At 61.2% G+C, this 68,994-nt stretch overlaps 1 protein-coding gene across 5 annotated transcripts; it reads right to left on the bottom strand.

The window, feature by feature from the left end:
* Window positions 1–7,323: 7,323 nt before the first annotated feature.
* Window positions 7,324–44,580, bottom strand: OLFM1 (olfactomedin 1). 5 transcript variants are annotated; one of them, XM_003996031.6, is made up of 6 exons: window positions 44,103–44,341; window positions 30,289–30,438; window positions 25,338–25,493; window positions 23,157–23,376; window positions 15,927–16,033; window positions 7,324–8,995 (listed from the first exon to the last, which is right to left on the bottom strand). In XM_003996031.6, exons 1-6 carry the CDS (start codon window positions 44,166–44,168, stop codon window positions 8,321–8,323), a joined length of 1,374 nt encoding a protein of 457 aa, XP_003996080.1. In that variant the 5' UTR covers window positions 44,169–44,341; the 3' UTR covers window positions 7,324–8,320. The 5 variants fall into 5 exon arrangements, 4 of the variants coding, with proteins under 4 accessions (XP_003996080.1, XP_023098717.1, XP_006939675.1 ...); XM_023242949.2 differs by lacking the exon at window positions 44,103–44,341 and adding an exon at window positions 32,350–32,564; XM_006939613.4 differs by lacking the exons at window positions 30,289–30,438; window positions 44,103–44,341 and adding an exon at window positions 29,735–29,865.
* Window positions 44,581–68,994: the final 24,414 nt, after the last annotated feature.

Here is a 68,994-nt window from a genome sequence, read left to right on the forward strand (position 1 = left end):
CTCTGTGCAGACACCCGGGTTTATGGGTCTCTGTGTCCCCCACGGCTGCAGGGCCCTCCATACAGCAGGTGCCTGTGCGGGGAACCCCAGAACATCAGGCTTGAAGAGCCTTAGCTCCTTGGGCATCGAGGTCCGGTAGCTCAGAGGGGGAGGCCAGTAGGGAGAGCCATGGCCTCGCCCAGCCAACCTGGCAGATCAGCCCGACCCGTGGCTGCAGCACCGGGGACACACCTGCCTCTCACTTCTCATGCTGTGCGTCCACCAGGAATCCCGGAGGGAGGCTCCTGGGCACGATGTCACAGGTGACCTTGATGAGCAAGGTCATGGTCCACGTCCCCAGGGCTGCCAGCCCCAGTGCCCCTGCTGTCAAGGAAAATTCTAGACCAGACCAAGTAGCCCCAGGGCCATGTCCCGCCGTCAGGGAAAATTCTAGAGCCCTGAAGCTTTTGCCTGGTTTATCTGTTATCCGATGGTCTTAACGTCCACACAGCAGCTCTGCTCCCACTTTCCCACAGGGGATGCCCCGTCTCGGGGCAAACAAGTCTCACAGAGAAGCCTAAACGAGCAGCCTGTTTGGAGATGGTCTGAGCGAGCCCCAGACCCAGAGCCAGCGGAGCCCAGATTGGGATAATTTCACCATGAGGGGGATCGCACGGCTCCGCGGAGGCGTCTGTCCCGCTGGCTTGAGCGATCGCCTTGAGGCACGTCCGTGACACCCGTGGTTGGGGCCAGTCCAGGTGGGTGGAGGCCGCGGCTCAGGGACACCGTCGGGGGCCAGGGTGGGGACGCATGCGAGGGGCGCACGTGGAGACGAGTCCACGAGACGGAGACGCAACAGAGTGCCCTTCCCTGGCCATCTGCCGCAGCCCCTTGCTGTGTGCCGGCCCAGGTGTGCGGCCCGGGGCCCCGGCGGTGGCCGAGCCCCAAGGCCCTCTGCCCCCCGGGAGCTCACGTGATAAAGCAGCAGAGGTCAGCAAACATCACGGAAGAGGCCGCGGAACAGCGCGAGTGAGCCTGTCTGCAGAAACGCAATTTACGGGCACCGTTCTCCAAACAACTGGCTGCACCTCACCAAATAATGTTTCTGTAACTCAGAGCTAATTGGTTTTCGCCGTCAACCTTACGCATTCTTTGGAGTAGGATCTATTTTCTGACTCTCTGTATCTGTACCCGTCGCCTCATTTCCTCATTTCATTTCGGCTGCTCTGAATAATTCACACACAGCAAACTGCTTCTAGCTCCTTCCGCCGAGACATCGGAGGGGGAGGCTGCGCTGTCAGGCGGGCAGCCTCCCCTGATGCGGGGCCTGGGCGATTTCGAGCTACAGCAGGGGCACCGACGGTGTGACCTCCACGGCCCCAAAGGCACTGGGGCTCTCGGGCCCTTCTCGTCCTTCTTGCGTCGCACCCGACTCGGGTTTGAGCAGCAGGGAGGAAGTGTGCAGAGGCCAGAACGGGGCGGGGGGGGAGGGGACAAGAACCAGAGCCCGGCCAGGTCCTGCGCCCCACGGGGACGGCCTGCCGGAGGGCGCGAACAACCTCGTCTCCGCACACGGCGGGCGCCTCCGAGGACATCTGGAAAGGTTTGCTCCGTTGGAACGGAGAACTGACCGCAGCTGGAGTTTCCTTGGCCTTTCGAAGGCCCGTGCCCAGCTTGAACCAGCCTTCCTCCTCGATGCTCTGGTGGGACTACGTGTACACATCATGCAGGGGCAGAGCTGGGCCCTGGGGACACCCAGAGACTCGCACGCAGGTGATGGACGTGCCCCTGCAGGTGGGGTTCACCTTCAGGTGGAGAGAAAGTCTGCCCTGTGAGCCTCTGAGGCAAACGTGCCGGGCAGAGGGCACAAAGGTCCTGCCATGCCACGCCGGAGACGAGCAGACCCGACGTTTGCAGTCTCCCCGAGACCGTGTGGCCCTGTGGCTCCAAGAGGGGGCTTGTCACTGTGGCTGTCCGTCCGTGGTCGGAGAGGCTGCTCCCTGAGTGCAGCAAGGTGGTGGCCACGGCCAACCCGTCCCCAAGGCCGCTGGAGGTCACCGACTGCTCCGGCCCGGGCTTCCCGGCCCCTGCGATGGGATGGCCGCCGAGACGAAATGTGGGATGAACTCGAGGGGCTCCCCTGGCACCCAGCACGCCGTGCTCCGGAGTCAGGGGCACCCACGGACCGCTAGCCGGGCCCCAGCATCCCCATCCCGAAGCTCCAGTCTCCATGCTGTGCAAGGGTGGGCTTCGGGGGTCCTCACCGCGGTGCCTTTGGAAGCCGCAGCCCTGGAGGGTCAGTTGAGGGGCCCCCGGGGCCCCGCCAGCCAGCCCTGGAGCAGGGGTCTGACCAGGTGACGCTGGCCTCCAGCGGGCAGCACCCCCTCCCAGTGCTAGATGCCTACGTGTCCCTGTGGCTTCCTTTGCAAAACGCCCTGACAGCCCGTGCTGGGGGCCAGAGAAGGCGAGCGTCTCAGAACAAGGTGTTTCTTACCAGAAAATCTCCTCTCAGCTTACATTAAGCCTGTACCTACGGAATCATTCCTGGCTCGAAGAGGCTGCCTGAATTTTTCTGTTATTTTTTTGCCCTTCTACGGGCAAAATTAGCTGCTGGTTTTGCAACAGAGAACTGGGGGCTGGCGAATGCCTTCTGGAACTGTCTCATCTCCTTGGCCAGAAGGAGAGCCCCTCGGCACCCGGGGGTCACGCGTGGACAGACAGCCTTCCGGAGGCCGGACTCAAGGAAGCACATCCTGTCCGTCCTCAGTCATTTCTTTCTTTCCTCTTTTTAAAAACTTTTAGAACATGTTTATTTATTTTTGAGAGACAGAGACAGAATATAAGCAGGGGAGGGGCAGAGAGAGAGCGAGACACAGAATCCGAAGCAGGCTCCAGGCTCCGAGCTGTCCGCGCAGAGCCCGACGCGGGGCTCGAACTCACAGACCGCGAGATCGTGACCTGAGCCGAGGTCGGACGCGTAACTGACTGAGTCCCCCGGGCGCCCCCGTCCTCAGTCATTTCTGAAGCCCCTGGTTGCGAGGGCCGGGCCTGGAGCCTTGGAGCCGTAGTAAAACTTTAATTGAATGTCTCCTTTCCGGGCCCTTCCTGGGCAAGCATCGGCCCCTCCGCTCACCTGGTGCAGCCGCCGTTTTTCTTCTTTATTATGGCCTGCCACAGCCGATTTAACGGGACAACGGGCGCCGGCCTAAGCTAGACAGGCAGCCGGGAGCTGACAGCCGAGACTGTCCCGCTAATTAAAGGAGGCGGCAGGGCCGGGCCTGGGAGCGCTGGGGGTCGGGGGGGGGGTGGGGGGTGGAGGGCAGGGGCACCTCCTCCTCGCCCGTGCCGAGGGCCAGCGATGTCCTTGTAGCAGAAGCTGTTGGAGGGAGGCAGAGGGGACGTCCCCCCGGGACGACACAGAATCCGATAAGCAGAAATGGAACAATGAGAGTGTGGGGGAGCGACCGTCGCTCTCGGAGACCTGATTTTCAAGCCGGTAGCGGGGGGAGATCAATCAGGAAACTACTGGGGTTTTTTTTGTTTTTTTTTCACGGCGTCAGCCCCCTGCCAGGCCTGACTGGGGGAGGAAGGTGGCCCGGGGTCGGGGTCGGGATCGGGGCGCCGGCAGCCGAAAAGTCTGGCCGTTAGGGAACGGCTATATGACACGGCACCAACGTCTCCAGACACAGCTGTGCCTTCAGCAGAGGCGCATCCCGGGTCAGCCTCCGACCAGCGGTGCTGACAGGTTCAGGCGTCAGCTGGGCTCCCCGGGGCTCACTGTCTTCACCTGCTTCGTGAGGACAGCGGTGCCTTGGAGGCGAGGCAAGGGATCCCCTGCCAGGACACAAGCTTCCCAGAGCAGGAAAGGGAGGCCGGAGGGCCGGAGGGCCCCTGGCCTGGAGGTCACGTGGGGCCTGGCTGCAGCGCACCCCCTCCCGGGAAGCGGAGAGCGAGGGATCGCGCCCCGAGGTCATTGCCGACGCTTGGTGCCCCGGCCAGCTGGGCAGGGCTGCCGTGGGGCCGTGGCCGCCTCCTGAGAACGGGGACCGGTGCCAGCGTCACGTGGGACGCTCTCCAGCACCCCTCCCGCGCGGCCCGCGTCAGGCCAGGGAGCCCAGGCCCCGAAGGGTGGTGGAGGCAAGGTGGAGCCCCTCCGTGGACGCGTGGATGTGTGGATGCAATGGCGCAGGGCTGGGGCGGGCCGGGAGGCTGGGAAGGCGAGGCTGGTGGACGAAGTCCTTTGGGCAGAGTCTCCCTTGGAAGGGGGCCGGGCGAGTGACCACCCCCGTTTCGTCACGGCGGAGACGGGTCCCGGGCGCTAGCCTGCAGGGGCTTGGTATTAACCAGTGTGCGCGGGTGTGTGCGCGTGTGTGCATACGTGTGCTTTGCACACCCATACGTGCACACATGTGTGGAGGCGCGTGTGCTGGGGCGGCAGGACGACGGGCACCCAGAGGGAGGTCCTGCTCCCCTACTTGCCCCCCCACCCCGGACAGACCCCTGTCCCTTCCCTCCCGCTGCCACCCTGCAGCAAAGTGACTCAACAGCCCCCGGGCCGGAGGACCAGGCACACCGTTCCGGCACCTTCCGCTGCCTGCTGGGTGATGAACAAGCTTCCGGTGACTCACACATGCTGTGCGTGCCAACGGGCAAGCCGAGGGCGGGGAGCGTGGCGCGCAGGGCCCGGCGGCCCCGGGTTCAGGGCCAGCCTGCCACTCGGCAGCGGGTTCCGGCCGCTCCTTGCTCTCCGGGGTCGGCATCTGCAAAACGCACGTGGTGCGGCACCACGCGGGAGGGGGGTTTCCCAAGGATCCCTCAGAAGGCAGGACCTCACCGCGCTCTTAGAGTCCTGGCAAAATCTCTGAACTTAAGCACTTTGTGTCACCTCTGCGCGATGGGACGTCACACGGCAGCGCAAAGCAGCAGGGCACAGTTCCGTGCTCCCAATGTCGCCTTCAGGAGAAGTGGCTACACAAGGACAGCAAGGGGGCAGGGGAATCTAGGAGAGGCGGGGCGCCTTTCGTATAAGAAGAGGGGGTGTGGGTGAGGCCTCTCCTCGTTATTGGCTCCAAAGGACTCCCTGTCCTCACAGCCTGTGAAAACAATCTCTAACAGTAGATTTATTAAAATGAAATTACAGGAGACCCTTCTGGAAACGACTTATTCAGGAAATGGAGATTGTTCTCTCCAGACGGTCTCCTCAGTACTGCAGGTCTGGGCCACCAAGGGAGGGACACCTTACCCGATGGTGAGTGGATCTGCCGTGGCCCCTTCACACTGAGAAAGCTCTGTTCCGCCAGGCCCAACGCGCTCCGCATCGGATGGACCGTCGGGCTCCCGGCTCCTCAGGCCCCGGAAAACCCCCTCCGGTGCACCCAGGGAATCCAGCCTCCCGCCCTGTGGCGCCCAAGTTCCCACGGCCACTTCCTCCTGGCCTTGATTCTTTCAGTGAAAGTTGCCACGTCTCTTGGAGCCACGCCAGCTAGGGGGCTGAGCAAGGATCCGACCCAACTCCCCCTCCGGCCTCTGGGGGGGTTCACTTCCCCCTGAGGAACCGCTCAGCATCCAAACCTCGGCTCAGCCCCGCCCCAGCGTCCACTCAGCCTCTCCAGGGACCTGGAACATTCAGATGCCTCCCTTCGTGTAGGTCCTCATCATCTTGTGCACGTGGACACCGTTTTGGGGGTTGGAAGGTCAGCTGCCCCCAGAGACGACTGGGCCTCTTGGAGCCCGAGGCCCCCGATCTGGAGACAGGGAGCGTCACCTCATCTGCAGGGTGCGTGTGAGGTCAGAGGGGCACGTGGGGGCGGGGCGGGTGCCAACATCAGCTTCCAATGTGGTCTGTGCTCGAGTTCCCCTTGGAACCTCCAAAGAGAATGCAGCTGAACGTTCCAGTAAAGGACCACCATCCACCCCCGTCTCGTGTGCTCAGCGATCTGCAATCATCACTGCCCTTCATTTCTGACCCTGCTCACAGATGTGACCCGGCGTCTGCATGGCGCCCCCACGCTTCCCAAGAGCCAGAGATGACCTCTGCCCCCGCAGCCGCGACCCCCTTCCAGCTGGCTTGCAAGAGAGTGGGCGTCCTCCCCCCCACCTGGTCTACAGGACCCCATGGGTCTACGGGAGCCACAGAAGATTCCACGGACAGGCGTGTGGGGTCAACCATCACGGACTTCGGAAATGGGAAAGCCCCGGGCCCCGCCGCACTCAGAACTGGGTGTCTCCTGCCGTGGCCTCGAGTTCCCCCAAAGAGCCGTGGGTTTTGATTCCATGCCAGACTTTTAATAAAGAAAATTCATCCACAGATGTCCTGCCATCAGCCAATATATTCAGTTATTGGAATCTGGGAGATTTAGTGGCTGGCCAGTTGTTTTATTTGCTCTCTAGATGGAACCATTTTTCTTGCGTATTTAATATCCTGGAGGAATATTTTCCCTAGCAAATACTCAGTCGGAGACAGCAAATCCATTCTGGACCTCTCGGGTCATTATTTTGTTCCTGGAACTCAGAACAGGTATTTGTACATTTGCCGGCCCCTCTGTCATTAGGGGACAGTCCCAAGAAGCTGGCCCATAATTGCAGCTGTAATTACGGAACAGCCCCTGCCTGATGAGCTTGGACGGGCTCCTGTCACACCAGGAACCGGCAGGGGCCTTGGAGGCTTGACGGAAACTTGGGGCTCTTACGTGAATGACCGGCTCCCACCCGTCACGGGGACGAGTCTGGATGCCTCACTCCCAGAAGACCTGTGAAAACGTGAAAGTGTGACCCTGCCTCCCCCTTTGACCAGCTTTCCCTGCAAGCTCGTCCTGCGCCCTGCAGTGGTGTGACAGCCGTCTTGCTCATGGGGACGAGGATCTAATTAAGGAGCTGGCATCCCTCTGCCCGCCCCTCCTCTCCTGATGTCACCGGTCAGGGCCTCTCTGAGCTCCCTGGCAGAAGGACGCTGGGGTTCCGGCAGCAACAAGAAAGCAGGAAAGAATTTGGGGTGGGGGGTGTGGCCGGGCCCCCCTCCGCATCGACAGGCACCTGTGAGTTGGCCTGGGCTCCTCGGATGCGCAAGGTTCTCTGTCCCTCACTGCGTCCAGAGATGTCCCTGGAGGAGACCCCAGGGCGGGGTGAGGTGGGGTCCCGTGGTGCAGCCCCGCATTCAGATTCACCCCAGGGGGCGTGGAGCCCCAGGCTGGCTCTCAGGCTTTTGGTGGCGGTGGTGGGGGGATGGGGGTTAGAGACCCGTGAAGAGCGTGTGTCCTCCGGGGAGAGGACCGCCCAGACTCTGGAATACGTCACAAGGGGCCGGAGTCTCCGTCCCTTCCAAAGCCTCAGGAATGACAAAGGGAACAGTATCTCCTACTATCTTTATTGTTCCTTAGATAACTGGACAGTACAAAGTTCCCCTCATTTCTACTTAAAACCTGTACGTCCCGCGTTCTGTTACCCTCAGGAACGTTCCTTTCCCGCTGGAAACGGAGTTTCCCCAGACAAGCCCTCGCCACCCATGGTTACATTACTGAGTAATTTAACATGAGGAGTAGAATTCCTTCGATTACTATCAACATGAACTTGATTACCTCTTTCTAAGGGTGAACACTGAGTATTTTTTTTTTTTCTTTTTGGAAACAAAAACCATCCACTTATTAACCCAAACTACAGCACGGCATTTACAACGTTCACAGCATCAACTGAACACACAGAGCTACCGCCTCAAGGGAAGGACAGACGGACGCGGCACGATATATCTACGGGGGACACGAGCTCAAACAAGTGGGCGCTGCGGCCATCCGCTCCACGCGGGTCTGTGGGGACGCCGAGCCTCAGCTCAGCTAAGACAGGACACGCGGTGGAGAGACGGCAGCCGTCACGGATGAGTTACACTAGCCTACGTCGGCCCCTGCGGATGCCCCGCGCGGCCCGGGGCGGGGGTGGGGGGGAGCCCTGGTCGGGACATGGCGGTCACGTCCACCGGAGCTGGGCACGATCTAGGGGGGGATGTCCATGCGACCTGACAGTGGTTGTTCTCGGCCGAGAGCCGGCCAACAGTCATCGCCTTGCTTCTGTATGAGATTGTTTGACCGGAAAGGGGGCCGGGCGGGGGCGGCGCTTGGGGGTGGGGGAGGGGGGTCAGGGAGCCCTGGACTGCAGTTCCAGCTGCAAAGACGGGGGTCTCTTCCCAAGGGCGTCGCCCTCTTGCTCGGACCAGAAGTGCACGGAGAGAACGCTGCTGATGATCGTTTCGAAGTCAGTGTATTATTAGCATCGTGAGCTTATCTTGGCAGCTGCTTCGCAGAGACTTCCACGCGGGTGAGGACACGGACCCTCGGCCTCCGGGCGGGCGCGACTACAACTCATCGGACCGGATGACGTGGAACAGGGTGACGTTGTAGAGGATCTGGTGGCCGTTGTTCCAGGCGTACAGGGCGCGGTCCTTGGGGTTGTAATCCAACATGGAGATGTGGGAGTACTTGTTCTGGAAGGGGATGTCGATGTACTCGTAGGTGGAGGCGTTGGTCTGGTACGCGTAGTGGACCTTGGTGCCCCCCGAGTAGCCGTTGGTGACGTAGAGGGTCCCGCAGATGATGAAGGCCTCGCCGGCGCTGCGCTTGGGGTAGCTCGTGTTCCAGGTCTGTAGCACCTGCAGGGACACGGGGTCCAGCTTGCTGATCACGATGTTGCCGGCGTTCTGGTTGGTGGCGTAGACGGCCCACAGCCCGTTCTCGTCCACCATGAGGTCGATGTCCGAGTGGCCGCCCCAGGCGTAGTGGTACATGTTGTTGTACCCGGCATAGTCCAGGCTGCGCGTCTTGAGGATGGCCTCCGTCTTCAGGTCGAACCTGATGACGATGTGGCTTTGGAACTTGTTGAAGTAGATGGAGCCATTGTAGACCACCTGCCCCGTGCCAGACCAGGGGTGCGGGAGGCGGTGCGACGTGAAATTGTCTGTGGTCATGAAGTCGGCCATGGACTTGTACTCGCGGACGAAGCGGTTGTTGTGGTAGCCGTCCATGTACCAAACCTGCGGAGAGGGCACACCCGTCAGCCGCTGGGGGTGGGGTGGGGGGAGGGCTCCTCCCTCGGACCAACCCCCACCCCACCCCCGACTCCGGGTTCAATCTACCGGGCATCGGGCCGGCACCGAGAGAACCAGGGAGGCCACACGGGGTCCCGTCAGGTCCCCCCTCCGAGCCCGCAGGGCGCGTGTCCAAGGGCCCAGGGCTGCTCCCCGCCTGGAGAGAAGGGTCCGGTTCAGAGAAGGGCTGGGGGAGCACACCCTGCAGAGGGGGCTTGGGGGCCGCCGGCCCCGAAATGGAGCCCTCTGCTCGGGCTGTGTCCACTGCTCCCTCCCCAGCCAGGTACACAGCAGGTGCTCACACTCACGGGGGGAAGGAAGGGACTCCATCAGGGTACGGACCCCCAAGCCAGCGAGACGGCACCGGATGAGAACGCCCGCAGCCGCCAGCGGCTCCTGTGGCGTGGGGGCCCATCGCCAAGGGTGCCACGGAGGGCCAGCCCCGGAGAGCCAGGGGCCGCCGAACACGGGACCTCTCGCCCCTCCAGGCCGTCGCGGCTGCCCTGCCTGCAGGGCAGGAAGGCACCGATTTGGCGTTTGGGGCGCCGCGCGTGGGATCTCTCTGTCACACCCGATGCGGGGGATTTTTCTCCAGGAAGAACGTGGGCTTCGTGCAGGGCCCCCGGTGTCACAAGCCACCACGATAACAAACCCAGTCGTGGCCCCCATGTGGGGCCACAGTGGAAGAGATTTCCGATTATCGCTTAAATGCGAGTTGACTCGAGAACGGTCTAGACTTTGTACAAAACGCTTTAGTCATTTTCCACCAATGCGGGAGCAAATTAGAAAGCGAGGCAGTCAGTCAGAGGAAAATCTGCCGGGCTAATGCCACCCCCAGTGCATCTGTCTGGCAATGAGACAGCTGCTTTGTCCATCAAGGGCTCTGCCGGCTGCAGGAGAGATTAAGGGTGTGGGGCTTTCAGACATGGCATTACACACGCGTTAAAAAATTTACAAAAAATCATAACCTCGCTCCTGAGGCGTCCATTCGGATGCTTAGAGGCAGGTGCGCTTTCTGTTTTTAATGAGATGAAACACACACACACACACACACACACACACACACACACACCGAAAAACCCGGGTCTCGTCTGGAGGCTTTTATTACTCTTAGCCCCCCCGCAGATCAGCCCACGGTGATGTGGGTCTGGGATCAGAACGGGCAAGTGCCGTGAATCGAGGGGTTTCGGAGGCCGTGACTGCGCGGCCGAGGGGTGGCCCTCCTGCCTCCGCCTGGCTCTGTCCTGAGACGGGGAGCTCACTACTGATTCCAAGATCAGGCTCCAAAGACACCCCCCCCCAAACCCTCTCCTGACCCGTGCCTGCAGGAACTGCCTCTCTCCCTCTCTGAATGAGCACAGACATCTCCTCCCCCACGAGCGGGCCTGTGATCCTAGAGACCCCCAGGGTCCGGTGCCTCCTTGCCGTGGGCAGAGATGGGTGAAACGGGCATCGAATTGCTCAGGATTTGTAAACTGCCTTTTCTTTCCGGAAATTAGCAAATTGGATGCAGGGCACCATGCTTTTGGAAAATGCAATTTAGGCTGGGAGGGAACATCAGCACAAGGGGCTAAATGTTTAACCACAAAGAGACAAGACACTCTATGCAGAAAGAGGCACATGATCACAGCCCCACGGGCCCCGAGAGGAGGGGTCCCTGCCTTCACAGAGGGCACCTCTCCTCACTCTCCTCTCCCGACCGGAATGCCTTTTCCCTCCTTCCCACGTCCCCAGGCTCACACGGAATCCCGACTCTCCGGCCTCGTCCTGAACCCCCACAGCTGAGCCCCTAGAGCCTGGAACCCGGCTGCCCTCTGAGCCCCGGGGCGCGCCCACTCCCCAGAAAGATCACACCGGACTCCAGGGATGCAGCCAGGCACGCGTGTTGGTTAAAGCTTCCGGGTGAGGTCAGACCCTCCGGCTTGGAGCCCCCGCTGCTTTGCCGTGGACCTGACCCTGCCTGGCTCCTCCCGGGACTCTCAGCCTGGGCTCCTCGCCTCCTGGCCCCACCACTCCCACATGACTGGTTTCCACCGTGGCCCCAGCACCAAGATTTTTAAGACCCATCTCTGGATTAGACAAACCAAGTGGAAAACCATTACCCCAGCTACACAGGGCGAGTGTGGGGCCAGACCGTCTCCCCGTGTCCCCTCCCGGGCAGCCCAGGGCCCGGCCCAGAGCAGATAAGCAGGGGGGTCCCTTTGAGAAACCGACTGTTCGAGAGTTCTTGCTCCCAGCCCAGGTCCAAGGCCAAGGCTCCCGCAAGGCTGAGCTTCTGGAACGTGTGGGGCGGCCGCGAAAGGGTGGCCCAGGCCCCAGCTCCCGGCTGGAGGCCAGACCCTACCAGATGTTTGGGCACTTGGCATTCACAGCCGGGTGGGGGCGGGAGACCTTTTTCATCTCTGGGCACTCGTGCTTCCCGGAAGGACTCCTCTTCCATCTGAGACCCAAGGCCGGCCACCCAGGTAAAGGCCCAGGTCAGCACCGCCGTGTCTAGAAGCCCGGGCACAGGTCTGTCTTCACACACACACACGGGACTCTGCGGCCGGGACTGGCCCCCTGCCGCTTCTGGTTCTCACACTCACCCGAGTGCCGAGAGGGCTGTTACCCCCATTCAGACAGAAAGCTGAGGCCAGAGGGGTCTGGTGAGTCTGCCAGTGGGCAGAAGCTATGCCCACACCAGGTGGCCAGGCCCCGGGCTCCCAGCCAGGATGGGGGTGCCCCTGACATCCGGGGGGGAGAGGCCAGGGAGCTGTGGACCACCCTCCTCCGTACAGAGTGACGCTGTCCCCGGCGTCGGCCGGCGGGGCCGACGAGCCACGGGGGTGCTGGCCCGGCCCGGAACCGGGCATTATGCCCGCAGGGCGCAAGGTCTTGCCCTGGAGCCCGGTAATGCCCCTGGCTGAAGACCACCGAAACCCTCCCTTCCCCTCCTAGGAAGAGGGCCGCACACCTGTGTGGTGCATGGCAAGCGGGTGTGGGCGACACCCAGGCCCGAGGTTTCTTTTGCTCCCGCTTAGGAGCCCAAGCAGACACGTCTTTCCCCGGGCGAGGCCGGATTCAGAAACACACCCACCTTGACCTTCGTAGGCACCAGTGATCTTGAGGAAGGGCCCCGTGGACGACCAGTCCGCCCGGAGAGATCGTCCCAGATACAGGCGCGGACCCTCGGTCTCTGCCTGGCCTCAGTTTCCCCTTCACAGAACGCGGCACGGAAGACGTGGCCCCGAGTGCTCTCCCCTGGCCTCCTACATCAGAGGCTCAGAGGCGGCCGTGGCCACAGCAGGCTGCTTCAGAGCACATCTCACGATGGAAACAGTGGCCTGTGCCCCCGTGCCCTCAGTTATGCCATCAGCTCCCTGCTGGCTCCGGGGCCTGATGCCGAGTGAACCCCCAGACCATCACTCTCCCCAGCTTCCGGCTGCCTCTGCACCTGCCAGGCCAAGTCCCTGGCTCCCAGGGACTGAGAGCTGCTCCCACCGCGATGCCCTCTCCCCCCACTGATCAAGCTCACCGCCCAGAGGCCGTTTCCTACGCTCCCCCGGAACCCCCCGGGGCAGGGAGCTCTCAATTTTGTAGTGGGGTGAATGGTGGCCCCCCCCAAAGATTATGTCCACATTCAGGAACCTCTCAATGTGACCTTATATGGAAAAGAGAGTTGTGCAGATGTCCTTAAGGATCTCCAGGTGAGGGTCTCTGGGTTAGGGTGGGCCCTAGGTCCCATGACTTCTGTCCTAAGAAAAGAGATGTAGACACAGAAGGACTGACGCCTGGGACATCCACGGCAGAAGCCAGCCAACAGGAAGGAAGGTGTCCTGGACTCTAGAAGGTTGGTCCACAGAGTGGGCAACAGGTCTCAGAATCAGGGCAAGGGGTCTCCTGGGGTGGGGGAGGGGGACACAGCCCGGCATCAGGGTTAAGAGCTTCTGGAGTCCCGGTGCCACCACAAGCGTGTGGGCCCGTCACGGCCGAGAGAAGGCAGCATCTGGACACAGTGGAAGGACACCAGAGGCCAGCATAGTGCCTGGCACACAGCTGGTGCTTAATAAAGGAGTCAAGGAAGGACACAGAGGTGACCTGAGCTAACTTTGTTCTAACAGCTCAGCGCAAGGGCATCGGGAAGCAGCAGGCTGTGGCTTCTACTCTGCAGCCCCCCATGGGTCCTCCCCGGCCGCCAAGGACCCCCGCGCAATTTCCCCACCCCCTGCCTCTGGCCGCGCGCCTCTCCCTGCACCTGCCCCCGACACTGACACGGATTCCTGTTTCCCTTTGGAGCACGTTACTGGTCTCCCGCGTGTGTGGGACACCCCAGACGGGAACACGAAACAGATCACACGAAACAGCGCTCTTCCACATCAACGGCAGGGCCCGGGGACGCGTCACGCAGCCGGCTGGGAGCTGGCGGTGGCCGTGCTAAGCGCGCGGCTCCGAACAGCCCCAACCACACGGGGGCTGGGCTCTGAGCTGCCGAATGCCCAGCGCCCAGCGGCCCCCACCAGCCAGCCCCGGCTGCTCCCTTCCCCTTGCTGGCGGCTCCCCGCAAAGCCTCCTCCCGCCGTCCCTCTCTGGCTCGCTCTGTCCGTCACCAGGGCCTCCTCTCCCGGAGGGCGATTGAGTCATCGAGCAGAAAATAGATGTCTAATTATCAAGAGCATGCATCAGCCCTCAACAGCCCCGCACACCTCCATCCTCCCTGTTCGGGGCGGGCAAACAGCTGGGCCTCCAGGAGCCCCGACACATGGTATCTCTGGGAAGAGAGATCCTCTGCCCGGTGCTGTTTACAACAAAGGAAAGCGACATCAAAACGGGGGCCAGAGGCACGTCTGCAGCGTCAGACGCAGGCTCAGTGCCCCCGACTCAGGTTCATTCTCCGCAGCGACCGAGGTCACTGGTTCTGGCTCCAGGCTCCCCAAGGGCCTGTCTGGGTGTGTGTGTGTGTGTATGTGTGTGTGTGTAGGGGGCGGGGAGGCGGGCTGCAGGCAGGAGGTGGGGACAGCGTGGTCTGGGGAGACTCAGCCTGCTGCACATGTTCGTTAATAAACCCACGGACCGGCCTTTCCTGAGACCTTAGGCAAGAGACTGGACCCGGGTTTTCTCATCAAACGGCAGACGTAAGGGTGGTCTCCACACTGGCGGGTGGCTGGAGGGTCGCAGGAGGGCCGACCGGGGCAGGCACGCGTGTCGAGGCCCAGCCGCTACCTTCCCTTGTGTTGACGGACCTGCGCGCACGCCCAAGTGCGTGAGCGGTGCCGGCACGGACAGCGGTGCTCCCTCGGGGCCCTGCCTGCGCGCCTCGCTTTTGTTTCCCGAGTGCCGCCCCAGAGCAGAGCTGGGGTTCGCCACGAGGCATGTGGACCAGAAAACCGATCCGGATAACAACTAGCCAATCAAACCGTCAGAAAACTTGCCAACGCCAGCTGACCGTCCAGACTCTGGAGACAGAACAGAAACGCCCCGCAGACCCGTGTCTGCACGCATATCCCGGGTTTGCAGTCAGTCCCTGGCCGGCCCCCCCAGAGTCCTCCGCAGCAGGGGCTGGAGAACGCCAGGAAGGCAGGAAGGCGCCCCAGGCGGGGGCGGGAGGGGGGGCAGACAAGTCTCAGGCTCCCAGAGAGCCCACAGTCACTGTCCCCCCCGCCACCTTCCCCAGGAGGAAGTGTGCCAGAAACACGGAGCCACCCCTTGTCCCAAATACAAGAGATGACGCCTCGTGCTTCCCGGCAGGCGTGAGAGTGGGGGAGGGGAGCTGGGGGGATCAGGAGTCTCGGGGAGAGAAAGCCACCCACCCCTTCCCATTAGAGTCGCCCAGACAAGGCCCTTAGAAGGTCTCGGATTTCTAACCGCCCCCCCCCCCCCCAGCTCTCAATCCTGCCTGAAGGAAGAGGTGAGACTTTTTACGAAAGTGATCAGTTTCCAAATGTCCCGCAACCCCCTGAAAACAAGGGGGAGGGAGGGCAGGAACCGCCCCGGAGTCTGGCCTGTTCACGCGGGGCCGGGGCGCATGGCCGCGGGACAGCGACAGCGTGGCCCAGACTCTGTCCTTCTTCCCCTGGGAACCCCGGGCGAGTCTTCCCCCGGTGGAGGCTCTAAGTGCCACCGTCACAGCTCTGTGCGGGCGTCCCTGCGCTCAGCCAGCCAGCCCTCGCACCCACACCCCAAAGGGGCTCAAACACCACAACCTAGGCCCTGCGTTTCTCTCCTTTTCTGCGTTTTTACCCAGGGGAAAAGTCTAGAAAAAAAAGAACACAGCCTCTTCCCTAAATCAAAAAGGAACACGAGTTTCCATCGGCCTTGAAAGGAATAACAAATGAAATACAAATGAGATGTCATTAAAGTAAGGAAGGCCAAACGGTTCTCCTGGAGCAGAGAGATGGGGCTGGAAATGTCTGGGGCGGCTGCAGCCACAGAGGAGGACTCCAAGCACCCCTGCCCCCTCCCTCTCCTCCCCCGCCCCTCCCCCTGTCCCCTTCCTCTGCCCCTTCCTCCCTGCCCATCACCCCCCTCCCCAGCCAGAGAGACAGAGTCGGGCCTCGGAGGCTATGCACGGATCCACCTGCTCTGACAGTCACCGCAATCCGTCTCAGGGTCTCATACGGTGACCCATCCCTGTGGTCTGGGGCTCTGGGTTAGCACAGGGACCTCAGGGAAGGACCTGGGCCCCTCTGCAAAGCTGCCTGGGCCCGGGAACACACCCCCAGGGGCCCCAAGCTGTGCTCAAGCCACAACCGCTGGAGTGGTTTTCTGGGTAGGTGGGCACCCAGGCATCGGAGCGAGGGCCAGACACACGGGGGACGGAGACAGGCTCGCCTAGCCCACGAGGGCACTCTTGTCCAAACAACCTCACACCCAGGCCCGACGGAGGGGGGGGGGCACTTACCCTGTTATCCCCTTCCGGGGCCAGAGGGTCTGTCATCCAGGACCCGAACCTCGAGCCAGAGGTCTTGATGGTCACGGGGTCACTGATGCCCGTCAGCTTGCCACAAGCTGGAAGACAGTGCACAGTGCAGAAGGGTGAGTCCCCCGGCCCGACCCCAGCCTCCCACCGCAGGAGGATGCGGGCCCCTCCGCCCCTCTCGGTCCAACGGCTGCCCTTGTTTTCCTGGGCAATGGGCTCAGCCACAGCTCCAGCCCATAACGCGGCCGGAGAGATGGCAGGGTGCATCCGAAGGCCCCGTGCTGCGGGGTCACCCCAGGGCTCCCTGCAAGGTGCCGGCTGGGCCCTGAGGCGCCTCTCTGGGAGGAGCCCGCTGCTCTGCGCCCCTCCGTCAGTCAGAACCAGACTAGGGGAGTGGCCAGCTCCTCCTCTGCCGGACAGCCTGCGAGCCTCTCCCGCAGAGGGAGAAGCTCCCTTCTGCCTGGGGGGAGCCCTGCAGCCTGAGAGCAGGGACCCTGGAGGCATTGATGGAGCAGGGCAGAGGGACGGAGGGGCCCTCGGATGTGGCCTGAAGGCCAGGACGGACTCAGGGCCACACAGCCACTCGGCACCGCTGAGGCTGGGACCCAGCACCCTTCCCACAGTCCCATGGGCCTCCCAGGCTGCACCTGTCGGCCCAGCAAAGACTCCACTCTCGGGCGAACACCAGCCTGTGTGCACAGCCACTCAGGCCTTCCAGAATCCTGGCCACAGGGCGCTCCTGACCCATAGGAGCCTATCGGCACGCGGACATGAGGTCCGCAAGGTCCCAAGAAGATCCGGGAGTTTTCGGAAGATTGTCAGTGACTTAACCCGGGGACACAGTTTAGCCAGGATAATCTGGCAAAGCAGACGGCAGGCCAGGCCTGAGAGACTAGTCTCTCTCTACGAACTTTAAAGCGGGGTGAGTATATACATTAGCATCATCGCACAAGACTGCCGAGACAGACCCCTGACATCGCGGCCCAGTGCCTGGCGGGAGCACGGAGGCCGTGGCGGGGTAGGTAAGAGCCACCAGCAGGCAGGAGCGGGGCTGGCTTCGCCTCCAAATTCCCATCGGTGGTGCCGCCCTGCTCCCGGCTGCTGCCTTGAGCCCACACCTATTTTTACCCGCCTATCCCTTCCCCTTCTCCAGATTTCCTGTCTGTTCCGCCTTCAGGAGCAATCGTGTGCTCTCCCACGTAAGTACTGTCCCCTCACAGACCGAGCTTCCGGGCAGCAGTCATGGCTCGCAGGCTGCAGGCGGGCCAGGTCTCCGAGAATCACAGCAAGCTTGCCGGGCCCTGTCCCCCCTCTGTGGGAGGAGAGAGGGTGGACGAGGGGACTGGACGGCCGTCCAAGGTTAGCCAGCGTCTACAGGGACTAGAAGTAAGAAAAAGTGGGCGGGTTCTCGGAAATCTCAGGAGAGCCCGTACTAACTTTTCACCTAACGCGCCTCTTGAGGATTCGGGGTGGGGTTCCCTAAGTGTTTGGTCTGGAGGAGGGGGAACGTGGGAGAAGCAGGACCCAAGGCTGGTGTCCCCCTCTGCCCGGTAGGGTTCCTGTGACCTGGGGGCTCTGGGCTGCAGCTTCTCTGAACTGGGTGGGAATCCGGAGATGCTGACCAGGGACCCCTCCAGCCTCCCCACCACTGAGCCAGGGGACAGCGGTCCTGCGTGGAAGGAGGAGTCCAAAGGGGCCATCGCCCCCAAGGATGTCATGGCTTGGGGAACCCAGCGGGCCTGCGGGTTTCTATCCAATCGCACACCGAAGTTCCTGCCAAGTCTGTGCAGCCATACCCGCCCCGCCCCGTGCTGGACGATGACTGCCCGAAGGAGAACAGATGTCTGTCCCCCACGCCATACTCAGAAGGCAAAGAGCGGGCCAACGCCTCAGCTCGGCTCAGATGCCGGGCCCTTCCTGCCTCCACACCTTTGCTGGGGCTGTTCCCTCCACCTGGAATGCACCCCCCCACCCCGGCTCCCCCGGCCCTCCCACCGGTCCTCTGTGGCTTGACCCAAACCCACGCCTCTTCCCGAGACCTCTGCCTTCTGAACTCTGCCCACCTTGTCCCCACTGACTCACGCTCACGACCACACATTTCCTGGGGCCATGGACCCAAGCGGCCCGGTCTTACCGCCCCAGGCAATAAGCCCGTTGCACTCACGCTCTTTCTGCAAGGCCCAGCCCGGGGAGCTGTCCGTGAACGAGTGAGTGAGTGAGTGAGTGATCGCTCAGCTCAGGTACTTAGAGGTGAAATTACTCCTCTCGGAAAATCCTCATGAGTCTACTGCTTCGCTATGTGCCCAGCACAGGGGACAGCAAGGGAGCGAGGGTCACCCTCCCCGGAGTGAGGCACAGACCTTCTTCCTTTTCCACGAACTCAGAGGGGAGCAGTGGAGACTGAAGGGGTTGACCAGGGGGGGAGAGTCCAGGAGGGCAGCTGATGTGAATCAGTGCTCAGTGGGGGCAGCAGCCACGATCATGGCTGTGAACTCAGACTACGGCTGTGGAGAAGACGGGGTTCGTCCCCAGCAGAGTCGGGGTCACGGCTGCCCTGACCTGAAGGACCTGAAGGTCCGCTGCACCACGTCCTGCCCACCGTGAGCCTCCTGGCCTGGGCTGCGGAGCAGGGGAGCAGGGCCTATGGGGCTGGAGGCAGCCAGCCCTGCTTGAGTCAGGGAGTTATTTTTGGTTCTCTGTCCAGACGGGTTCTGCCATGACCTTGGGAGCTGACATGATCTCAGAGAGCCCCATGGCAGGGCCTCACGGAAGAGTCTTGGCACATTCAGTTCAGGAAGGTAGGTGTCCCTTTCTGTCACGAGGGCTCAGGATGTGCGTAAGGTGGGGAGGAGGCTCGGGAAGCGCCCCTGCGCAGGTGCAGCTTGGAGGGGGCGGAGTTGCTGGGCCCGCACGGCCGCCCTCGAGAGCCCAGGACGGGTCTCAGGAGGGAGGATGCCCGTAGAGCCGGGAGCCCGGACGAGGCAGTGTCCTGCAGACGAAGTCATTTGCCTCTTGCCATATTCCTAGAAGGAACTCGCTTCTGACAACAGCCTGGACAGTCTCCACGAGGAGCCTTGAGCGGGTCCAGGGCGACATGCCCGCCAAAGAACCAGGCCAGAGACCAGACCGTGGGGTCGACGGCCCCGCGGCAGGCAGGCCGGGCGCCCCGGGCTTTTGGTCTCCCTTGCTCCCAGCTTTCATCCCTCAAGGACTGGGAACAGTTCGCAAAGCTGGGAGCTTGGGCAGACCCGTGTCCTTGCAGGGAGAGCAGCCTGAGGACGGAGCTCAGGCTGCACACAGCCCTGGAGCCTGGGAGGGGCACCCGGAGAGGGCCGCTCACCCCGCCTCCGCTCACGGGCAGGGCAGGGCAGGGCAGGGCAGGGCAGGGCAGGGCAGGCGTCAGGAGACCTCTCACCAGGCATAATCTTGAGCGCTTCCTGGGAGGACTCCAGAAGGCGACGCCGGCCCTGCCAGGATCCCACCCAGGCCAAGACGTGAGGAGGGCCTTGGATGCGGGTCTGCTTCCTCCCCGCCATCCCCTCGGGGTCTCCTGCAGGCAGAGGCACCCACACTCAGCTCTCAAGCCTCGACGGGACGCAGCACCCTTGGGCCAGCAGCTCGCTCACCGGCCCCTGCAGGCCCCTGGGAGCAGGTCAGGGCCGATCCCTCTGCCTCCCTGAACCCGCCACACCTCCAGGGCCAGAGAACAGGAGGGAGGCTTCAGGCTTGCCTCCTCCAGGAGAGCGAGCCTAGGAAACAGTGCCGAGGCAAAGCGCCATGCCCGACACCCAAAACCGGCAAAAACGTCTACAGTCTGATGGCTAGCAACGTGCACGCTGGGCTGGTGGGGTCGGTGATGCCCCGGGGCTTCACTCAGATGTGTTCTCCATGGGACAAGGAAATCCCCCCCACCCCGCCACCCCAGACTGTAGTGCTCGGGGTGTCTGGGTACTTCTTTCCCACCCAGGATGGTATAATGCGGGAAGCCCTAAAATCAGCTATCCCTTCCCCCGTTCTTAAAGACAGGAAAACTGAGGCCTGAAGCTAGCAGGCACACGACACGCTCAGGATGTGTTGATGTACGAACAACATTTTGCACTGGATCCCGAGTCTCTGGCTCGGCTGGTGTAGCTGCTGGGTCACCTGACTCCGCAGGCTCCCCCCAGGGAGGCAGTGAAGTTTCACGCCCCAGCTCGGGGGACAGGGCCGCTGGGCCACCGTGGTGCTCGCTTATCTGGGAACGAGGGGAGCTGCAGGGGTGTGGCCGGAAGTGCCCCCCCGCCCCCCGCAGAGGAATGCCCAGAGACGCTGAGCCCCCCTCCAGTTTTAGAAAAGGAGTTTCAGAGTCGTTTTTTTCTGGCTGGGCCATCGGGAAAAACATACAATCCCCTTGAGAGAGAAATCTTTACCAACCGACACAAAACAAATGGAACCTTGTTTGTTTGTTTTTCCCCGTGTATGTTTTGGGGTCAGGGATTACCAGCATCGTGGACTTAAAGAGAAGGCGGCCACAAGGAGAACCCTGATTAGAGGCGCTGCACCGTCACACCGGGAAGGTAACGAGGTGCCTTTTGGCAACTCAAGGACCAAGAGACAGCCTGGAGACCAAGGCACCAAGGCACCGGGGCGGGGCGGCGGGGGGGGGCAGCCGGGGAGCTGCGGGAGCCCCAGCCACCAGCCCCCATGGAGCCACCAGCCCCCACGGAGCCACCAGCCCCCACGGAGCGGGAGGCGGGCTCTGTGCTTCGTGCTCACCGGAAGCTCCAAGCAAGCAAACGGGCCGCTAAGATGGGGCCCGTTTGCAAGGTGGAAATAAAGACCAAAGCAGCAGCCGCAGGACGGGAGTGTGGTCCTTAAGTTACTGAGCCTAAGTGACAGCCCAGGGAGATGGGACAGCTACTGCTCACTGTATCATCCACTGTCTATCTACCCCCACACCTGCTCACCGTTCATCTATCGACTGACTGACCGTCTGCCCGCCTACCTCCCTACCTACTTACCTATCCTCTGCTCTCTGCCTGTCTACCTAGTTATCTATCATCTACTACCTCCCTCCCTGCCTGTGTGCAGCCATGATGGGAACGGTGTCCCTGGACTTCCACTGCGACCCCAGGGCACGGGGACTCCCTCACCGTACAGATAAAACAGGTGGCAGTGCCTTGGGAGAGTCACACGGCCACAGAGCAGCACTTAACTACTTTACCGCACTGCCGGCCCCAGACCGAGGGTTCTCCCGCTTTGGCGTTGTTTACCTGAATCGCCCGGGTGCTGGTTAGATGCAGATCCCTGGGCCCCACCTGCAGACTCCGATTCAGTGGGTCTATCTACAAGTCAAGGTGTTTCTGAACAAAGAAACGCAGAGGCGAGACCACACGGCTGCACTCCCGACACATAGAGAATGCGGTCCCCGGGACTGGTCCTCTCTCTTCGCTCCCAAATCAACCATTTTGGCAGCCCCGGGGGAACCACGTGAAAGCCGCAAGGTTCAAAGTTGCAAGGAAAATCCACGCAGCTTCTAAAAATAGGCCAAGTGTTTTTAGGGGGTGGCATCCCCCTCGGAGAGGCCTGCGGCTTCTCTGCCTTGGTAACTTTCCACTCTGAATTTCCATTTTGCTCCCTGACCCCTGACTCGGAAAGCATGGAGATTTCATCGCCATTTCCCACTGGTATACACAGTCTATATCCCAGCGAGGGAAAACATAGTCAATGAGCCCCCCCCCACCCCCAGAGTCCTCAGAGGCTGGGACAGACCTCTCAGTGGGGGTGTTGGCAGGGTGTGGCCAGAGGGAGGCGATGGTCCGCGTGGGGTAATTGTGGCTAGAAACCCAAACCTGTGCCCAATGGTAAGAACCACACAGCCCATCGTCTTAAACACAGCCCCATCATTGTGAACATTCGAACATCCACACGGACCCCTGCAGTGTCAGAACAGGTCCCGGGTCCCCCAGCCCCCGACACTGGGGTGCGGTGAACCGCGTCACTGGAAAAACGCAGCAGACGATCCCTCATGTGCCATGGCGTAAGTGCCCACGGTAAACCAGATTAAACTCCCAACGCCTCTCGCTGTCCCCTCCGGGGCTGAGGTATGTAACAAGCGTCTGCCTTTGCTGAGGTGCCTAGAACGGCATTTGAGATAATCTGGATGTTCGGACCGGCTCAAACGGGTGCGGGGGGGGCGGGGGAGGGGGCCCTGCCGACTCCTTCCTCGCTCTCTGGACATTCCCTTTCACCTCACAGGACTAGGGATTTTAAAAAGCATTTGTGACCTTCGGGACGTTGTAAGTTTATAAAGAGGCATTTGGGGTGTGTTTTTGTGTGTGTGGGGGGAGAGGGAACAAAAAGGGAATCAAGTTAGAATATCAGATAAAAACCTAAGGGAAGCTTCTTCATAAGTCAAAATGACCCTCCATCACGCTAAGAAGTACATGGCAGGGACACGAACCACCTTGGTGTCAAAAAACGGCAGGTGACAAGGGCCAGCGAGTCTCGGTAAGAAAACCCAAGAATTAATTGGAAAAACTGAAATGTGCTAGAAGAGCGGACCCAGACGCTAACGAGCCACGACTTGTGGAAGCAATCCACGGGAGAGTTGACAAGGCGAGCGGGTATTCGATCCCAAGAACCTGAAGGGGTTCCCCCAGCGGCGGGGGTCCTTCCCGGAATAGGGCAACGGGGTGGAGGGGCCGGTGGGCTCAGAGGAGCTGCTCTATCCAGGCTGTTAGGAGGGACTCGTGCCTTTACTCCCCGTGAACGGCAAGTCCTCTACCGTGGTGTGACTGGAGTTTCTCTTCTCTTTTATTCAAACTACGCCCGGTGCGTTCTCCTGGGAGTTTCCTCAGCCCCTGTCCCCAACCCGGAGAGAATCTGAGATGTACGTTTCCAGCCCTAATCGAACTTGTGTCCTAAACTCACCCGGGACACACGCGCGCGCACACACACACGCACACACGCATACACATCCTTCAGATGGTGTGTGGCATCTGATGCCTTCTCCAGATGTGTGACTCCACGGGGTCTGTGAGCTGGCCTTCTCTGCACAGGGTGGGACTGCCCTAGCCTGAGTGCCGCCTACCGGGGAGCCTAGGCGGGAGCCCTGCCCGGGGCCTCTCTGGAGCCAGGCGGGCGCTGTCCGCTTCAGCACCACTCCCTAAGCCTGTGTGGGAGCGGAGGTGGGCGGAGCAGAGCCGCGCCCCCGCAGGGTTCTGGTCCTACCTAGTTTTTGCATGCATGCACGGAGCCTTTCTTCAAGATTGGACACTCTGCTCTGCAGTTCATCGTAGTCATAGGCGCCAATCTCCTCTTGCAGCTCGTTAAGCACTGACGTCAGGTTCTGGACCTCCTCTTTAAACTGCAATACCAATTTGGCATCGGCCTTGTACTCCTCCAACACAGGTATCAAAGGCCTAAGTTCATCCATTTTCGCTTTTATCGCCTGCAAGGTCAAAATAAGCTGGGTTCAGTGCTCTGCGTGCAAAAACTTGCCACACCCTGCCTTGGCCTGGCTTCTCTCCCCGGGTGAGGGAGGGTGTGCACCTTCCTGCTTTCTTTATAGGTTTATGTATTCTGGTCCAAACGGGGTAGAAAAGCATATTAAACAGTCTCCGGAACACCAACATATTTGGGAAAGTCTTTATTGTCAGTTTAGAATGCAACATCTTAAGGTTACATGCTTTTAGTCACACACACAAAGTTTCTTTTTTTTTTTTTCTTTTTCAAAAAATGCATTGACAAGGGTTCAAACTATCCATGAAATGCATCTACAGTCACATGCAAAAGAGGATCCTGGTTGTATTCAAGGTTCCTTAGTGATATGGTGCTAAGTATTGGAAAATAATAGCAAAAATGCATGGTGCCCAAGCTCTCTGACCCTCTTTCATGGTTACATGGGAGTGGACTGCCTCTTCAGTCAGTGCAGCATTGAAAAAACGCTTTTAAGTTAGCCCTGCAAGCAAGAAAATGAAATACTGTTGAAGAGCTGCCTCACTAGCTTGCCTTAAACAGACAGCCATTAATAGACAAATATTTTCATGGTCACTTAAAAAAAAAAAAAATCACACTGCAATGCTAGATTTCGTCCAAACCAACTGCTTTGACAGTTACAGAGCTTCCCTCGCAATTCCTGCTGAACTTCTCAGTGCAGTTAAAGCATGGTCAAAGGCAAGGGGCTGCTTCTCCTCCCCCGGGGCCATATTGCCCCCAATTTTGGAACCAGGAGGGGGATGCCCGTGTGCACAGTACCAGCACCGCGCGGCTAGCCCTCGGCGGCTAAAGGCACCCTCGTCTTTAGGGGAATCTGAGTCTACCACGGAGAAGGGAATGAATGCTGCCCTTTCAGGGAGAGACACAAACTCTTTTTGGTCAAGCAGGTCAAAATCTCTCTCTGAGACAATTCGCAGTGACGTGTCAGGAGCAAGGACAACGCGTTCACCTGCCTCCGACGTGAGCAATCGCTTCATTTCTCCTCGACAGGCTCAGGCCTGCTATCATTTTATTTATAATATAGATTTATGACTTCGTTAGCCTGCCATTTTGCCTATATAATGTATCGCTCTTAAAAGCGGATTAGTTCTTGCTTCATGCAGGGAGCACATCAAAGGAAAACATTAGCATAAAAAGGACAGGGAGACAGAGCATCAGCAATTTCTAGTCAAGCAGGGTTGTGTAATTTGACCTGTTCGTTTATATCTGGGCTAGATTGCTAATTAACATGCATGTATACCTTAATTGAGGTGCGTATAATTTTTCAATTTGAACATTTTGAAGCTGACTAAAGCAGAAATGTATATATACATATTTCTGCATATGTATATATAATTTTAGGGCCAACTCTGGCTTTAATGTCCAGAGTTACCCGGGGGGGGGGGGGGGGGGCGGAGAAACACTTACCAGGAAGTGAGAAAGATGTTGGTGTCTCTCTCCTTCTTCCCTGCAAATCTACAGTGTGCCTTGTCATAGCTAAATTAGGCCAGATGTGAAAAATTGCCCTGAGTGATCCCCGCTCAGAAACGGCTCTAATCAATGAAGCTAATCCTTGGCTAATGTGATCTACCTGCAGCAGCCTGAGAATGACACCGACCGATCATGTCCCTTCCCGGCTAATCTGTGACCTGGCTCGAGAAGCCAGGTCTGGGGATCCCCCCGCGCCACCCCCCCCCCCGCCTCAGAAGCTCACGGGGGTCTGAAAGCCATTCCTCAACCCGCCCCTTTCAAGGTGTCATTCGCCAAACCAGGGCGGGGACAGGCTGCCTGTCTATTTCTAAGGACAGCAGCCCCCTTGCAAAGGGCGATTCTCACCGGGCTCCTCCCGGGGCTCCCGGTTTCTATTTCCAGAGGGAAGGGGCGAAGCCTGAAGGGAAACCAAGCCCACTCTCGGAGGAGGAGGGACACACTTACCTTGAACTGCCTGGCCAGGTGCTGCCTGTGGCTCTCCTCCACCTGTCTGAACTTGGACTCCAGCCCCTTCATCTGGTTCTCCATCTTTTCCACGTACTGTAAGTCTCTCTGAGTCCGCCTGTCCAGGACCTCTATGGACTGAGACATGTTCTGCACCTGTCAAAAAGGCAACAGGTTCAAGGAAGGAGCCGTAGCAGGTGCCCGCCCATCGTATTTGCCTTCTAACGCACGACCGCGACCTTTTCCACACGGCCAACACACAGGGAACCAGAAGCGGCCCACACATCATTTACTAGTTAATCACCAACACCGGGGAGTGTTATGACCAAGGACTCCCCAAACAGAGCAAATTGCTTTGGTAAACATTTCGCCTGCCACGTTCCGGAATGCTTCCCCTTGCAGCCAGGGCTGCCAATCGGGGTTCAGGAGCGTCAGGTCCTCCCTGGTCAGGGCTCCAGGCACATGGCTCTGGGTGGCTCTTTTTCTTCCCTGTGTCAGGGATTGTGTTTAAGTCTCTCTACTCTGCAGGATGAAACCAGTTAGGCAGGCACGCATACCAAGAAAGACGAATAGTGCCTTTGGGCTGCCCCCACCCCAGGAAGAGCCTCTCTCTCCTCCTAAATCTCCCAGCCGTCCTGTTGCCAAGGCTGATGGCAGGAGCGTGGAACCAAGGAACAAGAGAACTGTTCTCCCTGACTCTCTATCAACCCCTTTCCCCATCCTGCACACCATCCATCACGCCCCGCGGTATCACAGGTAGATGACTGCTCTGCAAACATGTCCATTCCGAACATACAGTCAGGAATCGATCACCCAGCAAATGAATAATCACTGTTTTACATCTTTGCAGGCAGATCAGAATTGAGTGCAGCCTCAAGATGGAACTTTAATATTCAACAGGATTCCAGGGAGCTTAAAAGAAAACAGTTTCAGTGCAGCCACCTGCCAGAGAGTTTTATTTTCGGGAAAGTGGCTCGTGCTCCTGGGCACAGGCATTTGGGGCGGTGGGGAGGCAGAACGGAGCTCAGGGTTGCTGCAGCGGTGTTTGGGTCATTTTCCCCAGAGTCCAATCCAATTACGAGGGACGACGACACCTTTACAACCGCGAACTTTCAGCTCTGATGTCCCGCTGCCTTTGAAAACTCTCTCCCTATTAGAAACAGAATCATTTGGGTATGACACGTAGCCGGACTTGGCCAGTGAAAAGCTGGTAGTGGTTCGGTTTCTGTGCCTCCTGTGCCTCCTCCACTCCCACAAATAAAATAAAATAAAATAAAATAAAATAAAATAAAAGAGCACATCTAAAAGGCTTCTCAGTGGGAGAAAAATTGATATTACTCATTGCAGCACTTTGAAATGCCTGGAATTTTATGGTTAGTTATTTAAAAGTAACACACAAACTCAGTTTAAAAATTCACGTTTGTAAAATACAATACGTGGGTGACTCTGACTCTCTCGGATCCTTTCTCTTTAGACGTTTCACGGGGACCTGGAATATATTTGTTCTCTTACCTTCTCTCTCCCTGCCCTCCTCGCACTGAATAACCAGCTGTCTTACCTCCTCACACTGAGTAACTACAGCACTCCCTTTGAGAAGAGTCGTGAGTTTTGGTTACCTTAAAGCCCAGCCCGAACACCACCTCCTCCGGGGAGGCTTCCAGGATGCGCCAAGCCAGGAGTGGCGGCACACTGCTTGGAAACAGCACTACCTTGTCTGCGCCATGCCTGCAGGGCAGCAACCCACTCATCTGCTTCAACAGCCAGGGGGTGGGAGGGGGCTGGGCCTCATTCACTCCTGTAACCACAGCACGAGGCCCACACATCATAACGTGGGGCGTGTCCCCCCAGCAGCCACAGTGCTGGGAGCAGGAACACAAATGGCGCCTCCGGTCCAGACCCCTCTCCCCTCCTCTCCTGGGACATCCGATTCCCCAGGAGCAAGGGCCTCCGTGGGCAGAGCAGAAGCCACTGGGTCCGCAGGCTCCAGTCTCGATCCGCCAACAGGGGCCACACGCTGCACAACGGGCTTTTCATTTGCCAGGGAAGGAAGTCTTGTAACCAGGGAAGGAAGTCTTGTAACCAATTTTAAATAAGATCAAATTTAAGATTTAGAAAACAAAATTTAAGGATGCCAAGCTACCCAGCTGCCTTAACACAAAACGCGACTCTCCCTCTGCCTCTCCCACCTCCAGGGAGGGTGGACCCTCCTCTCTGGCGGGTCACAAAGCGGAAGGGCACAACCACTCCCAGGAGCGCCGGAAGACCCAGCCCGGGGCCACCCACCCTCTCTCCCGCTGGATGTGTCCCTGAGAAGCAGACCTATGAGCTCAAGGTCACGCAGCTGCTAAATGACACCGACCCCCCCCTCCCCCACGCTCTGCCCAGCGTGGGAGCAGGAGCTGGGAAAGCGGGGGAGGGGCAGCGACAAGCAACAGACACACCCGGCCTCCAGGGATTAGCGAACCCTAATTATTTACTGAATGTCTTCAGTGTTCCAGGCAGTGGGCTAAGCCCATCACGTCACTACTCCGTTCAAGCTCGATGAAACCCCGGTTGGCGAACACTATTTCCGGTCCCACTTTCTGCCTAAGGAGAGCCAGGCTCAGAGAGGTCCAGCAGACTGTCTGCCGCCACACGGCGGCCAGCCACGATTCAAGGCCTGGGCTGACTCCAAAACCCACGCTTCCAAATTCAGGGCAGGTGGCTTCCTCGAGGGGAACAGAAACAGAGCCCCCGGCCCCCCGCAGGCCTTTTCCACTCTGTGGGTTTCCAGGGGCCCTCATGCCCCCCGCCCTCGGCCCCGTGTCAGAACCGGGCTAGCTGGCGGTCAGGCACTGCCTGCTGCCACCAGGGCCCCTCCCAAGGGCTCCGGGCCAGTGACAGTCAGAGCCCCGGGCGTGCGGCCCACGCCTCCACCGCGGGAAGCCCCCCGGGTGGGTTCACGTGAAGCCAGGCCGGGGAGACACAGAACTAGACGCGAGGTGGCCGGCTGGGACCCCGGCCCCACCGACGGCACGCCCGATCAGACCCGCACAGCTCGGTGCACGCTCCCCACGGCAAGAGAAGGGGGGGCGGCGACCGGAGGGAGGCCCCACGACGAGAACGCTGAAGCCCCCTCTTTTACAACAAAAGCTGCTGCCCTCTGAAAACACGGTGCCCACCGGGGCGTAAATAGGGCCTTAAATCGTTAAGCCGTGGCGCGGTGGCGTCTGTAGGCAGAAAAGAGGACTCCCAGGCCGGCGCTTTACCGGCTCTGAGAGCTTTCTGGAATCCAGAAAGCACCTCCCCCAAGAGCTCGAGGTTCTTCCTCACGGGCCCCCAGCCCCGCCCCCAGTCAGGCCCTCAGCCCCGCCTCAGCCCCGCCCCCAAGCCCGAGCACGCCCCCCAGCCCCGCCCCTCAGCCCGGACCCCCCCCCCCCCCCCCCCCCCCCAGCCCCGACGCCAGACAGACCCCCAAGCCCGGCCCCCCAGCCCTGCCCCCAGACAGGGCCCCCCCCCCCCCCCAGCCCAGCCCTCCGCCCGACCCCCCCTACCCCGCCCCCCTCGGCCCATCTCGGCCCCGCCCCCATCCCCGCCCCCCAGCCCGGCCTCAGCTGTCCCAGAGGCCCCTTCAAGCTCCACCTCCTGCCTCTGCAATTCTGAATAATTAAAGGCCCAATTAGGCTTTGGTCTAGTTTGGTGTTAATGAACGTTTGTGGAATCTGCTAAATGCGTTTTACGTTAATTCTTTGCAAGTGATGTACTGGGTGGGCTAGAGATGAGAACAGAGACCACACTGTCCTTAAAGGGGAGCGGGAGCCACAGCCCGGGGCTGCCCAGAGCCTCTCCTCCCTTCTTCCTCCCCGAGCAGAGCTGGGAGCGCCCCACCCCCCCCCCCCCCCCCGAATCGCTCACCGCCCCCTTCCCTCCACACTTCGGGAAACTGAGGCCAAAATGGGACCTGGTCGTGTGAGGGGTGGTGGTTGGGCGGGGCCCAAACGAAAAGGTCCTGACCTAGCACCACAAGGCGGTCCCCCTGCCAGCGACCTGACCTGCCCCAAGACCCTCACGGCTCGGCCGGCGCCTCCCCTCGTGTCCTCAACAACGGCCAACGTACAGTTTTACTGGCGTGTGTGATGTGTACGTGGGATGTCCACGGGGTATGTGTGGTGTGTTGGGGGGGTGTGTAGGTGGCCCTGTGCATGGCGTGTGCGTGTGCGTGCTGTGTCCATGTGTGTCCGTGGGTGGTGTGTGTGCGTGCACAGCTCTGGGGGGGGAGGGCAGAGGACGCCAGGCGGGGGCTCCGCTCCGCGGTTTGAGTGCCGCCACCTCCCTCCCCCCCCAGAGCCAGCTGCTTGGCTCGGTACAGGTGGTCCACCCTCTGACTTCCATTCTTGAAATGGGGTGAAAAATCTCACCAAGTTTACATGATCCTCGTGGAGATTATTTGCAACGATGGCTTCCGAGTGTGTATTTGAGCCACACGGTGCCGTTCGCAGTGGGTGCAAAGGTGAGGACCCAGGGTGATTTTGCTCCCGAAGGCCTGCTGTGGGGGGGGGGGCAGGGGGAGAGCCCCAGGGGCAAAATCCAAAGAGCTGCACGGACGCCCCCCGCGGAGCTGCTCCGCGCCAGCCCCCAGCCCCCTGGACTGCGGATCCCCAGGAGGGACCGAGAGATGGTGGCAGCGAAAGAAAGCACCCCGCGTCCCCGCACCCCGCTCCCACGTGGCTCCTCAGGGGAGCCTGCAGCGACCGGCGGGGTCTACTCGTCTCCTCCTGGGCCATCCTTGGGGGTTCTGCACCCATCCATTCACTCAGTCACTCGTTCACAAACATTCTGAGTGTGGACGTGCCAAGAAAGAGGGAGGTCTTGAAGCAGGACAGACCCTGCAGGCTGGCCGAGCCTTGGTGCTGGTGTGGGCAGGCACACACACACACACACACACACACACACACGCCCCACGCGGACTCACCTTCTCCAGCAGCTGCCTGAGCTGTTTCGTGCGGGCGTCCCGTGAACACATGGTCTGCTGTGGGGCGACCACTGTGCAGATACACCTGCCCTCGCTGTCTTGGGCAGAGCTATAAACCTGCCAGCTCTCCTCGGGGTTGGTGGGCAACACCTGGAGGGGGGGGGTGGTGAGGGAGCGAGAGGGAGAGAGAGGTCAGACCGTAAGGCAGTGCAGCAGGAAAGACACCCGGGGAGGACTGTCAGAGTCCAGCCTCCGGGGAAAAAAGGGCAGAAACGGTTCAAAGACGCGTTGGTTCTGACCACGGGGAGGGAAAGGGGCCCCCGAGAACAAAGGGGCGATCTCCTATCGGGGTCCCCAGGGCCAGAAGGAAGTGAAACCGACACGACTCTTTTAATTCTTTTTTTTCCAATCCAGGGGATTTTTAAATTCCAGGGATGTTTGGAGTTCTGGCATCTGACCAAATTGATAGGTTAGGAGGACGGGAGGGAAGAGGCCGCAAGCCGGCGAGGAGCCAGGGAGGAAAGCAAGTGGCTGGTTCACTCGCAGCACGTAATTCAGAAAGATCTCCTCCCCACAAGGCACGCAGGGGTGGCTGGCGCAGCCTCGCTCCGCCGTCCCTGACGCGAAGGGATGTGGCACCCGCGGCAGAACCCGGGATCCAGCCGCCCGTCAGCCCAGAGCCGCAACGCCCCGAGCCCCGACCGTCCCCGGCACCCCGGCAGAGGCCGCCGGAGGAAGCGCCAGGCTTCCGACCCGGCTGCCACGCGCGGTCCTTCAGTGGATGTCACCAAGTTTCTGGCGGCATGGCGTTCACACCCAGCCTCGGTCCCGGGGTATGCCCAAGGACCCACCAAGGAACCGGAGCCGTGTGTGGCCGGTGTCACCTTGCCGCCCGGCTCGGGTCCCGAGCGCCAGGGGCACAGGGTGGACGCTGCTGTGGGAAAACACTCCCTGAGCACAGACCCTCCCCGGCAGCCTGCCCGGGCGCCTCAGGTCACCTCCCTGCTATTTTTAGCCCGGCCGGGAGGAGAACCTATAGTAGTCATACATTTGTTTCATTCATTGCCAACCCCAGAGGCTTAGGACCCAGACCCGGGAGCAAAGTCATTATGAGAGCACTGGAAGCACTTGAAACGGCAGGTGAACGTGACAAGGGTCTCAGGAGGGGCTCACACGGAGACCTGTGCCCAGGGCAGCACAAACCAGGTGGGAGAGGAGCCTCCTGCCCGCCCCCCTTCATTCCCCACCAGGAGGGGCCCGCCTGGGGTCCTTCCTTCCTCTGTTCCCTCCGCTCAGGGCTGCTTCCCGCTCGGCCTGCCTCCCAGTGGCTCCAGCCAACATCCAACTCAGGCCTGCCCACAGGCGCCCCGGCCACTCGCCACCCGCCCCCTCCCCCCCCCAAGGCCTTGATGAGGGAGGAAAAGCCACCTGGGAGGCAAGGCAGAGGGGCAGAGGGGACAGGAGGGGCCAGCTCCACAGGCAGTGCCCCCCAGGGCCACTGCACCCTCCCTGGCCACCACGGCCGGGACCGTCAGGGACCTGGCTTGGGGACTCGCAGCCGCCAGCTCCCCCAACGGCCGCTGGCCCACTCGGGCAGTCCGTCTGGCTTTGACAAAGTAGGGCGGGCTCCGCTCGAGCCCTGGCTGGACCGGCCCTGACAGGGCGGAGCACCGCGTCCCCACCCCTTACTTGCTGAGTGACCTTGGACAAGTCCCCAAGTCCCCTGCCTCAGTTTCCTGACCTTGTCCGCGAGGGACTTAGTATTAGTTGATGCGGACTCAAGGCCTCCGAGTCCCTGAGGCCCCCTGCCCCGAGAGGAAACCCCCGCAAAGGAAGGAGGCGCGCCCCTGGGGGACCGGGGCGGGGTGCCGGCCGGCGGGGCAAGCGCCGGGGGGCACGGTCACCCCCGCCGGCGGTGGCGTGGGGGGGAGCCGCCGCAGGGGACCCTTGCCCGTGCCCTTGGCCCCACGCCCCCGCGCCCCCCGCTCGGCGCCGCCCAGCCAGGGGTCGGGGTCGGAGGGAGCGGGCGGGAGGGCCCGCGGGGTGGCGGCGGGGACTTACGCCGGTGCTGCGGTCGAGCGTCCCGCCGCTGGCCGCCGAGAGCTTGGTGGTGTTGAGGCCCACCAGCGAGGGCAGCGTCTGGGACATCCAGTTGGTGATCATGGCCATGGTGCTCAGCACAACCCCGATCTTGAGCAGCGGCACCGACATCGCGCCTCGAGTCGCCTCCTGCGCCCGCGCGCGCCGGCGCCGGCTCCGCGCCCCCGGGCAGCCTTCAGGCGGCGGGCACCGCGGCGGGCAGGGGCGCCCGGCCGAGTCCCCGCGCCCCTTCGGCCCGCCGCCGCCGCCCGCCCGCCGCCGCCGCCCCGCGCGCCCCGGCCATGGCTGCGCCGCCCCGGGCGCCGGGGACGGTGGCCGCTGCCCGCTGCCCGGTGTCCGCGGTGCCGCCGCCCCTCCGCGCTCCGCGCCTCGCCGCCGGCTCGGGCTCCGGCTCCGGCTCGGGCTCTGAGCGCCGCGCGGGCTGCGCGCGGGGGCCGCGGCCGGGAGGCGGGGACACGGCCGGGCGGCGGCCGACGCAATCTGCCCAGGAAATGGGTGGATTTTTCCTCTCCGCTCCGGCTCCCCGCCGCCCCCTGGCTGCTGGCAGCGAGGCCTGCAAACCCCAGTCGCCAAGGGGTTGAGATGGGTGTTCAGGGAGGAGAGCCGACCACAGCCCCCAAGTCCTAAAATCGCGGCGGCCTTAGCGTCCAGACTGGTGGCGCCGCTGCTCCCTCCCGGCGGCCAGACGGACTGAGCGAGGCCTGGGCACCCCTTTGGGACCCCCCTGGCCACCCCATCGCGCGCTCAGCCCTCGCCCTCGCTGCCCTGGACGTACTTGGGGGGTGGAGGCTCCACTCTCCCCGCCAACCCTGCCGCCCCGGCACTGGAGTCCAGCCGGGAAGGGGTCTCCAGCCCCAGCGCGGGGAGGGGAGGGGCGAGGAAAAGGGTGGAAAGGGGAAGGCTTTCTGGAATCCCCGGGGATGGGGGGGTGGGGGGTGGGGCAGGTGCTCTAAGGCCTCTGGGAGGAAAGGAGCCTCCTGGCAGGTGCAGCACCCACCAGTGTGGGCCCCTGGGTTGGGGTGGGAGGGGTCCGAGGGCAGGGCAGGAGCTGCGTTTAGGTTTGGGCTCAGGCATCTGGGCAGGAGAGCTGAAGGTGCCCGGCCCATGAGGAGTGTGGAGCTGGGCGGGGCCTTGGGGTGTGTGGTTGGGGGCAAGAGAGGAGCCTGAGTCCTGGGGCCCAAGTGGAGGGTCAGGGCAGCCTGGCTTAAGTCCCCAGCCCTCTGCGGCATCACGGCAGGACACGCGCACGTCTCCGAGGCACGGGGCTGACTGGGTCGACACCTGAACGCGGCTTTAGCATTTGCAGGAGCCTTTAGGGGATGAAGTTTCCGTCCGTCCTCAGTCCCTCCCACTAGGGGTCCCGGAAGTTTGGGAAGCATCCCCCAGATCACTCACCACACTCTTTTCTGCCTGGGTGAAAATAAATCTCCCTTCCTGAACCGGGATTGGAAGGATCCGGCCTTCCCGGGGGCCACCGAAGATGCACACCACCTTCCCAGGGCGTCTGTCTCTGTTTCATGCCCTTTGGGAGAGGGGACGATGACAGCCAGGATGGTCCTGGCCCGAGTGTCGGGTGTCCGGTGTGAGACCCCAACGAAGGGTTTCCTGATTTGTTTTCCCCAGGGGCACCAGGGAGTGCAGGTGGCCGGTTCCAACCGTTGGGGAAGGGCGCCACCTCCCAGTGTGAGCCGGTACTGCAGGCTCCGCGGCGAGCCCGCCCGCCCGGGCAGGTCACGCCAGGCCACACGCGCAGGCCGGGTGCGAGAGGCAGCATTCACGCGACTACCGGAGCTCAGCCTCCTTCCCCTGCCAGCGCGTGACCAGCAGATTCAGGGCCGCGAGCCACGCTGGCCCAGATCACTCACGCTCAAATCCCACTGCGGGCAGTGGCCGCTTCCTTGGCGGAAAGAATCTCCAGTCGAGCCCAACCCAGTCTACAGAACTCTCGGGCCGTGCATCTAGAAGCGGCAAGGGCTTGGATACAGCCTGCCGTGCAGCCCGGGACAGGAGCGACACCAACACGGGAGCCGATTCCTGGACACTCGCCATGGCCGGGCACCGAGCGTGAATGAAAACTCTCTTATTATTAGTGGCCAACACGCCGCTGCCAGAGAGAGGCGTCTCGGACGAGCCGCTCAGCACGGAGAACGCAGACTCAGGGCAGGCGGCCTGGGTTTGAGCCCTGGCTCTGCCACCAGCTGTGAGACCCCGGCCGAGGGGTTGGGCCTGCTGTGCCTCAGTTTGCCTATCTAGGAAACGGGCTCGCTAACAGTAACAGTAACCTCTCTCTCCGGGGTACCGTGAAGACGGGAGCGCGTTAGTGCGGGAGCGGGTTTGGCGCCCGGTAACGGTGCCTTTCCCGGTCACCCCGCTTGGCAGGAGACAGCACGCACTCGGGAGGCCCCTCCGCTGAGTGACCAGGGCTCAAGTGCACGGCAGGGCTGGGACTCGTGCCCCCGGGGACCCCTGCCGCCCCTCGTGACAGCTGCTGCTGTTGATAAGGATGCACAAGTGCTCAGAAGGTATTGCTGGACACGAAAGTAATCCCCCCCACCCAGAGCCCCATTCGAGGAGGTTGAGGGTCCAGATGGGCAGATAGAAAGAATTAAAAACAGGAAACGAAGGAAGTTTGAAGGGCACCACGTCCGTCGGGCTCCTCAACTGAGAAACCCAAGACCAGCTAGTTTGCGACGACGGGGCCGACGCTGCTCCGGGGAGCTCGGGGGGCAGGAGGACCCCGGGACCCACAAGCTGCTTCGGCTCCACCCGCCCGGGACCCCCTCTGACCCTCGACCCTCCTCGACTCTCCGCGCACGGGCACTGGGGGCCGGCCTGGGGACGTGAGCCCTGCAGCCATGCTGGGGAGCTGGGAGCGTTTGTGGCGTCCCCTGAGGCGTGGCTGGGAGGCCGTCTTTGTAAACATCGGGCTCTGGGTGACTCCCACGGGGTTTGCCAACTGTGGACGGTGCCTCGGAAGTGCTACAGCTGCCTAGGAGCCGAGCCGACCCTGGAGGTCAGAGAATTTGAGCGGGACTTGGGGCGACAGCTGGCTCGCACCCAGCCTGACGCCTGTCAGTCCCTCCTCACCACCTCTGCATCCCTTTCTGTGTTTATAAAGGCGCAAACAGAGGCACCATTCACATCCCTCCCTCCCAGAGGGCGTGTGTAGACAGAACAGGGGTGTGTGGTGGGTATAGCCCTGCTCCTGACCCACAGTGAGCCTGCACCCCTGCCGCCCTGCCCTGCACCCCTGCTGCCCTGTCCTGCACCATTGAGGCCCTGCCCTGCCCTACACCCCATGCCCTGCCCTACAGCCCTGTTGCCCTGCACCCCTATGCCCTACCCTGCACCCCTTCCACCCTGCCCTGCCTCCCTGCCCTGCACCCCTGCTGCCATGCCCTGCACCCCTGCCACCCTGCACCACTGATGCCCTGCCCTTTCCTACACCCCTATGCCCTGCCCTGTACCCCTGTGCCCTGCCCTGTACCCCTATGCCCTGTCCTGCACCCCTTCCACCCTGCCCTGCACCCCTGCCGCCCTGCCCTGCACCCCTATGCCCTTCCCTGCACTGCTGCTCTGACAAGCTGGACGTTGGAGGTTAAGTCACTTCTGACTCCTCTAATCCCAAACCAAAGTCCTCTCCAGGGACTGGAATCCATGAGTCAGTAGGAGAGACTCTTGCTTTTAATGCATTTGAAAGGGTCATCCGAGAAGCCTTGAGCAAGTGTAATTTGATTTAAGAGGCCACACAGTATTTCCGAAAGCAAACTGTGCATTGTTGAAGAGTGAGGCATTTGGATTAAAGGATCCTTGGCGTCGGCCAACCCCAAATGTTCCTGAGGAGGAATTTAAATCCCAATTTCCACACGGCTTCCTGGAAGCAAGGGCTCACTTACGCTCACCACTCTCAATAGCCACCGTAACACTAACTGAGCAGGTGCTGTGCCCCAGACGCCCTCACGCCAGCTGCATCATGTCCCTTGATCCTCGCGGCCGCCCATGGGCGATGCTCTTGCCGCGTCAGGCTCGGGAAGACGGCAAGACCTTCAAGGTCATGTGGGGAGCCGGCCGTCCCCAGGACCAAGCTGAAAAACGTGGCACACCTCTGCCTGTCAGACGTCACGGGGTCCGTCTGCTCCGGCCGCTATGACAAAACACTGCCGACTGGCAGCTTATGACAGCAGGCATTTGCCGCTCGTGGTATGGTCCAGCCCTGGGAGGTCCTGCCTCCCGGCTTGTGGCCCGCAAGGAGGCACGACGTCGGCGCATCTCCGTTCTGCAGACAGAGCACAGGTCCCCAGAGTAGGGACTCGCTCAGGTCTGGGCCTTGGCAAAGGGACAGCCCCAAAGAGCAAAGTTTGGATGCCCTTTTGCTGTGGAAAAGCATGCGCATTTTCCCAGGGCGCCTGGGTGGCTCAGTTAAATGGTGGACTCCTGGTTTTGGCTCAGGTCAAGATCTCACGGTTCGTGGGATCGAGCCCCCGTGTCGGGCTCTGCACAGCGAGGAGCCTGCTTGGGATTCTCTTTCCCTCTGTCTCTCTCTCTGCCCTTCCCCAGCTGGCACTTGCTCTAGCTCAAAATAAATAAACATTTAAAAAAAAATGTTTTTTAAATGTTTATTTATTCTCGAGAAACAGAGCATGAGCAGGGGAGGGGCAGAGAGAGAGGGAGACACTGAATCGGAAGCGGGCTCCAGGCTCGGAGCTGTCGGCACAGAGCCTGACTCGGGGCTCGAAATCACCGACCGTGAGATCATGACCTGAGCCAAAGTCGGACGCTCAACCGACGGAGCCCCCCAGGCGCCCCAATAGATAAAGTCTTTTGAAGAAGCATGCATATTTTTCTGAAGCTATCCGCACATAGCCAGGGTGGAGGAGAGAGGCAGGGCAGACAGAAATGGGAGAGGGTTAGGGGGGCCACGTGGGGCTACTCTGCTCCCTCATCCTGTGTGCACCCTTTCCATCACTCTCCTGCTGGGGAAGAACATTTCTGCAACAGCGAAAGGTCCGGTCTGGAGCCGGGCACCTTGGGACGTTTGTTAGCCCGGCTGCAGAGCAGAGAGCTGACCCATCCTGCTGCGAAGCCTCCTCCCGGGTCCCTTCCTTCCGCCGTCCATGCAAGTGGGCTCGAGGTCCTGCGGAGCTGGGACTCACGGTGTCTATTCCAACCCCCCGGGAAAGAGCAGCCACTTCCCCATGGGACAGTGCTCTGTGACCCGCAGCTGTCACCAGGGCCGCTTCTTCCCTCAGCCACGACGCCCCCTTCTAGCCCTCAGTCCCGATTCTTTGTCCTTCAGAGAGCTGACCGTTTGTGGCCCCTCCCCGCAGCCCCCCACACCCTCTGCTCCTCCTCTGGAAAGTTCCATGCTGCTTTCATAAACGTTGCCTCAGACTGGCTTGCATCCAGACCGGGAGGCCACGGCCACGTGTCCTCTCAGTCGCCCAACGGAAACGGGGTCCGCTTCTGGGAGTGGCGCTTTGGAGACCCTGGAAGGGACGGCCCTGCAGGCAGGTCACCCTCTGAGCTGAGCTCGTGGGTTTTGGGGGCCCCCTAGACATTACTGCTTCCTTTCGCCCATTAAGGGAAGTCACCATAACTGACTGAGGAGAGCAGTCTGGTTTCTGCTGAATTTAAGTCATTGATCCGGACACGGGTTCACGGATTCCAACATGGCTCAGAAGGCCAGGTCTGCAGGACCAGGGTGCTGCCCGATGCCCCTCCCTCCCAGAGCACACGCTCCGCCCCCAGCCCCGCCTCCAACAGATTAGAACTCTGCCTGATGGGGGGGGGGGGCCTCCGCCTCAGAAACCTTCCCAGCCAGCTCTACCAAAGGGAGGTGTCGTGTCTGGAGAAATCGAGTACCTGGATGCCACGTCCCCGCTCGATCGCGCCTGACTCTGCCCCTAGGCAGGGAACGGGAACTTTCCTGCACCTGGTGCGGCCGGCGCTCGGGGACTCACGTCTGAGAGCCGCGGATTGTTTCTGAAAGCCTGCCTCTGTTTCTTCTCCGGGACCTTGTTCGCTGTCAGATTTAGCACCAACACCCTGGGGTGCTGAGTCCGCTACTGATAATATTTATAAATATACCTCGGCTTCCTCTCCGACCCTCAGACACCCAAACCATCACTGAGAGCCAGAGGGAGTAACTTCGTGTCCTTCCGGAACCACCCATGAGAGCCATTTTGCACACTGGAGGAGTCACTGCCGTGAAGTCCAAGCTCCCGGAGGGCGTCGCGCCCGCTCCCTAAACCCGCAGGACCGGAGCGAGACGCTCTCTGTGAGCGCCACGCCCCGCACATCTGAATGGGGACGGAGCCAGGAGATGCGCCTCGGTGCGGCCACCCACTCTCCTCCTGGCCGCCAGATTGTAGATGTCGTTAAACCACGCACAAGGAGCACACAGGCCAAACCCCTGTGGCCAGGATCAGAGCAAGCGGGTTGGAAAGCTCGCGTCTTCCAACACTGCCCGAGAGCTAAGACGGCAGCTTCACCCCAGTCACTTGGCAGGTGTCCCAGGATGGAACCTGGGCACAGAGGAAGGGGGAGCTGCGTTTGCCAGAAGACCCCGAGCGGGGCCTGGTCCCTCCTCCCCAGCGCTGTCTGAATCAAGCCCAGAGCCGCACGGAGCTAAGTGTGTGTGTGTGTGTGTGTGTGTGTGTGTGTGTGTGTGTCCCTGCCCACTTCCTGGGCTCAGCCATCAAGCAGACGTAGAGCTCCCTCCCGGACCCCCATTTTGTTCCTGAGAGTGTGCACTCTCCAACGCCTGGCGGGTGGACACGGGGACTTGTTTGAGGCCACCCACCCTTCGCGGTGGGAAGGGCTCCGCAAGGTCAGGGTCATACCAGACGCTCCCGTGCCCTGCTGCCCCCCCTTCTAAAAGCCGAGCTGGCAGGTGGGAGCAGGCAGCGCACGGGGCCCCGCCGCGGGAGACGCGGGAGTCGACGGGCTGCCCAGGGGCGCCCCGCGAAGCTCGGGGGTCTGGAGCGTCGGCCCCAGGCGCCTCCCTGCTGGCTGCTCTGTGGCACCGAGCCTCCCCTCCGCGGTTCATGTGTTCACTCCGTCTTAACAGAAACACGAGCTCGGGTGTCTCAGGCGTCAGACGGACCTGGGAGCACACGGAGGGGTCTGTCACTTACACGCTGGGCCGCCAGGCGGGCTGCGTCATCTCCCCCAGCCTCGGTTTCCTAACTCTGAGGGTGGGGATACGGCACGGGGCTGCTGGCCTCGCCGCCTCCTGTTCCAGGCGACGCTCCTGGCGGGCAGCGTGGTGTCAGCCCCCTTGCTGGTGTCAGCCCCTGTTCCTCGTGTGTGTGTGTGTGGGGGGTCGCCCGAGAGGTGAAGGGACGGGTGTTTTCGGGTCCCACCTGCTGCCCCCTCCCTCAGCCCCAGCGGGAGCCGCACTGGCCAGCGGAAGTGGCCCTGCCGTGGCAAGGACCCTCAGGCTGCCGGCTTCGGGGTACGCAGGGCATCCTCGGTGCTTTTTTCCACCGCCGAAAATCGGTTCCTGTCCCTGTCAGCCCGGCTCACGGTTGCCATATGCGTCTAATTCAGTTTAGCTTGTAATTAGTTTTGTATCACTTTACACGGTGATGTTAATACTGATTACAGGGCCTGATAACTTTAGTAATAAACACAACCCAAGGCAGAAAATTACCTTTCTTTTTATCGGGGAAGGCTGAAGTCAGCGCGGGGAGGAGCACATTGCTTTCGGACTTGAAGCAGCCATCAGCGAGGACGATCTACAGCTTGATGCCCCCACCGCCCCCCCCCGGGTGTCACGGCGCCCTCCTGCCCGGAAGGCGGCCACTTGGGAATCCGGAGGGCTCCTCTCCGGTGGCCTACCAACCCGCCGGCCGCCTTACATGACGTGTGTCGTGAACTGACCGGTTTGGGACGGGACCCCGGTGCTCCCGAACCCCCACCCCGCCTCTGCTCGCACTCCAGCGTCCAGGGCACCCGTGGGGGAGTCCAGGTGAGTGGGGTCGTCGGCCCAAGGTTAGTCTAGAGCAGGCCGCACAACGGGGCTGTTGTAGTCTAGTTACATCGGCTCAGGGAGCGGGCTGGGTTTTCTACAGCGGGACCGGCGGGATCTCAGGAGGAGAGGACGGATTTGAAGTGATGGGTCCCGGTGGGATTCTGGGGGCTAACCCCCACGCCAGCTGCTCTGTGACACCCGCCCTGTCCGTCCACAGCACCCCCACCCCTCCCCAAAGGGGGCCGGGGTTTGCTCTCATCTGGGCTCCGGCTCCCGGCCCGGCCGTGCCAGCCACAGCGACAGCAGGCCACATTGTGCCTGCTCATTGTTCAGGGCCGGAAGGCCGTCACGGCTGTGCGCGTGGGGGGCTCACGTCCTTAAGAAAGGCCAAGCCCGGCCTGGGGCCCGCGGTAACAACAGAAGCTCTGCGTCTCTGTTGCAACAAATCCCATTCCTCCACACACCCTCCCTCCTGCCTTGGCCGGCCTCCGTGTAGCCCCTCCGCCCCCCTCCCTGCCTGCTCACGGCCAGACGCTCGAGCAGCCTCAGGACCGATGCCGCCACCTTCCCCGACGCTCAGCCCTGCTCCGACGCCAGAGCCCTGGGCCCACACGGTCTCCTGCCCCTTGCAAAGCCTCGGGACCCACCAAGCCTGTCGGCCCAGATGCCAGACCACAGGGCTCGGACGTATCCGCGCCCTGAGCCCAGGTCTGACTGCGCTAAACCCGACCAGCTGGCGTCCGAGAACAGCACGAGACGGGGAGGGCGAGTTAGCGGCCGAGCAGGACAGGGTCTGTGTGAGGCCACCTCTTCCAGAGTCATCCGGTTACGAAAAGGCGGACGTGCAGGCTGAGAGGTTAAGAGCTTCCCTCAAGGTCACCTCGATGGCGCCTGGTGGGATTGGGGTATGAGCGCGGGCAGCTGGGGTCAAGGTTGTTGCTACAGAGCCCCCACTCATTTCACACCTTCATATGCAGGCAGCATGCTTCTATCGGTGGACCAGGTAGGCCTGGAGCCCAGGAGGCCCCACAGCCTGACTCCCCCAAGAGGGAGGGGGCGGCTCCCCCGTGCCCCGCTGGGACACTCCCAAAATCCTTCCCAGGAAGCACGAAGCACCAGCCTTTCTTTGGAAATCACGGAATAAGGCCAAGAAAGGCCTGTCTGTCTGAGGACAAGCTTCACCTGGACCCACTGGCCTGGCACGTAGTAGGCCGTCCGTCACTGGTTGGCACTCGGTGGCGCGGCTCATCATCCGTGAACTGTCGGGAAAACAGGTGACTCGGCCACGCGCTCCTCTCCCCCGCCCGGCCGCGAGCACCCTTCAAGCAGCGCGGGTACCAGCCCCACGTTCCTGACTCGCTCCCGCTTCAACGCGGGCTAACCCGCGAACGCAGCGGCCCTGGAGCCCTGTGGGCACGTCCCTGGAAAGGCCTCGAAGGGGGGTGTGTGTGGCCATGGGGGCCACTTACAGAAAGTGGGAGAGAAACGGAGGGGGGGTGTGGGGGGGAGACAGACACCTCGCGGCTCAGCCGCCGGTGCTCGGCCCGCCCTCTGTTTGCTTATCTCGGCCACTGACGAGTGCACTTGGCTTTGCTCATGACACCTGGCTGCCTAGGGCTGGATTACTTTGGGATCAAGAGAGCAAGACTTCGGAGCATGGTTGTGCCAGTAGTTCTCAGACTGACCGCAGCCCAGCCCCGGCCCACACCTGCTCCCCACTCCACTCCCCGCCTCACAGGTTACTGGTGGCCACTCTCTGACCCTTCACAGGCTGGGAACAACCGGGAGCGAGCTTACCTGGTTGAGCCTTTGTTCTAAGATCCCGCCGGGATACGGGACGATCGGCCTCCCACAGGGGACTCTCTAACCTCCCAGGGAGGGAGGGGCCGGGCCTCCTGGCTGCACCGAGGGACACAGTCCCTTGAGACATCCCACAGCTCAGCCTCAGAAAACATCAGCCCCCGTGGCTGGCCCAGGGGAGGGCGCGGTCATGGGGCGCTGGCCTGGGTCCTGAAGGGGACCCGGAAGCAGGAGGAGGAGGAGGAGGTGTGCCTGCACAGGGCTTGGCTGACACCCCCCGGGGGCCGGAACCGGCAGCGTGGCCGGGCAGACGCCTTCGCCACCGAGACAGAGCTTCCAGCTGAAGTCGGACCGAAAGTTTCTTCCAAGAACAGGGGATCTTTACACAGACCTGGGGAGGAGACCTCTCGAGGAAAAGCCTGCGTGGTCTGGGAATGGAGACTCGGGGTGCCTGGAAGCGAGGAGGCCGTTAAGGCTCGGAGGGCGCTGGGGGCGGCCACGTCCAGGGCCACGGACAACCAGCATTCTCTCTCCCAAAACGTCTAAATAAGGCACACGCTACTCACTACCTGCCTGGCTGCCCACGTGTGCTCCCGTCTGTGGAGTGTAATTGTGTGAGTGTGCACGTGCGTGCGCGTGTGCAACTGTCCATGCTACACCAGCCTGGCCTCGGCCAGGCTCTCCCCACCGCCGAGGAAACTTCTCTCCCGGAGACCACGAGGCACCTCTCTAGGGGACCCGACCGCCCGATGGCACCGGGGCAGGGGTCTCTGAGGGCGGCTGGGACAGGACCCTCGCGACGCCAGGGTGGGGGCTGCGTCTCCCGGGCAGAGCCAGGGAGCCGGCAAGGGCTTCAAGGCAGAACAAGGGAAGACTGTTCCAGAGCCTTCTCTTCCGTGATCCTCCTCTTGCCCTCTCTTCTCTCTTTGTTTCCTCTTTTCTCCTGAGATGGAGGGAGGCGGAGGGAGGGAGGGAGGGTCAGGGGCCGCTGGGGGCTTGCGGCAAGGTGCTGGCGGCCCCGTCCGCCCCCTGGACCCGCAGCTCCAAAGGGCCAGTGTCTCCAGCTCCGAGCGTGGCACGGCGGCACCATCGAAAGGGCATTTTAATGTCACCCCCGAGCAGCCCGGCTCCTGAAGCTGGCAGCGTCTTCCCAGCACCCCGCTGCCAAGGAGACACCCCCATTCCAGCGCTCCCAGACAGCCCTCTCCTCCTCCCAGACCTGCCAGCTCCGAAACGGATTTTTAAGATGGAGAATACCAGCCAGAGACGGGCTTTCTATTGATACATTGCTCGGGGGGGGGGCAAGCGAGCCCGCTTCAAACGCCCAGCGGTCCCCACACGCGCACACGGCCCTCGCTTGGCACTCACGCTTCACGCCGCGCATGTGGCCACAACCCCCCAAGCCTCCACACTGAGTGCACAATGCGCCCAGCCCTGCTCCCGCCGCCTGTCCTTCCCGGTCTGGCCTCGGAGGCACAATTGCCACCCCCTGCTCGGGGGAGCCCCAAGGGCAGCGTTACACCCAAAGGCAGAGACACAGGAGGCTCCAGAGTAGGGGGGTGGGGGTGGGGGGTGGGACTCAGAGCTTGGGCTGGAAATGCCAGGAGCTCGGACACCCTGCTCTGTCTCCCCCGCCCCGGGTGCCACCATGCCGCCCTCTGAACTTCTCAGGGCGGTGGGAGGCTGGGGGTCCTAGGCGAGAGGGGCACCCCCTCCCCCCGCGGCGCTGGGCCGGCGCTGGGGGTTCCGCGGGTGGGGGCGCACGGCGGCGGTCTCCGTCGGCCTGCACCCCTCCCTCCCAGCCGGGTGCGCGGCGCTCCGGCCCCCTCCCCACCCGGGCGCGGAGCTGGGAGCCGCTCCCCGACTTGGCCGGCCCCGCGCTGGGCGGACGCCGCGCTCCCTCGCTCGCAAGGAGGAAAATGGCGTTGGACGCACGTACTTGAGTGAGTTCGGTGCCCATCAGGACGAGGAAGAGGAGGCTGAGGAGCTTCCGGGCCGGTTGCATGTCTGGCTGCCACCGCCGCCGTCCTGGTATATGCAGGAGCCCCGGTGCTGGCGCCGGCGCTGCGTGGACGCGGACGCGGACGCGCTCCCGGCTCTGCTGGCCCCGCGCCTTCAGCACCCGGAGCCTCCGCTCTGCATGGCGAGCGCGTCCTGCGCGCTGTCCCCGCTGTCCCCGGGCGGGCGGGGCGCGGCCCTCCGCGGCCCCTCCTCCCGCGCTCCCCCCCACCCCCCTCCCCGCACGGGCGCGCCTGGGCGGGGGGTGCCAAAAGTTTGCGAGGAAGGAGGCCGGGTGGCGCAGAGGGACCCGCGCGCCACGCTCGCGCGCGGGAGTGGGGAGGGCGGCGGCGGGGAAGCAGGCTGGGACAGGATGTGACATCAAAAAGGCGGGGGAAATTTAACTCGGACAGAAGAGTCCATCCTGGCTGGCGGCAGCTGCGGGAGGCCCTGGACCCCCTGGGGTTGGGATGGGAAAGGCAGAGTGGGGGTGGGGGGCCTGGCCGCTGGGGGAGGATCTGCAGGCGGGCTTCACATCTCCGGGAGGGACAGAGATGGCAGCTGAACATGCCCTTGGGGGTCACCTTTTAATGAGACAGAGCAACGCTCAGACCCAGGAAGGATGTCCCGGGGTGGGAGTGCCGGCTGGGGACAGAGACTGCAAGCAGGGCGACCAGGGCTCAGGCCTGTCGGCCCGGGGTGATCAGTGTGGGGGTGCAAGGGGAACGGAACCTGTGCTGGGGCCCCTGTCCCATTGGGTGTGGCGGTGAGGACGTGTCCTTGTGTTCACGGTTGTGTGCGGGGCGGGGGAGTGGGGGGCACACGCGCTGTAAGGGTCCCCGGGAGTCTGCCTTGTGTTCCTCCTTGTCCTTTTACATGTGTTCCCGCGGAATTTACGAGTCCCAGACCAGGGCGGCTGGTCCTGGGTGCCACATTTTCCATTTAAACGCTCCCTTCTGTGGAGGAGAGTCTCCAGGCACCTGTTTTCTGGGAAGTGAAGGTGGCCACAGGAGTTTAGAGGCGTCTGTCTGGTCTCTGTCCCGTTGCTTAGTGGTCAGCCTTTTGGAAATAAACTCTGTGAAGGAGGCTCCAGGCCCGAGAATCCCAGAATACAGAGCGGCTGGGAGTGGTCCGGTCCCATCTTCCCACATCGCAGAGGGGGACAGTGGTGGGGGGCAACTGATGTGTCACCCAGCAAGGTCCAGAGCAGGGGTGAGCAGGGATGAGCGGGGACTCCCAGCCTGTCCCCGTGCAGCCCCCTGACGGAGGAGGCACCCTGTGGGCACCGGCTCAGGAGCTGGGCTCGTGCACCTTGGGAAGAGAAGGTGGGGGAGGGGCTGTGCCCCCTGGGCCCTGGTGAGAGCTCCTGGGGTAGGTCGTCCGGCAGGGTGGGCCCGAGTACCCAGAGGAGGTGGCCTTGGGAGAAGATGTGAGGCGAGGTGAGGCCCTGGGGGCTCTTTGTTCTCTCAGCCCCTCTTCGGCTCTCATTGGCCTGAGAGTGAAAGCGAGCTGTTTGTGAGCCCCTGGCCCCTCCGCTCCCTGGAAGGCTGAGAGAGGCTGCAGGGGTGGGGGGTGGAGAGAAGGCTGCTCGGGGAGCTGGAGGGGCCGGTGTCTTGTCCTGGCCCTTCCAGGGGGAGGCTCTCCGAGGCTCAGTTTCCACTCCTGTAGAATGGGAATGAAAGATGCTCGTACCAGGGCCTCCTAAGCGCAGTCAGTTAAGCGTCTGACTTCGGCTCAGGTCATGATCTCACGGTTTGTGGGTTCGAGCCCCGTGTCGGGCTCTGTGCTGACAGCTCAGAGCCTGGAGCCTGCTTCGGATTCTGTGTCTCCCTCTCTGTCTGCCCCTCGCCTGCTCATGCTCTCTCTCTCTCTCTCTCTCTCTCTCCCTCTCAAAAGTTAATAAACATTAAAAAAAAAACAACCTTTAGTAAACTCGGAAGGACTAGGGGGAGGCTCTGAGAGTTCACCCAGCACCCTCCGTGCCCTGGGCGTACTGCCTGAGCGTCCCCTTCAACCTCCGTGTCAATGCCCTGGGGCTGCTGCCGGTGTCCTCGTGTGCGGAAGAGGTCAGGGGCTCAGGACACGGTCGCGGGTCAGGGATGTGAGCTCCAGTCCTGGGGCTTTTCTTCCTGTGGAACAGAGAGGCTAGGCTGTGTGGATTTCCTCAAGTAGACTGAGACCTAAGGTCTGACTTGAGCAGGAATTGTTTTTATTTTCAAAACTACACAACTCTAATGACCCAGCAAGTCCACCATGGGGTGTGCTCAAAGGGATGGAAAGCTGAGTCTGGAACAGATATGTCTACACCCAAGCTCACCACAGCATTGTGCACAATGGCCAAGAAATGGAAACAACTCAGCGACAGAGGGTGGATCAACAAGGTAGTATATTGGGTGCCGGCATATTAATCGGCTTTTCAAAGGGAGGGGGGAGCGCCTGGGTGGCTCAGTTGGTCCAGTGTCCAGTGTTCGACTCGGGTCATGATCCCAGGGTCATGGGATCGAACCCTGTGTCTGGCTCCGTGCTGAGCATGAAGCCTTCTTGAGCTTCTCTCTCTCTCTCTCTCTCTCTCTCTCTCTCTCTCTCTCTGTCTCTCAAACAAAAATTTTTAAAAGGGAGGGGATTCTGACCTGGGCTTGCGGGTGAGCCCAGAGGACACAGTGCCAAGAGAGGTAAGCCAGACCCAGAAGGACGACCCTGTGGGATCCACTCCCACGAGGCCCAAGAGGAATCAGGCCGTAGAGACAGAAGGCAGAGCAGAGGCCGCCCGGGGCCGAGGGATGGACGGCGGGGAGTAATGACTTATGGGGACACAATTTCTGTGTGGGGTGATGAACAAGTTCCAGAACTGGAAAAAGGTAACGGCTGTGCGACATCATGTATGGGATTAACGCCACCGAGTTGGACACGTGAAAATGGTGAAGGGTCGACACACACACGGCTTTGAAAATAACGATGCAATCTACCAAAAACCCGTCGAATCACACGCTTCCCTGGGTGAATTGTACACTACGTGCAGTACATCTGGGTAAAGCAGGTTTTTTAAGATGACACGCTGATCAGAACAACAACAGAAGCCGATGCCCAGAACCGCCAGTGTCGTCCCCGGGGGCGGCCGTCCGCCTGTGTGGGTGTGCCAACGCCAAGCGCCGACCCGCCAGCGGGGTGCGGGCCACGGCGAGGGAAACGCCCGGGACCGTGCCGGGCACACGCGCACACGCTCAGCGGCTGGACACAAGCAGGAGGGATAAGCAGGCACCGATGCGTAAGGATGAGATCATCCCCCACATGCTCTGCAGCCTGGAGGTATCAGATCGGACCTGAACTTGACAGAAGGCTGAGACCAAAGTGGAACAGAAGAAACTGGGAACTGGAAGCTCGCTCATCACCGTCCGAGTACATGTGTCCCGGAAGGACCTGCTAATCGGGAGAGAGAGAGAGAGAGAGAAATCCCTGTTAGCTGTTGGGTTGGACGTGTTTCTACCCCACGTTGCCATTGTGACCCCATCGGACGCATCCTGGTTTTATAATATTTCTGTTGACTCTGGCATCAAAGCCCCCTTGTGACCTGGTCCTAGCTCTGTTTTTTTTTTTTAATATTTACTTATTTTATTGGGGTGGTGGGGGGGGGGAGAGATCGCATGTGCCTGGGAGAGGGACAGAGAGAGAGGGAGAGAGAATCCCAAGCAGGCTCTGTGCTGTCAGTGCAGAGCCAGACCCGGAGCTCGAACCCACGAACCTGAGCTGAAATGAAGAGTCGACACGTAACCGACCGAGCCACCCAGGCGCTCCCTGGGCTTCTCCCTTTGACTCTCCCCTTCGGGGCTGAAGTCAGGTGCAGGGTGGCCACAGCCAGCGGCGCTGTCACACGTCTCCATGCCGACTGGCGTAGACTCTAGTCTTCCCTCCAACCCACTTGGGAATCGGGGAGCCTCAGAGCCGTGGCTCCAGGTGGAGGTGGGTGCGGAGCCTGGCGCCAAGGACCCTGCCCCTTCACACCAGCCGGGAGCCCAGGGGATGTGGTGCCGTGGGGGCGCCACTCTGCTCCTTGGCGGGTGCGGTGGGATCCAGGTACCTCCCCCTCCGCTGCTGTCCTCCCCATGGAACTGGCACCACCAGCGAGAGCCTGCCGAGCTCCTGCCGAGACCCCCTCGGGAAGGCGAATCGATACGCTTCGCGCTCCTTTAAGACAAGCCTCCTTCTGCTCATTACAATGTGACAGAGTGGTTGCCAAGGCAACGGCACTAACTCTCCCCTCTCCTCTCTGCGAATTTCCTAGCAAATGGGGCTGCACCCACGCAAGGTGTCGGCCGCCTGTGCTCAGAGCGGGCAGGCCGCCCGGCTTCGCCTTCATCCGGGCACGGAGCTGAGGGCCCACCGTTCCTTCCCAGCCCCTCCGGGCCCTCGATGGCTTTGCTTCATCTGACTCCGGGGAGTGACAGGTGTTGACCGAGAGCCTGCTATGTGACAGGCGGGCCAGACCCACGGCCTCCCCGGGGTGTGGTCACCGGGCCCTGAGCCACAGTCACGGGCTCTCACCCACCGCCCAGGGCCGGCTTCCCTCGCCAGTTGCTGGCCTTTGGGGAGGAAAGGGGCCTGGCCCTTCAGGACCACCCGGCCTCCCTCCTGGACTGGGTGTCCTGTCACCGGGAAGACGCCGGTCACGGCAGCACAGACCACACTGCCACCACCATCCCTGGCCCTGCTGGGTGTCTGGCCTGTGCTAAGGGCTTCAGTGTGCCTGCCACGGAGTCCCCGGGGCCTCGTGGGGGTGTGATGCTCCTGCCCTTGTCACTGTCTCTCAGCAGAGCCCCTGCCCCAGTCCAGCCGGGGTTCCGGGGACCACCCTGGGGCCGCTCTCCGTCTCCGGGAAGGGCAAACGAGCGGCCTTCCACCGGGGAGCTCCTGTCCCACCCGTGCTGGACCGGATCGTGCACAGCACAGCCTCGCCGCAGGAGCGTGCTTGGAGGGCGCGGGAGAGGTGCGGCCAGGGTCCGCGAGGCCTGTGGCCACCGAGGCAAAGGCCTCTGACCCTTTTTCCATCTCGCTGCTGCAGCTCAGAGACGGTTTGCTTCAGATCTGTGTGGAGTCACTTTGCCTTTCTGTTGTCCCTTTCGTGATGACTAGGACCTCTGGTAAATGCGGAGCAGACGAGGGGACAGCCGCGTCCTTGCCCCGTGCCCAGCCTTACGGAGACGGCATTCGCCACAGCGAGGATGCTGACGCCGTTTAGCGTCAACCGAGAGAACAGGAAGCTCTGCGATAAGAACAGGAGCGCTGCTTTGGGGTCGCGGAATTGGGTCTGGGGAGCCGCCGCCTGGTGTCCCCCCCGGCGGCAGAAGCCAGGGGTCCCTGATCGGTGAACTGCCGACGTCGGTAGGAAAGGCACACAGGCGGTCTCCCAAAGAGACGCCTGGAGACAGAATGCCCTTCCACGGCCCGCTGGTCTCGCAGTGTGCTGCGTCACCGCCTGGGAAACCATCTTTGGCGGGATGTCCCGTTTTTCATCAAGAGCACAGAGGAGCACAGAGGCTGCAGTCTCGTGTTCGGTAGTTCAGTCCCCGTCCCCCAAACACGATGAAGACTTGGTCCCAACATAGAGCCTCACGCGCGCGGAGGTTTTCCGCAGGTTCACAGAGCCTCCCTCTCGGTTCTCTTTATCCTTCGTTGGCCGAGGGTTTTATTACGATTGGAAATTTAATTCTGTCCAGGAATTTTTTTCTGTGTCCACTGAAAGGAGCATCTGGTTGGTTTTCCTCCTTTATACCGTTAATACGGGTCAACTGCATGAACTGATTTTCAAATGTTAAACCGTCCTTGCTTTCCGAGAGAAGCCCTCCTTGGTCGTAACGCATCGCCCCTTCTCCGTGTTGCTGGCTTTTCTGCGCAGTTCTTATGCATCCATGTCCCTGAGGAGTGCTGGTTTTCAGTTGTTGTTTGTTTTGCCGGCCTCGTACAAGTTGGGAAGGACCCTCTTCTCCGTTACGGACAGGGTTTGCGAAATCTGACGTCACTTCTTCGACAGTTTGTTAGAATTCACCAGTGAGACCGTCAGGGCCTTGAATTTTCCCGGTGGGAAGGTTTGTTTGTTTTTAATTTAAAAGCTCATTAAAAAAAAAAAAAAAGCTGTAGAGATACACAGACTTTCTCTTTCCTCTAGTGCGAATTTTGGCAACAGGTATCTTCCAAGGGATTTGTCCCGTGAACCAGAGTTGTCAAAGCATCAGCGTAAAGTTATGAGTGAAACTCTCATCAGATTTTTAATGTTGTTGAATGTATTGGCATGAAGGTATTTGTAACACTTTCTTGTGTTCTTAAGATCGGAAATAGCAATTTTTAAAAAATTTTTTAAAAATTTATTTATTTTGGAGACGGAGCATGAATGGGGGAGGGGCAGAGAGAGAGGGAGACACGGAACTCGAAGCAAGCTCCAGGATCTGAGCTGTCAGCACAGAGCCCGACCTGGGGCTCGAACTCACGGACTATGAGATCATGACCTGAGCCGAAGTCGGACGCTCAACCGACTGAGCCACCCAGGCGCCCCTGAAATAGCAATTTTTTGACTGCTATATTGATCGTTTGTGTTTTTCTTGTTTTTTGTTTTTTGTTTTTTTTTCCCTCGGTCAGTCTGGCTCCGAGTTGGTCAACTGTGTGATCTTTTCAAAGAATCAGCGACTGGCTTTGTCCGCATTTTCTGGTTTTTGTTGGTTCCCTGTTTCTCTGGTATCTTTTCTTATCTATATTCTTTTCTCCAATCCACCTGGTTTGAGTTGATGTTTTTTTTTTTAATCTTGAGTTAGAAACTTTGGTGTTTGATTTTGGAACTTTATTCATTTCTGACAGAAGCCACTTAAAGCTATGGATTTCCCTCTACACCTGGCTTTAACTGCACCCCATAAACTGTCACCTGTTGTGTTTCCGTTATCCCCTTGGGGTGAAGTAGTCTCTAATTTCCGTGGTGATGTCCTCCTTGAGCACGCGTTACTTAGATGTTGTTGGCATCCATACGTTTGGGGGTTTCCTAGGTCTCTCACTGTTGATTCCTGGTTTAATTGCTCGGTGGCCAGAGAGCACACTCTGTCTGACTTCGATTCTTTCACACTTAAGTGTATTTGCTCCGTGGCTCAGAATGTGGTCCGTCTGGTGAGCAGACCATCTGCACTTTGGAAGAATGTGCATCTTTTAGTTGTTGGGTTTAGTGTTCGATATCAATTTTGTCAAGGTGATGGATGATGTTTTTCAGGTCCTCTGTGTTTCTATTGACTTCTCTCTCCAGCCCTTTTGCTGTTACAACTAAGGACTTGCTTTCTTCTTTCAGTTCTACCCAATGTTTCATGTACTCTGAGGCTCTGTTTGTGCTTGTTTCCTTGTCCTGGTGAATGGACCCTCTTATCTTCATGAAATGTATGTCTTTATCTTTGGCAACATTCTGTGTCTTGGAAGTTATTGTATTTGATGTGATTAAATCCACCTTAGCTTCTTTTTTTTTTTTAATTTTTTAACGTTTATTTATTTTTGAGAGAGAGACAGAGACAGAGCATGAGCAGGGGAGGGGCAGAGAGAGAGAGAGAGAGAGAGAGAGGGAGACACAGAATCGGATGCAGGCTCCAGGCTCTGAGCCGTCAGCACAGAGCCCGACGCGGAGCTCGAACTCACCAGTGGTGAGATCATGACCTGAGCTGAAGTCGGACGCTCAACCGACTGAGCCACCCAGGCGCCCCAAAGCCACCTTAACTTCTTACCCTTACTGTCTGCATGGTGTATGCGTTCCATCCATTCACGTTCAACCTGTTTTGTCTTCATACTCAAGGTGCTTCTGTTGCAGACAGTAGGAAGCCGGGTCTCGTTTTGCATTTTATCCATTCGATGACCTCTGCCTTTTTAATTGGATTACTTATTCTATCAATGTTTAGGTGTGTTGTTTCGTACGTATTTTTTCCTCTTTTTGTCTGTTACTGCTCTCGTACTTTCTTACCTCCTTTTGGGTTACGTGACTGTTTTTACAAATAATTCCGCCATGATCTGTGTCTTGACTTTTAAGTGACACATCCTTGTGTCGTGATTTTGGGGGTTATTCTCGGGGTACAGCACTCACTCCCCAATTTTTCAGTCCACCTGGTTAATGCTGTGCCCCTTCAGCCCAGAAGGGTGTTCACACCCTGATCCTTCGTGGGCTCGTCATCAAATGTGTTACTTCACACGCGTGATAAACCCCCAAGACAAGGTCTGCTTTTTGCTGTAGGCAGTCTTAGGTGTTTCCAAGAAATTAGAGGGGAAAGGCTCACTTTCTATTTTCCGATGCTCTTTGTTCATTCTTGAAGACCCACGTTTCCACGTGGTGTCATTTTCCTCGGCCCGAGGGAGCCCCTTTACATTTCTTGCGCCATAGGGTCCTAGAGGAGGATTCTCTCGGTTCTCCTTCAGCGGGAACATGTTTATTCATTGTTGAGGAGACTGCTTTCGCTGGACGTAAAATTCTTGGCCGAGAAGGTTTTCCCTCAGCACTTGTGGATCGCTAAGATGCTACTCTTTCTCACGGTGGTTTTCTCTCTCTTCGTCACGTCGGGCGATTTCCATCGTCCAGTCTGTATTCTACTTCACTGCGTCTCTCCTCCATCATCTCCAATCTGCTAATTAAGCCCCGCAGGTAAATTTTTTCATTCATGATACTTTATTTTTCACTGCTAGAGTTTCCAGGTGGATGCTTTTGACGTTTTCTGCTTGATTTTCTGTCTCTCCATTGACGGTGAGGCCGTGTTCCCTTCCTTCGCGGAGCATAGTAGCGTTGGGTTTATCTCAGGTTGTTCTCCCTTGCAAGGGTGTCACTCTCCTCACGACTCGGTTGTGCAACCCTTCTGGACACTACTGCTTTCTTACGGGACTCTGGATTCTGTGACATCGCTCCAGCTTACCTGGATGGGCGCGGGCAGCACAGTCGGCCACACCTGCGAATGGCAGGGGTGCAAATCTCGGCTCCGTCAGCTTCCCCTCTGCCCGGTGCACGTGGCTTCGGGGGCCCACCCAGGGCGCCAGCGTTCACGGAAGCTTTGGGGGAGAAGATTGGCTTGTTAGGTAATCTACACCGGAAATGGAACCCTGGAAGCCACTTTTTACTTGTCGACGTGTTTACCAGCCAGAGGGGTGGGGAGGAGAGTTCATCGTGTGCTCAGATGTAGCTCGTCCCGGGCCCTTATGTGGAACGGGCCCACCTTCGCCTCTCCCCTCTCCCCTCTCCTCTGGCATTTTGTTGCTGGCCCGCATGAGTGACCAGGTGGCACTTGGAATATTCCGCCTGGAGACTCCTGGAGGTCGTTGAGCGTATTTCTGATTTTCCACCGAACCACGGGCACCGCACTGGTCCCAGACTTCTGCCCGGGCGTCACAAAGACCGCGCGGCATCCACTGACCTCCCACGCCCTGGCCGCCGGCACTCTATGGCCCACGAGGTTCTCGCGAGCTTCCCACCCCTGCCGCCCCCTCTTGCCACCTGGTACCAAAGCTGACCTCCTATGTGTCAGGTCTGAGTTTTGGCCGCCCTGTCCGTGAGCCACACTCTGCCCCACGCTTACCGCGCGTGACGTCACCCCAACCCGGGGCTTGCACAGCATCGTTGTTTACCCTGCGCACACAGCTGCCATTTTAGCAGGGCTCCGGAGGGACAGCTTGTGTCTGCCCCAGAGAGCGTCGGCTGGGGTGGCCTGAGGGCCGGGGAAGACGCGAGCGCCGGGGCTGGACTCACCGGAGCCCTTGTCCCTCGCACGCGGGCCACTGATGCTGGCTGTCTGCCGGAGCCCCGCGCGTGGCCTCCCCGTGTGGCTGCTTCCTCCCAGTATGGCGGCAAGTGCCAGGGGAGGCCACCCCAGAGAAGAAGGTGGGAGGAAGGGCGTGGCATCTTCGTGGCCTGGCCTCGCGTCCTCTGCACCCTCTCGGTTGAGGTGCCCAGGTCTAAGGAGAGGGGACACCGGCCTGGCTGCGAGATGATTGCACGGCCGCCGTCTCAGTCTGGAAAGAGCACAGGAGATGGGATGTAGGAGGTGATCTCATCCGGCAGATCATCTGCCACAGAGATTCTCTGACGAGTGAGGGAATGTTAATAATTATTGATGAATAAGGAGCTCTTCCGTCTGCCGCTTTAAAGAGCTCGGGGTGGACTGTGCAAAAACACTCGTTTGTCCAAACAAATCTTCTATTTGCAGGGTCCGCCAGGCGCCCCTCAAGGTTCCTGGTCTCCAACGGCCAGTCGCAACCCGTTCTTACATGACACAGGGCTTGCATCGCGATCCTCGTGGGCCAGGCCCCTCGAGAGGGTTTCACGGGTGTTCCCTCATCTAGTCCTGTGCCTTCTGAGGACCACATGCTCGTTCCGCGGGTGATGTCTGCACATCGTGTGGCAGGCGATGGGCGACCACACGTCACTAGGGATCCTTCTGCCCGGCCCCGGCGTCTGGGTCACCACGCTCCTTTTCCCTCGCGGTCCTGAGGGTCTGCACTCCTGGCGAGCTGATGACCCAAAGTGTGCAGGACCCAGTACGCCAGGCCCAGATCATGGTCGGAGCCGGGGACGGTCCGAGGGAAGGCCTGTCTTAAATCTGCCGTGGGAGGCGAGGGCTCGGGGCGGGCGGAACAGGGTCCGTGGGAAGGCAGAGCAGGGGAGTCGGGTGGGAGGGGCATTTAGCTGAACGTGTCTGGACGATTCTTTCCGGATCTGTATCCTGCTCTGGACCACAACCAGAGAGACCTGGGTCTTCTCGTGTCCGCTGCGACGGGAGGGCAGCTTGTTTCCATGAGCTCAGTGCTGGGCCAGTGCCTGGGGTCCGGAGCAGGTGCCGAACCGCCGAGCATGCGTCGAGGGATGTCTGTGATGGTCCCACAGGCTCCTCCAACGCAGCAGGGGCCGGGTCAGCGCTGACCCGGAGCACCGTCTCTCTCATCCTGCCCGTCCAGAGACCAAGACCCGGGCGGAGTCCTCGATCACCGGGCACGGTCACTGGAGCCCCTGCGGCGCCCTGCACCCCTCTCCGTCCCCCGCCCCGGTGTGTGGCCGCCTGGAAGGGGTCTTCCTTCCACACCGGTTTGCACAGCTTGCTTGTTACTTCAGAACCCCGTCCCGCACTCCGTGCGCCCAAGGTCAGGGTCACCCTCCACACCCGGACCTGATCGCGGCCGGTGTCCCGGAGTGAATGAGAGACACCCCCTTCCTCCGCAGGGAAGGGATTGGCCCCGTGGCCGGGGCTCTGTCAACAAAAATGTGCCTGCGGAAGGATGTCCCACGGGGTCTGGCGGCCACCCCTCCACGCATCACGCCCGCATCGCCCGCCGCACCGTGACTGCTGATCCGGGACAGAGGGCTTCCCGCTTTCTGGTCTCGGGGCCCCCGCTCAGCTTTTGGCTTTGCGCCTGAGCGGGGAAGTAGGGGGGCGGGGACTGCAGATGGCGGGGCCACACGGCGCCAGGCAGTGAGGCCGCAAGGACCGTGGCAGACTGCGGCGCCCCTTGAGTATTGCGTCGTGCCGATGATCTGTTACGGACGTGATGTGGAGGCGGGGCTTGGGGCGGGGACTGACTTATTCCTGGGAAAAGGGACAGAATTAGCAGGACCCCCCCACCGTGATTCCGCCCAGGCCTGAGGGCAGCCGAGGTGGGGCCATCCAGGCTCCCTTCTGCAAGCAGCCGCCTTACTGTTTCCAGGGCCCCCCGCCCCCACCGTTCCCGGGCCCACGTCCGCGGCGGACGGCTGGCTTCTGCAACAGACTGTGTCCGGTCACGGAGGAGCCGTATCGATTGAACAGCTGAATCGTCCCAGCAGGTGCGGCTCAATCTAGCCCCATTTTCTGCAACACGGGGGGAGGATTCATTCCCTCGGCGGACGGCGCTGTGTAAACGGCCGCCGCGTTTGTAGGTCGGAGGCCTCTCCTCCCTGTCCTGCCCCTCGGAGCCCCCTGCCCTGCAAACGGCGGAGAAAATTGATGTGTGAACTGCCCACCCGGGCACATTGGGGGGTGTGGAGAGAGGAAGGGAGACAGACGTTCGTCACTCAGCCAAATTCCTCTTGAAATCGAGTCTTCGGAGAGGAGCGCGGAGCCGGGAGCCGTCACGCGGGGTCAGGGATGCGAGGGCCTCGGCCAAGCTGGCGTCCCGGGCCAAGGGCCCTTCTCAGGGAGGACCCGTGTTGGGGCATCTTCCCCGGGCCAGCAGGGGTACTCCCGGGGCATCTGTTTTGGGGACCCACATGAGTTAATCTCTTTGCTGCGGACGCGCCACACGGCCCATCCGGGGCTGGGACAGCACTCACAGGGCCGGGTCCTCTCCACGGGGCTGACTGTCCCCCCTCCAAACTCCAGTGGGGCCTCCACCCAGCCTTCAGAGGTGCTCAACCTGTTCCCCCAGCCTTGATGGAGATAGAAAGGCACCAGGAAGCAGGGAAGGGAGGGACGTGGTACCTCCAATGTCAGCGTGGGACCCAACCCGTCACGCCCCCCCCAAGCTCGTGCCTCCTTATTCTGAGGGCCGCTGTCCAGCCACCCAATGCCGTCCGGGCCACACCCGCTCCAAAGTTCCACGGGCGAGGCTCCGGCCAGCACATGGTGCGGCTGATGTACATTTCTGATATAATCCGTGATCATTTTCTTGGCCTTGAAACGCCATTTGTGCGTCCTTTTGTGTTGAGTCTTTATTCGTGCACTTTTCCAATTTCTTCTGTGGGCTTCTTGGTCCTTCCCCAATGGATTTGTAAGAGGCCTTGAATGCTCGGGTAGTAACCCTTTGCCGTGTGTTGAAGACACATTATTCTCAGCTTACCAGGTGCCGTGGGACCTTTCCTGATGTGTGAAAAGACCACATTCTGAGGACAGCATGTTTATGCGTCTTTTCTTCTCAGGCTCCTGTTTTCAGGGCGTCTGCCCTTCAAGGTCATGACACAGATGTGGCTGTGCCCTGGAGGTGACTGTGCGATCCCCAGCCTGTGTGTCCACCCGGCGTGAGGAGACGTGCCTCTGTCCCCTGCCTGGGCTGTCCAGCATCAGTCTGCAAAGAGGAGGCAGTTGTCTGTGGCTCAAGTGTCCCCTGCCTTGGAGGACTTCCCAATGCCGTGCCCCGCCCTCGGCGCCCTCGTTCTGTGCAGCCCGTGCTCGGGCACCAGCCCCGGGCAGCCAGGCGCCTCCGCAGCCCCTCGGTGGGCGCCGAGGAGCTCCAGCACGCGAGGTCCCCTGGGCTCTCCGGCCCGGCACGGGGTCCCCCGCTGCACTCAGGTGTGACCCTTGATCCATCTCAACACCTGCCTGTCCCACATTCCAGGTCCTCGAGTGACCTGAAAATCTCCGTTCAAAAGAGAGTGTGGACTTCTCAGAGATGACCTGTAGGCAGCAGAGGAGCTTGGACAGGAGCGCCTCTGGGCACGCGTGGGGACCGTGTGCTCCTGCCCGTCACCGCTCGGCAGGCAGTGATGGCTGGGGACTGCGTGGCCGCGGGTGCACCAGCTCTCGTCTCCAGCACGTCTGGCCGGCCAGCCCAGCGCCCGGGTGGGGACTCCTGAGAGACAGCAGGGACGGTCCCTCAGCCGGCGCCCTTCCGCCGGGGTCCTGCCCAAGAGGGTGTGTTGTCACCAGCGCTCTGGTGGTGAGGGTCCCGCCCGCAGCGGCTCTGTGAGAGCCAGGGACAGAATCACACAGGCGACCCCATGCGTACACATCACAGGACAATCGGCTCGTTACGGTGGCCCTTGATGGCAGCCGCCCGATGCTGCACGTACCTGGGTCCTCACGGCAGCGCAGGGCAGGCAGCTGCAGGCAAATGCCCCCTCCCGGCCGCCTCTACTCCGTCCACAGCCCCGGAAGGATGCTGAGTGTCCCGGGTTACAAAGTCAGCCGGGAGAATCCCAAACGGAACCAACCACGGCCTGTCCCTCCAGACTATTCCTCTGCCCCTTTTCTATCCCAAACGGAGTCCAAAGACTTGCTCCGCCCCCTTCTCTCTTCTCACGGGTCCCCTCCGAGACCCTGCGCCCACTGACTCTTTGCTTTGGTCAGTCTCCTGCCGGTGTCACTGAGGCGGCCCCTCAAGACGTACCTCCCTGGCTCGTCCCTAACAAGGGGCGCCCCCGGCCTGCCCTCCCCTCCCCCTGAGCCCCCACCCCATCCGATCCAGGCCTCCAGCACCGCCGGCACGGTGACCCCTCCCAGCGGGACGTCCAAATCAGCCGCACCCCCCACGCCCTGCAGAAAGCACTGGCTCCACCCCTCCAGGTGTTTGAGTGCAAACCTTGGAGTTGTTCTAGAAGCTTCTTTTCCCACATCCAATCCATGAGCAGACGCCAGTGATGCTCCCGTCACAATACGTGTGACCATCTGGCTTCTTCCACCACTGCCCACCCCCCAGGCCGGCCTCACGAGTGTGCAAACCGGGCGGGTCCCCGGGCCCTGCACTTGGCTTCAGGCTCTGTGGCCAGAGTTCTGAAATTTTTCATGATTTTTTCCTATAATTTCTTTTTTTTTTTTTTTTTTACTGCTTATTTATTTTTATTTTTTATTTTTTATTTTTTTCAACGTTTATTTATTTTTGGGACAGAGAGAGACAGAGCATGAATGGGGGAGGGGCAGAGAGAAAGGGAGACACAGAATCGGAAACAGGCTCCAGGCTCTGAGCCATCAGCCCAGAGCCCGACGCGGGGCTCGAACCCACGGACCGCGAGATCGTGACCTGGCTGAAGTCGGACGCTTAACCGACTGCGCCACCCAGGCACCCCTACTGCTTATTTATTTTTGAGACAGAGAGAGAGAGAGAGGGCACATACGTCAGGGAGGGACAGAGATAGAGAGAGAGGGAGACACCGAATCCGGAAGCAGGCTCCAGGCTCTGAGCTGTCAGCACAGAGCCTGACGTGGGGCTCGAGCCCACGGACCGCGAGATGGTGACCTGAGCTGAAGTCGGACGCTCAACCCACTGAGCCACCCAGGCGCCCCGTAGAGAAGAGGACATTTTAAAACTGCAAGTGTCCTTTCTTGACGAAGGCTCCGTGGGGAGCATGTGGACCCACCATCCTGTCGGGGAGCCACAGGCGCATGCGACCCTGAGGGAGCGCGGACTTGTGCCTTTAGGGGAAGGGGCTGGGAGAGAAGGGGCTGCCCAGATAGACAAGGGAGGAGTCCATGGAGCCCATGCAATTTCCCGGCGTGCTGCCAGGGACCAGCTTGGCGTTGGCGCCCCTCCATCCGGGGGGGCCGGGAGCGACGTGGTGAAGGGGAGGGGACAGGACGGAGCCCCAGCGAAGGGGGAGCCCAGGCCCCCAGCGGGTTCCCCCTCCCTTCACTGCACGCGAGGATACCGACCAGGAACCCACTCCTCACCTCGCGCTGCACAGGCCGGGAGAACACGGCCCTGACGTTTCTGTGACTCTGTGTCATACAGGCAGACGTTTTGGGGGACAGGAAGTTCCTCTGAATGCTTAATGCTGAGGTCTTCAGTTTTATGTAATGAAAATACTTTCTGGTCTCTCCTCTTTTTATAATCTTGGTATGTGCTACAGAACTTAAAATATAGGCATCTTCGTAGTTCCCTTTTTGATATATTGTTCACCACGCTTAAAATAAAATGCTGTGCTGCAAATGAAAGGAAATAATTCGGTGCTTTTCATCCACGAGGGAAGAAAGCTAACTGGCGTGTGTATGTCCCTCCTGCTGGCTTCAGGACCCAGACTTCTGCACGGAGCAGGTGCTGAGTGGAATTTTGGGTGATGGGTGAATGGGTGCCCCCGAAAACCACCGGCCAGCAAGCCTGTCACTGCTATTTTGATCGGATTTTTGCTAGAAATGCAATCAAGGGAGGCGGGGGGCGGGGAGCGGGTGGAAGACGGGATCTCAGCTTTCTAAATAAGAGGTTGGCGTGGGTTCCAGATCCCTGCGGAACTGGCTGCCTGAGTCGGGGGGGGGGGCCTCAAGGCAAAGGCGTGCAGGGCTGGGCCTGGAAGGTGAGACCCTCCCCCCACCGAACTCAGGGACCGTCGAGGACTCCTCAGCTTGGCCCGGAGGCTGGTGGTCCGGGTCAAAGTGACAACGCCTGGGGGCGTGCGGGGGGGCTCAGTCAGTTAAGCGTTCGGGACTCTAGATTTCGGCTCAGGTCATGATCTCAGTTTGAGAGGTCAAGCCCCGCGTCGGTCTCTGTGCTCACCGCGCGGAGCCTGCTCGAGAGTCTCTCTCCCGCTCTCTGCCCCCCCCCCCCCCCCGCTCACGTGCTCACGCTCTCTCCCAAAACTAAACAAAAGCAAACATTTAAAAAGAAAAGTGATCACGCCCGGGCCGAGCGTGTGTCCCCGGGCATGTGGCGTTCAGTCATGGCTGGCGGCTTCCATATGCTGCCCGCTGACCTGTGGCACGTTGGGGGGCGTGTCCGGTGCACAGCTGGGCCCTGAGAGGTGCACCTGTGCACCGGCTGTCCCGAGTTCCCTGCCCTTGGCCTCCGGCTGCCACCTGGGGAAGCAGAAGCGGGACAGGCTGCGGGGTGTATGGGGAAACTCCATGTCTTCAACCGCTTTTCTAGAATCTTCCAACCTTGGCTCTGGGTTGTGAGTCTGAGGGGGAGTGAAGTCAGTGTCAGCTCCCAGCCGTTCCTGTTCTCCGTGGGAACCGGAAGCCTCAGGCGGGACACTGCCAGGCCGTGGCCTTGGGGTGGCAGTGGTGTGGCCACCCCACCTGTGCACATTCTTGTGTCCACACTGGAGGTCTGCGTCGTCCCCTCCTCTGCCCGGGGGTCCAAGAAGAAGGTGGGGCTGTGGAGCCTCCAAAGACCTGTCCCAAGAGAGCTACAGTCCCTACAGGTTGACCCCAATCCCCTCATGGGGACAAAGGACAGCAAGGGGACGGACACCCGGGACTCTCCTGATACGAGCAGGTGTTTACAAGGCCAAGAAGATGTCCCCTTTCTTGTTCTGTTAACGAAACCCCAGGAGAGGTTGTGTTATATCCTTCTTGTGAGACCCGGCTTAACCATAACCGCTGGGCCTTGCATATCACCCAGAGGCCACGTCCTGGGGACCGTGGAGCCGCTCCTGGGACAGCCTGGCTCAGATCGTCTCAGCTCAGCCCTTGAGAAGGTGGTAAAGGCCGGGTCCCCGGCAAACGGGGGAAGCACCAAAGAGCCGGAGACGTTCAGGGGGACGCGGTGTCCACGGATCGGGTTGGAGATGCAGAAGAGGCAGAGGGGCCTCGGGAATCAAGAGCCGTGCGTCCCCCTCGACGCTGGCTTTGTGCAAACTGGAAAGTCATTTGTAAGGGAGTGGTACGGGCTTTTTTTAAACAAAGAAAACCTTTTTTGAAAAGGACACAGCCTGTAGGTACACCCACTACGTGGATGATGAGACATTTGGGCCCCAAAATAACAGCTGTAGTAAGACCGAAACACACCAAGTACGTGGGCATCTATGAGCTCAGAACTCAGCTCAGGAAGGCCATCCCGGTCCTTCTGGACACGCGGGAGCACCGGGGAGAGCCACGCGTCCCTCTGGCCTTTCCTGTGGGGACGGAGCCTCCTGGGGACGGAGCCGGAGGATGACAGCCGTGACAAAGGGCTCTCGTCAAGACTCGGGTCAGAGGACGTGACAGGAAGGATGGGGACAGAGGTACCCAAGATGCGGTCTGCACACTCTGGACTGTGGGGGACCCCAGGGGACAAGAGATCCCATTCCTCTGACCCAAGAGAAAGGCGAGAATGCCACCCGGCGTGGGGCGGGGACACCCGCTGGCCGGGGGCGTCCTGAACGGCAGCGTGCGGCACGTCCTCCGGGCCCGCGTCCGCACCTGGAGGACAGTGAGCGAGAGAACGAGAGAGCGAGTTCTCTGGCGTCTCTTCTCATGAGGGCACGGATCCCGTCACGGGGGCCCCGCCCTCAGGACCTCATCAAACCCTAATCACCTCCCAGGGTCCCACCTCCTAACGCCATCACGTCGGGGCCGGGGCTTCAACATATGAATCGGGTGGGGGGCACGAACGGTCCGCCTGGAACTCCTGTGGGCTGAAGGAGCCCCCGGGAAACCTGCCGACAAGTGGCAGCTGTGTGGGCTTTGGAGCCTAATTCAAGCGCACGCGCTGCAGAGAAGGTTCAGAAACCACGGGCAACGCGAGCGCCGTCAATCAGATGGCCGTGGGGGTTGGACGCCCGGCCGTGCGCGGAGCCCCTGCGAGCTGGCCCGTCCTGGGTCCCCCCTCCAACGCGGCGGACAGCAGAGGCCCCTTCCCTTTCCAGCAGCTCTGACTCCAAATCCCGACCGCTGACCGTTCCGTGGCCTCGAGGGGCGACACCACCTGAGTGTCGAGAGCTCCTCTCCGGCTTCTTGGTGACTTAAGGCTAACAAAGCACCTGGGGCCGCTGCTGGCACAGAGGCGGGCTCGCCGAGGACTACCCTCTGCGACCGTAGCAGAGACCAGGTGCCTGGGCCACATGTGCGCAGCCCTGACTGCCTCCTGCCCGTCCCCTCCCCGGCCTGGGCCCCCCGGGACCCCAAGCAGGTGCCATCTGCCCAGTGTGGCCTGGGGCGGGGAGGAAGCTGGTCAGCAGACCCCTTCTCCCCACGGCTAGAACCCTGTCCGCAGCGTCCTGCCTCCCGCCCTGCGGGCTTCCCCCGAAGGGGACGCAGCACTTCCCGGGCCCAGCCCAGGGGTCCATGCATGGACACGACAAGACGTGACGGGAAGCCTTGCAGGGTCTTGTTTTTCGGGGGAGGTGGCAGTCATGTGTCTGGGCCGCCGAAGACTGGCCGGCCTCAGAGGGCGTAGGACCGTCACCCCTGAGGGTTTGAAGGCAGGTGCTATTGGGGCCCAGGGAGGGGATTCAAGATGGCTCTGTGTGTCCGTGTGCAAGGACACGCCTGGATATGTAAGTGTGCGTCTCCCCAGGGACAGAGGAGGGTGTGGGACGCCACTCCGGCCCGAAGCCTTGCTGGCAGAGCAGCCAGGGAGGGGTTGGCTCAGGCGCTGGGACCAGCTTGAGATCCTCTGGCCCCTCTCACCCCATCCTTTCCCGAGGTCGGTGGGACAGACCCCCAGGTGATGCCTGACACACGGGAGGGGTGAACCAAGCTCTTAGCCACAGAGGTTCCCTCCCTCTGTCCTTCCCCTGGAAACCAGCCCCCCTCCTGGCAACTCCCTGGCCAGCTGAGGCTCCTGTGATGAATATTTCGGCAAAGACAGGTTGCCCAACGCGTGTGCCCCAAATGCTCCTTCCTGGGCTGGCCTCCCCCAGACACAGGGGTGCACGCACACGGCTTGGGGGCATACCCCGCTCCGGGGACAGGAGGCGTCCCACGGTCCCCCCAGCGACACCTCACCCTGACCCAGGCCGCGAGCAGGCCAGGCGCTGGCCGCGCTGACGAGTTCTGGACACAGCCGCCAGCTCGCGAAGGTAGGCCAGGCACGGGCAGGCTCAGTGGCTTGCAGATGGAGGTCGGCCAACTCATTCATTGATCGGAGAACTGCCTTTTCCCCTCCTTCTCCTCAAAGATCCTTCCCTTTCTTGGCCCTAAAATGTCCGCCAGGGTCTCTGGGGAAATGGGTTTCCACGCCGCCCGCTGGCCCTCGCCGACCTGGGGCTCGATCCCCTGGCCTCTGCCCGGGCTCCTCACCCGCCTTGCTGGGGCCTCGACCTGATGGCCCGCAGCCTGGACGCGCGTTCTCGCCCCTCCTCCCCTCTGCCTGCACCCCGCCTTCCCGGGGCTCCACGCCTGAGGGTCCCCCCCGAGCCCCCGCCGCTGGCTGTCCCGTCTTATCAGCCTGACCTCCCCCGGGCAGACCCAGGCCACCCTCGGTGGTGGCCACTGGCTGGTCCCACACACGCTGTGGTGCTCACTCATCCACGATTCATTCATCTGTTCACGGCCGTGCTCATCGGACAAGACAAGATTAAGGGTGTTCTTGGGGGGAAATTGAAGGGTCCCCGCTGGGCCGGAGGCTGGGGCCTGGCTTGGGGCCCACCGGGAGCTCATTGGCCACGTGACATGGGACGCTCCTAGCCCCTCTGACCCAAGTGTCCTTGCCCGCAGACGGGACACCTGCCAAAGGGATAATGTCCAGAAGGCCACCCGGGACGGTGGGAGAGCTGTTGTCACACGCACACACAGAGGCAGGAAAAGGAGGTGGCAAGGACCCGGGGCACCTGGCCCGTGCGCTGCAGCCGCTCTGGAGATCAGCACCGGGCTCCCTCAGAGCAGCAGAACTGCCGTCACACGGGCCTGTCATCCGTATCCAGGAGTGTCCCCAACTGGGAGTGTCCCCAGCAGAGTCGTGGCAGCGTCACAAGCAGACCCCCAGACGTTCTCAGCCGCAGGGTTCGCAACAGCGAGAAGGCGGACGCCATCCGGTGTCCTGTGGCGGGTGACGCATCGGTCCCACGTCGTCCGTCCACGCCACGGCATGTCACTGTGCCACGGAACCACATGGATGAGCCTTGGGAGGAGGTTCAACACGGCGCTGAGCGAAATAAGTCGGCCTCCATTCCAAACATGGGAAGGACGCAGAGGAGGCGAACCCACAGACACGGGGAGCAGGGGGTGGGGGCCGGGGGTCAGCGTCTCACGGGCCACCTTGGGATGCTCCTCGTCTGCAAGATGAGACAACAGGGGCTCCCCCCCGGCGTGTGTGAGGTTCGGGGAGCCCGCACACGGACGAACCGGACCCCCCTCACCAGCGCTCACCCCGCGGTGGGTCCGCGGAGGCTCCAGGCAGAAGCAGGGCAAGTGTGCGGGACCAGAGCGAGCACTGGGTCTACCGAAACCGCTGGGAGCGGTACGGTCCTTCTCAAGGTCGCCTTTCCCGTGCACGCTTTGTGTGGGCCCAATAGAGGGGCTAACGGGTCATAGCCCAGCTCCCAGGAGGCCCGTCCCCCTTTACAAGGACCTTGCTCCCCGGCAGCTTGGGCGTCACCCCAAGAAGTGACACGAGCGGCCCTCGTCATCCTCGTCCACTTGCTCGCGGGCTCTGCACCCTGTGCCCACCGCGGGCCTGGCCGTCCCGGGTCACTCCGCGTGGGACGGAAGTCATTGGAGGACGGGGTCCCCCAGGTACCCCTGAGCCTGTGCACAGGGCTGCTCGGCGTCACCATCAATTGCCCTCAGGGCTCCCTGGTCCCCCAGACTCCTCTTCGTTCCGGCAGATGGTTTGTGTCTCGGTGGGTGCCCTGGGTCCCTGCCCAGCCTGCTGCCAGAGAGAGGGCTTCAAGCCCACAATTCCAAAGCGCTGTCACCTCCGGGAGGGGAGCCCAGCGCCCTGATCTGTAAGCCCGTGAGGGGACAAACAGCAAACTCCTGAGGCTGATGGGGGCGAGGCAAGGAGCCAAAGACACCCCCTGAACGGCACCGGCACTGGCTGTCCCGCTCATGCTGAGACGCGGATCCTGGTCAAGACCTGGCCCCCATCTGGTGGTGGGGGGACAGCCCCACTGAGGCAGGAAGCGTCCCTTTGACGGGGAGCACAGGCTGGGGGTCCTCTGCTGTGGAGGGACGGCAGTGGAGGGGCGGGACCCAGGCCTGGGTGCAGGCAGGACACCTGCCTGTCTCTTGCGCCCTGCACCCTCCCCGGGGGACGAGCCCACCAATTCCCCAGACAGAATCCGATCGGTCTCCCAGTGATGGACGAATTGGTTGCCTCCAGGTGATGTCCATTCCCAGCCCATTTGGTTTCTGCAGGACGACGTTGGAGAAGAGAATCGGGGACGTAGCACTGTGTCTTCTAGAAGCTTCTGGCAGAACAGTTGAGCTGCTTTGAGTTGCACAAGGAGGCAGATTGGCTCTAGTGTCTGACATAAGAGGGTCAGGCACAGGTCCTTGGAGCAAAACCTCCCCGAATTGGGGGACGTGCAGGGGACAAGGGGCTCGGGGAGCCCCGGAGCTGGTGCGCCCGTGCCCCGCGGATCTGGGCTGTGGGCAGGCGTCAAGGCGCTTGACTAGAGAGGGTCGCACGTGGCGGGGGCAGCGTCCACACATGCGCCAGGCCCTGGTGAGGATAAGGACGAGGGTCTGCCCCGCGCAGGGCAGGGGCGGCAGAGCCCGGTCTGGGGACTGAGCAGTCTCGTGGTTCCCTCCCTGACGCCTCCGTGCGTCCCCTCCCAGGGCCGGGCTGCGCAGCGGGAGCTCAGGCCAGGGTGGGGGGTGGGGGAAGGGGTTCCGGGGCTTCCCCAGCTCCATCCGGACCCCCAGCTGGGCAGCGCTCTGGAACCTCTGAGGCACCAGCGTGGACCGAAGTGCCCATGGCCCCTTGTCACTGGGGAGTTAGGCTGTTTCTGCCCCAAGGTGGATGCCTCAGGAAAAGCTTTTTGCCTGGATGTGTGAGCACGTCCACTGTCACGGCTACGGCCGGCCTGGAAACAGGTCTCCTGGGGGGGGTGCCTCGTAGGACTTTCCTGCCAAATGCACAGCCTCGATCTGCACCCCGTCCCCAGCGCCCGCTTCTGGGGGAGAACGGAGGTGCCAGACCAAGGCAGCCTCCCTTCCCCGCTTCGATCAGGTCCCTAAGGGCAGTGGCCTCAGCAGGAGAGTCGGGCGGGTCTACAGCGCCCGGCGCACCCCGGGAGGCAGACCCCGCTCCCCTCTCTCAGCGGTGGGCACCCTCTGCTCCGGGGATTGCTGGGGCGGGGGGTCGAGGCAGCCGCTGCTGCATATCCATGATGGACAGAAGCTCAGGGACTCCCTGCTCCTCGGGTTGCCGTATTTCACGGTTACGCGGAGCCGAGTTGGGCCGCAATGAGCCCCACACTCTGGAAAACCCCCCTGGGGAAGTGTGACAAGTGGCACCCCGCTTAGGCGTTCAGGGGCGACTTCCAAGCACACGGGGAATTTCTGGGTACAAGGTGGGAGGTTGCACAGCACAGCTTGGCCCGTGGGCCACCCCCAGGGCCGCCCTCTGGCTCCTTCCCTCGGCCAGAGGGGCTTGGTCCCAGGTTCCCAGGGTCCTGCCAACTAGTAGCCAGTAGCCAAGGTGCCCCAATTCCAGCCTTTCTCTTCTCTTAACCCTCATTGAAGCTCCCCCAGCCTCCCTCTTTCCCCACCTGTCACGCGGGGGCTCAGCCGAGAACAGAGGTGACCAGCTCCTGGGAGAGGGGGCCGGTCGGCGGGAGGAGGGATGGGGGGCACACGTGTCATATGCCCTCCCCCTAGGGAAGCTGGCGGGGTTCCTCAGGGAGGGGGAGCAGGGTCGCTGAGGGCTTCTTGGAGGAGGAGGCCCCGGGCAGAGATGGCCGTGTGACTGGCCAGCAGGGGCAGCGGTGGTGAATTGCAGAACATCCTATCTCCTGTGCTGACATCTGGGACCTTCCCTCGGAACCTTCTAGAGACGATGCTTGTGCCCTGCCAAGCCCCCGGGCCACCTTTTCCCCAGAGATGGCCCGGGTGGAAAACACGTCCTTCCGGCTGCCCCGGGGTTACTGCGGCAGGGCGGGTACAGGACCGGGCGGCTCCAGCCAATATCCGTGTTCAAACACAGCCTTGTCCGCTCAGACCCTGTCGGGGCGAGTCCCAGCTTGGCAGAAACCCACGGCCCTGCCCTCTGCGTAGAGGACTCGGCGAGTGCGTGGGGGACACGCGGACCCGACGGCTGGGACGTGGCGGGAGCCGGCCCTGGACAAGGCTGCTCGTGGCGGAAGGTTGGCCAAAGCCCCTCGCCGTGCGTCTCCGGCGGCCGAGAGCAGCCCGGGAGGAAGCCAACCTGGGCCTGCGCTCGGGGACTTCCGGGCCGTGGGGCAGCAGCGGCCTCCGTGTCGCGGAGCCCTGCCCACGTGGCAGGGGCAGGCCGTTCTCTGCGGAAGGAAGTCTCAATGTACCGCCCGCACTCGCGGGCTCGAGGGCCCAGCAGCCACAGACGTTATTCGGGATTCTTCTGTCAATGTGTCTCTTCTTCCCCATTCGTTGATCGACTCCGTCATTTCTTGGGTCAGTGTGGCCTCATGCAGCCGGCCTCGCCCGGGCAGGGCTAGCCAGGGCAAGACTTGCAGTCGGGGGACGGGTCTCCGGACGGACGCCCCCGCCAGCCCCCACAGCTGCAGGTAGCCTGGGCTCCAGCCCCTCTGCGGTCCCCTCTGGCTTCCGCCACCAAGGGGGCGCTTTCCTGCTGTCCCTACACTCCGGGCCTGTCCCAGGAACGCGCTCTCCCTGGCTCACCCTCAAAGTCGCACCCCTCCCTGCCCCGGCCGCAGGGGCCCCTGCACGAGGCTCTCTGGGACCCTCCAGTCTGCAGCTGCTGGGTAACACGCGTGTTGCCTGCGTGGGCCCGAAGAGGAGACGGAGAGGCGCCGATTTGTCAGAAATTCTGGGAGCAGATGCCCTTTGCAGCTCTTTAAAAATGCAAAGCCAGGGTCAGGGAAGGCGGAGCCAGCAGGCGCCACATCTGTGCTTGCTCTGGAGCACGTAGGTCAATGTTTCCATTTCAGAAAGGCGGCCGCCCGTTTCTGCTGCTATTAAGTGGCGCGTGGAGAGCAGGTCGCAGGCCCTGAGCGCGGCCGGCAAGGGGACAGATGCTCTCTTTGGAAGCGCGGTAACGAACCCCAGGCCCCAGTTAGCAAGAGCAGCCGGGAGGCTCTCTGCAAAGGGAGGGAGGAGGGCAGGTCAGGCCCCGGCCTAGAAAGGGCCCCCGGCTCTGCTTCCTGCGGTGGGACCCCCGGAGGGACCGCAGATCCTGGGCTCCACGCGGGCACCGTGCCGGGCGGGGACGGCAGCGAGGCTTCAAGTCGCTTATGGTCCTTCCTGACCTGAAAGGAATACTTAATCCTGACGGAGAATTTAGAAAACACCCGCGTCGTGAAGACCAAAATGAGAGCCCGCCATCTCGCCAAGCGGGGATCACGATCGTGGCTGCCGTGGGCT

Source organism: Felis catus, chromosome D4 (genome assembly GCF_018350175.1).
Source record: "Felis catus isolate Fca126 chromosome D4, F.catus_Fca126_mat1.0, whole genome shotgun sequence".
NCBI lineage: Eukaryota > Metazoa > Chordata > Mammalia > Carnivora > Felidae > Felis > Felis catus.

Bases quoted from the DNA above. Each gene is read 5' to 3' on its own strand.
- OLFM1 (XM_023242949.2), bottom strand. From the start codon at position 32,499: ATGTCGGTGCCGCTGCTCAAGATCGGGGTTGTGCTGAGCACCATGGCC. The intron at 30,439-32,349 runs GTAAGTCCCCGC...CCCCCCCTCCAG, and splicing joins CGCTCGACCGCAGCACCGGC to GTGTTGCCCACCAACCCCGA. The intron at 25,494-30,288 runs GTGAGTCCGCGT...CCTTTTTGACAG, and splicing joins TCAGGCAGCTGCTGGAGAAG to GTGCAGAACATGTCTCAGTC.